Source organism: Odocoileus virginianus, unplaced genomic scaffold (assembly GCF_023699985.2).
Source record: "Odocoileus virginianus isolate 20LAN1187 ecotype Illinois unplaced genomic scaffold, Ovbor_1.2 Unplaced_Scaffold_2, whole genome shotgun sequence".
Taxonomy (NCBI): domain Eukaryota; kingdom Metazoa; phylum Chordata; class Mammalia; order Artiodactyla; family Cervidae; genus Odocoileus; species Odocoileus virginianus.
In genome coordinates this window covers 5,237,830-5,290,377 of record NW_027224264.1, presented here as the reverse complement: position 1 = coordinate 5,290,377, position 52,548 = coordinate 5,237,830, and the positions used below count along the sequence as shown (strand labels likewise).

The window sequence follows — 52,548 nt, the reverse complement described above, 5'->3', positions numbered from 1 at the left end:
ACTCACTTCCCCCCATGATATTGCACAGACTTCTTTTACAAGAACGTTTGTACGTTATTTGTATAATTTTAGCATTTCAAGTTAAACAATAAAAAATCACCAAGATTTTTCCTGTGTCATTAAATATTTTTCTACAACATTGTGTTTAATGATGTTGTAATGAATGAACCATAATGTATCTAACTAATTCCCCATTTGCATTGTTTCCAATTTTTTACACGAAGCTGTTGTGAATATCTTTGTCCATGTATCTGTGGCACTCATGTGGCTCTTTGGAATCCTAGGAAGGGAATGGCTGGGTCAAAGGATGTCAGAGGCACATCACAGAGGATAGACTGCCCTCTGGAGGGCTGGTGAGGCTTTGAAAGCTTGTTGGGTTTCCCACTCAACCTGTTTCCTCTGTAAATTGGGAAGATGATGGGAGATATCTATCCCCTCAGAGGGAGGGGATAGCATGAGGATGCATGCAAAGCCCGTGTTGCTTTCGAAATGACAGCAACTATTCAGTACCCCTCGGGCGGTGAGGTCATTTGGGCTGCCCAGCCACTCACAGTAGTTGGATGAATGTGGCTGGGAACAAAGCATGGAAGCAGAGTGGCCTCATCCTCACTCTGGTAGGAGCTCACATTCCAGTTTGCTGTCCCTAAAGCAGTTTAAAGTTGGAGAAGCAAAGCCAAGGGTCCTATTCTCCAGTCCACCTCCCAGGGGACAGCGGAGCTTCAGTGGGTACATGGTAGGACCTGAGAAGAGGTGACCTTGGAGAAAAGGCCATGCTGACTGCCAGTCTCCCCCTCTTGGACCCTGGACAGCCCCCAGGACAGGCCCCTCAGTCACTGGGGGTGGGGAATGAATAGTTCTAGGAAGGAGAGAGCTATTGCCCCCCACCCTCAGACCTGAGCAAGGCTGGTGGCCACAGGAGCCTGGGCTCTGAGGAGGGTTGGTTAGCCATCAGCAGGATCAAGAGCATGAGCATCTTTGGGACAGGGACAGATGGCCCTGACAGTGAAGGAAATTCTGCTGAGTCCAGCTTTGAAGGAGAGTGATCTGTTCCATCCCTCAACACCCTGCCCCTTACCTTCCCACCTCCTCCATAGGAAAGACAGCAGGAGACAGTAATTTAGTTCTACCAGTTTATTGCTACCAACCCATCTCCCTCCACCCTCGTGCACACATGCTCAGTCATGTAATCCCATGGACTTCAGCCCGCCAGACTCCTCTGTCCATGGATTTTTCCAGGCAAGAATACTGGAGTGGGTTGCCATTTCCTTCTCCAGGGGATCTTCCCAACCCAGGGACCAAACCCATGTCTCCTGCATTGGTAGGCAGATTCTTTACCACTGAGCCACCTGGGAAGCAACCCCCTCCCACCTCCCTCATATTTACACTGAAACCATCTCCCCAAGATGGCTTCTACCAGAGTTTCTGGTTCTGCATCCAAGTGTGTCTGCTTTGCATACAGTTCAAGACATGGTGTTTGCCCTCAGGCCAGCTGGGCCCTGGGAAAGTTACTCTGGGAATTCTGGGCACAAACTTGGTACTGGGGTCAAGGGAGGCCCCCTACCAACAGACACTCTCTTCTGGAGCTCAAGGTCCATCAAAACCTTTAGCAGAGTAAAGGTGGAGTAGCAGACTCCACAATATTAAGCTTTGTGCTTTCTTTGCTTGTAAAGACCCAAGTGAGAGGCCAAGTCTGGGCCCAGACTTCTGAGGGGCCAGTCTGTCCTTGGAAGCGAGGTCAGGCTCAGCCTTGGGGAAGTGTCATTTGAGGGCCTGGGAGGGTGCTTACTGGGGTGTGGGCATTGACTTAAGCTGGGGCAGTTGCAGCTTGGCTTGAGTTATATGGGAAGGTATGGAACAGATGAGCAGGAGCCATTTCATTTGGGAGCCCAAAGCCCCTCCAGCCCCTAAGTAAACCCCATTGGTGTCCTGGGCCATAGTAACAGGACAGCAGACATTTAACCATCACAGAATGTCAGAGTTAGCAAGGCCCTCAGAAACTATACATTCTTATCCTGACCCATCCTAGACCGAGACTGAAGAAAGCACTCGGTTCAAGTGGCACAATGATTTAGTGGCTAAACCTGTAAGAAAATTAAGGTGAAGGAAAGTAGGAAAGATACATGTGGCTTTCTTCAAACCTTTGAGAATCTGGATTCATCTGTGATCAGTTAAAGAATCCTTTGCAATGGTTACCTTTCCCAGGGTGTTGAGATTGGACCTGAACCACTGGCTTGGCCCCCTTCTCAGGATCTTCACGACAAAGGAAGATGGTGTGGAGGCAAGGAGAGTTTGGAGGCCTTTGTGGCCTCTTGGTCCCCCACTCCTTGCCTTGGCCACAGCTGGAAGAGCTGTGCTGTCAGTAGCTGGTGGAGGGAGGCGGCCGGGCTCGTGTGGCCTGTCATGCACTCCAGTTGCATCTGTAAGGCCCGGCCAGCCTCTGCTGCCCTAGGGGCCCCTGGGGGAGCAGGGCAGGGATCAGTGCCAGTCCTCTGGCCTAGGGCCACCACGGGAGGCCGGGTCCATCCCTGCTCTGGCCTCAAGGGGCCCCAGACAGGGAGAGGCCATGCAGTTGCTCCTCGGTGCCCGCCAGCTCTGCCTCATCACGCCCGCTCTCGGAGCCCTCGAAGCAGCCAGAGTCGCGTGGGATGTCCACCTTGGGCTCTGCCACTGTGCTCACCGCTGGCTCCTGGCCACTCTCCATGCCCTCTTCTGCCTCCTCGCTGCCAGCTGCCAGAGGCCAGGGAGGAAGAGGAATTTGGGGGGGGGTGCTAAGGCTTTAGTAGCGAGAGGGCTTCAGAAATCCCAGGGGCCCCTTGTGGGTGGAGACCCTGGGAAGCCCACTGGAGGCTGTCTCTCCCTCTGGGGGCCAACCACCACCCTCCCCCTGCCCCGAGTACTGTCCAGGCCAGCTCTCCTGTTCAGGAGTGCAAACGTTTTAAGCACTGAGCTAGTAGCCAGGAAGCCTGCTCTTGCATCCTGGCCCCATCATTACCCGACGCTGAGGCCTGGAGTCTGTGCCTCACCTCTTCTGGCCCCAAGTCTCTCCCTTTGATCTCACAGGATGTTGTAGAGGTCGAGAAAACTCAACTGTTCCTAAAACCCCTTCTCCTCATAAGCTCTGCCCAGAGATGGGAATCCAAGTGTAGAAAGCGCCTGCCCACTGCAGAAGGGCGCCAGGGCAGGACTGGGGCAGGCCTCCCCGCCCCCCACGCCCCACCCCTAAGCCCACTCACTGTCGTAGTCCAGCAGCAGCTCGGCGGCCGTGAGCAGCTTGGCCCGATGCTGCGGGTCCATGATGTTCAGCTCATTGAGGTGTGTTTCCCGTAGCTCTTTGAAATCCTCCAGCGTCTGGTAGCCGTTGAGCAGCAGGGTGGATGTGTGCTCCTGTGGGCAGAAACAGGCCACTTACCAGCCACCCCCACCGAGGACCCATCTCCCCATCCCTTGCTTCTAGACATGCGTGCAGGCCGCCTATTCAAACCTCAAGGCCGATGCGCTCCAGCAGCTCATGCAGAGTCTTGGGCTTGGGCCTCTTGCCCTTGCTCTGTCGGCGGCTGGGGCGGGCAGGCCCCACAGCCTCCTCGGGCAGCACATCCACGTAGATGAACTTGAAAGAGCCCAGCCTGCCGTTGAGCAGACCCAGCCATGTGCCCACGGGCGGCTTTTCAATGATCTGGATCACGTCTCCTTTCTGTGGGAGGAGAGGAGAGTAGAACGGATGGAGGATGAGGAGGCCCCCTGACCTCTTGCTGACACCACCTTACCCTGGCTCTGCAGCCTGCTGTATGGGTACAGCCTGCCAGGCTCAGCAGAGGCCTGAATGCTAACCTACCTGCAGTTTCAATGAGTCACGATCATAGGGGCTGGGAGTGAAGTCGGTGTGGACTCGTGCCCGGCCACAGAAGGGGCCCGTGTACTGCGGTGCAGTCGATTCCTCCCCAAGGTTTCCAGAACCTGAGCTGGGGCTGCAGAGTTCACTGCCTGCAGGAAATGGGGCGCGAAGGAAGGTCATCTTTGTCCCCAGGACAGCTGGGGCAGTGCCCAGCTGGTACCTTCCAGGGGGTCTGGCTAGAAATCCCAAGGGAAGAAAACTGAGCTCCAAGAAGTCTCACACTGCAGAAGTGATTCTGAGCCAACCTCTCCACCACCCTAACGAGCATAGCTTCAGGGGCCCCAAGCAGGAAAATAGTTGACCATAAGAAGATCAAAGACTGGGCAAATTGGGACGGTTTCTAGAAACCAACTGGACCAACACCCCAATGAGCAGATGAGGAAAACTGAGACCAGACAGGCTAAGTGAACTGCCCAAGGTGTCTCACCTTATAATTGGCAGCCCTGGGTCTGTTAGACTCCAGGCTTCCCGACTCCCACTCCAGGGCTCCTGGAAGTCACCTCCCACCAAGAAGCCACAGCGTGCATCAACATTGTTTCTTTGTCTACTTAGTAAGACTCAGTGTCTAGCTACAACATCACATGGAAACTCAGATTCTTTCTGAGAAGGGCAGGATGAATGGCAGAAGTGAATTTTAGTAGGGGTAAGGAGGTGTCTTTGGAGCAAGAGAAACATCAGAGAACTTGGAACTAATCATAAGGGTGAGAAAGGCAGTGCCTCTGTAGGTCTGCAGCCCAGAGCCTGCAGCCCCTCGTCTAGGCAGGGCTGCTGAAAGCTCCTGTCCAGCTCCAGGGACATCTAGAAGATGCCAAGTGGAGCCCCGGGCCCAGCAAACCAAGGGCTCGTGTCCAGGAGGTGGAGTCTTCACAGCAGGAGAGCCAATATCCTGACCCCCAGCCTGGGATGTCAGAGGCCCAGGGAGCCCATAGCCTCTAGAGCCCCTTGGAAGGTGGGGGAGGCTTAGACCAAGAGGGCAATAAGGTTCTTCCAGCCAGTGGAGGCTCCTGGAGGTCAGAACTAAATTCAAGACTGGGTCACCTTGGGCAAGTCACTTAACTTGCCTGAGCCTCAGTTTTCACATCAACGAAGTGGGGATAATAATAGTACTGCCCCATGAGATCATTGATGCTGCTGCTGCTAAGTCGCTTCAGTCGTGTCCGACTCTGTGCGACCCCATAGACAGCAGCCCACCAGGCTCCCCCGTCCCTGGGATTCTCCGGGCAAGAACACTGGAATGGGTTGCCATTGCCTTCTCCAATGCATGAAAGTGAAAAGTGAAAGTGAAGTCGCTCAGTTGTGTTTGACTCTTAGCGACCCCATGGACTGCAGCCTACCAGACTTCTCCGTCCATGGGATTTTCCAGGCAAGAGTATTGGAGTGGGGTGCCATTGCCTTCTCCGCATGAGATGGTTAGGAAGATTTAATTTTAAGAGACTGGGAAAGGTCCCAGCAGATTAACAGGAAAGATTCATTTCTCTAACTATTCCCTCCCAGACAGTCACCTGTATGGTGTTCACCCTGTCCTTGACTCCAGGGTCAGCAAGTGTGCCCCCACCTCCCACACTCACCTGTGGATGCCTGGCGGCTGAGAGCTGGGAGCTCCCGCTCCTCCTGCTCAGAAAAAGCCAGCGCCATCTTCTCAGGGCCGGGGCTGTCCAGGCTGCAGTCTGGAGACGTCGGAGATGCTGAGCCCTCCTCCAGAGTATCTCCCTGGAGGGGAGGAGAGGCAGGAAGCCCTGAGTAGCCTCAGTTGAGGTGCCCATGGGGCCGCCCCGGTGCAGAGGAAGTGAGCTGGAGAGCTGGGGTCTGGCTGCCACCCCAACTATGCCTCTTGCAAGGCTGCGAGGCGCCCTCTGGGCCCTAGTTTCCTCTTCTGTGAAGTGGGATTGAGAGTGCTTGCTCTGCCCATGGAATGAGGCTCTCTTGGTGCCATGTGAATGGGCTGTGTCAGCCTGAAGTGCCCATGTACACACAGAAAAAGTCTCGGTGCTGGAGTCTGAACTCAGAGGTATTACTAGCGCATAGCCAGGCAGGTCACAGTGCTGAAGAGACTCACTACTTTTAACTATGTTCCTATGTGCGACACAGAGGATTTCAGTTCATCCTCACTCGAGGACAGGTGCTTGGTCCTCCCAAGCTGACAGGTGAGAAGTCACGGAGGAACGTTCCCAAGGCCATGCAGGAACTCACAGCCCGGTCAGCCTGACTTCACAGCTCTTGGGCCTCCCCAGAACTCAGTGCAGTTATAACTCTTTCACTAGTGACTGAGTGGGAATAAAAGCCCTGAGTTGTAGGGGTTGCCAGCTTCTGTGTTGTAAATACTTCCCACAGTGGCTAACAGATCTACCACCATGGTGGGCCCTAAATGAGCCGCATGCATGCGTTTCAGTCATGTGAAACTTTTTGTGACCCCATGGACTGTAACCTACCAGGCTCCTCTGTCCATGAGGATTCCCAGGCAAGAATACTGGAGTGGGTTGCCATGCCCTTCTCCAGGGGTTCTTCCTGACCCAGGGATCGAACCTGCATCTCCTATGGCTCCTGCATTGGCAGACAGATTCTTTACCACTGTGCCACCAAGGAAGCCAGCATGAGCAGCAGCATTGGCTGTTTGCACCCCCTAGCCACTGGGATAAGGGCACAGAGCACAGTGAAAGGTAGGACAAGAGTTAGGAAGTTAATTTTGAAAACTGACTTTACTCTATTTCTTCTTAAAATAATTGATTTAATTCTAAGTTGGTATAAATTAATTTTCAATAATGCTTGTATCTCACACCTGGCTCACTTGTATCTCACACCTGGCTCATGAAATTACTGAAACTTTGAGCAACTGCTGTCTTGAGCTGGCAGGAGTCTGCAAGTGGGAGCTAACTCCAGCACACTGCTGCCAGGGTGCCTCCTCTAAGAGCCAGGAGCAAAGCAGACACCCGGTGTGACTTCAGCTACTTGGATGTGCCTGCCCCACAGCTGTCTGTCTTGCCTTCCCTCCCTGGGCCAAGGCCAGCCTTTTTTTTTTTTTTTTAAGCTTTTTATTTTGTATTGGAATATAGCCAATTAACAATGTTGTGATAGTTTGAGGTGGACAGCAAAGGGACTCAGCTATACATGTATGTATTCTACCCCAACCCCCCTCCCCAAGGCCAGCCTTCTCAATTTTCTTTCTCCGGGCTTCTTTGAATCAAGCCTTCCCAATCCCAGTGGCTCGTTCCAAGTAAAACTTCGTGATGGATGAATATGCCCCACGATAACTCATCTCCTCAGACCTGTCTCCTGAGGAAGCTTTGTTTCCCAGACCTTCATCCCTCCTCAGACCCCACTCCTGCTGCCTCAGGACCGTGCCTTCCTGCTTGACTGGGGGAGCTCCCTTCCCACGGTGACCTTCCTGCTTGTATGGGGCCAGGCAGTGTGCCCAGGGAGCGGCTCTCCTGACAGCCATGCTCACCCCTACTAGACCACTACTTGTCCTTGTGGACCCCCTACCCGCGGCGTCCCTGGGTCTCAGGCCTCACCATCTCCTCCGACAGGGCCTTCACCATCTTCTTGCCCGTCTTCCTGTTCATGGTTCGGGAAATAACTGCCCTCCACTTTTTCCCCAGCTTCTTGCCGCTCTTCTCGGCATCCTCTGGGGTTGGCACACCTGACTCATCTTCTGGAATCTGTGACAAGAAATGTGGAGATTTGGGAACCCAGGTGGCCATGTCTGAGTCCATGACTTGGGAGCAGAAGGAGGCCCTGGGGTCCAGGTAGACTCTGGAGGGGTGGAAAGGAGAGGTCCCCATCCTTATTTTAGCCCCAGACCTATCCTTGGCCCTATTTATTCATATTTAAATTGGCAATTTGCAAATGAAGAGAATGCAGGTGAAGCTTTAGGGCCCAGAATTTTGGTGGGTGCAGAGGTAGGCCCATTGTACTTAAAAAGACTTTGCCTCCACAATCCTAAAATCCTCTTTCCCCTTCCTCCCTTCCTCCCCTCCACTCCCCAACCCAGGGCCCACAGCCAGATCCCCCAAGGAGGCTCTGAAACTCACATTATCATCCAGATTAAATTCCTTCTCGCTCACCACAGGGGAGCTGGGTTTGGATTTGGCAAAATCTTTGAAGCTGCTGGAGCGCTGAAGGGAGAGCTGGGAGAAGCAGAGGTGTTGCCAGGAGTTAAATTGTGTTGCATTACAATTGTGGTCTGTAAGGAGCACAGAGCTGTTCTTGCTCCCAACACACCGTATGTAACCCAGAGCTGGGCCCAGAGCTGAGGAGGTGACGCTGCAAGTCCTCATCCTGCTCTTCAGCAGTGAGTGGGCCCCTGAAGCAGGCTCCTCACCTCAGGAGCCTCAATCCGGTCCACAGGCTGAGCCCACTGTTCTACCAGTACCTTAATTCTGGTCCCCACAACCCTGTAGTAAAAGACTAAATGTGTCTGAGGAAATGCGTGTCTACTACTGGAGACCTACCTCCTCATGTACAACAGCATCACCTCTATTCAGATAGTAGAGCAAACCCTCCAAAACCCTGCAGCCCGGCCTCCAGGCTCTCTCTTCCCCAGGCGTGGTTTCCTGTGACTGATCGTGGGAAACACACTGGGGCCTCCAGCCTGACACATCAATGTCCCAAGAAGAAAGAGAGCCATGACACATCGGTGTCCCATCCAAGGGCCAGTAAGACTTGGCATTACGCGTTCTGGAAAGCCATCGTACAGACTGAATGAGAGAAAGTTTGGGACACCAATGATTGGTTCTAACATAGTAAAAGAACGCTACCATTTTCTGTCTTCATCTCTGCTTTTAATCTCAGCTGCTAATGAGCTGGCTACTCTATGGAACTTGCCAGTGTTCAGATTTGTTGTTTAGTCACTAAGTCCTGTCCGATTCATTGTGACCCCCATGGGACTCCTATGGACTGTAGCCCACTAGGCTCCTCTGTCCATGGCTCAACCTATTGTTTGTGCTGTGAATGAAAACTGTTGCCCATCTCCCCTGCATCAGCAAACAAAGGATGCAGTGGTCATCCAACCATCAGTCACCCGTGGTGAGCCTGAAGGCACCAGGATGGAGACTGGCTGCCGGCTGCCAGGCCCTTAGCCACTTCGGCCACCACTGATGATGCTCCCTGATGGGACACAGGATGGGAAAGAACACAATACTGGCCCTTATCTTTGCATAGCAAGGGAATGATTTCAATAAGCACAGACTCTTACATCTTCCCAGAACACAAAGTGCTAAATTTATTTACTTGGGTTGTCTAGTTTTCCTTTAACTAACAGTAATCTTTTGATATTCTGACTACCTGGTTTTTGTTACAAAACTCCTTTGTATTCTGGCTCCTCCTTTACCTCTTGGGAGCAGTCCCTCGGAACTGAGAGGCTCCCCCCATTCCCCACCCCTCCAAGTCCTCAGAAAGTCCACTCAATAAACCATAATTCTCAACTTTTAGGTTATGCATTTTTTTCAGTCAATAGCGCTGATAAGCCTGTTTTCAGGAAATGAGCTTTCTTAACTGCACATGCATGCACATGGCGAGATAGCAGGAAAAAGTGGGGCCAGGTAAGGAGAGCCAACTTGAGACACAAGAAGGGGAGGCTGAATCCGAATCAAGATCAACAGTCAAGACCAGAGGTGCACACAGGAACCAGGGTTCACAGATGGCCAGACAGATAGAGTGGGGTCGGCTGCAGACACCAGAGATAAGGGCTTGAGGAACCGAAGCCCCAAACCTGCACAAAGTTGAAAGTTTCACATCCTCTTTCCTATGAAAGGGGGGTCCAGTGACAATCCCCCAGGGCAGAGGCAGTATCACACCCCCCCATACACACAATCGGTCCCCCGCTTCCAGGGACTACAGTGGAACACTTCAGTTCCCTTGGTCTTGACGAAGAGCAAGTCAGTAATCAGGAGCTGTGGTCACACCTTCCAAGAGGTCACAGCAAGCTAGCGGACCAGAAACCAAGTCAGCGGTCAGGTCAAGCAGATACCACTACCATGAAGGCCTCCTGGGTGAGGTGCCTGCACCCTTAGGGAGAAAGCCCCTTGCATGTGATCCTGGGGAGCTGGGAAAGGGGACTGAGTGGTACAGGGCATGGCAGTGGGGTGACCGCTCCTATTTCCATGCATCTCCTCCATCTTCCTTCTCTGGTTTTCCCTAACCACTATTCTTTCCTCTTTTTCTCCCTCGTTCTCCCCTTCTCTCCTCCACCTTCCATTCATTTCCCCCCTCTTGTATAGCTAGGATGCAGCTGCCTGGATAACTTCCTCCTCTTATTGCCTGGAAAAGAGGGAACAGAGAGAGGGTGGGCACCAGGCTGGCCTGGGCCCAAGGAGGGTAGGCTGGGAGCCTATATTTAGGCCGATCAGGCCTATTGTGGCTTTCCCTTCACCAAGCCTGAGTCTGGTCTGCAGACCAGGAGGCTGAGAGTCGCCCCTGAAGCCCCAGGGACCAGTGAGCCTGAAAAGCCCGCAGCAGGGAAGGCGTGGGGCCGGAAGTGGGCTTTGTTGAAGAAGAGTAAGCTGACCGCCAGGCTGCCCTCTAATTGCAGTTCTTTCCTTTTCCTGTCATTAATCTGCCGTCGTCGGGGTTTGGGGTGGCTGGGAGGGCGGCTTTTGGCTCCTGGGACCTCTGTCCCAGCTTTAGTTCGAAACAGGAGAAAACAATCTAAAAGGCCCATGGGGACCGTGCTGGAACGTGTGCCTGGCCGGCTGCCCCTCAACCCTGGCCTGGGTACACAGAAAGGACTAGAAAAATTCTTCAGGGGACTAAGGATAAGGGTCTTTTGCCCCACCCACCTCTAAACTCAGGAGCACCCCAAATATCCTGAATGCCTTTCAGTGAGTCTGAAGTGATCCCCTACCCAGGTATGAGTGGAAATCCTTGAGCCCTTTTGGATCTTCTGCCTGGCCTCCCTTTAGGGTGAGGCCTTCCTGGGGGTCCTGGGCGGGAGGTGGTACCGTACACTGTAAGCCCCATTTTCATGTCTAAAGGGAGTATGTGGGCCTCTCGGAAAGAACTACTGTTTGGGCATCACACGTTGCTGAGTATGACCTTCGGTAAGTTTCTTTATCTTCCCCAAACCTCAGTCTCTTTATTTGGCGTCAGCTGGCAAGAGTTCACATCTTGCTTCTGCCATGGAGCAGCTGTGTAAAGCTGGGTGAATTTCTCAACTTCTCTGGGCTTCTGTTTCCTCATGGGTGAAATGAAAAGCACAGCACCCATCTCACTGGGTTGTTGTGAGGCGGAGAGGGGTGAGCATGGGACACGGCAGCTCCTCACGGCTCCTACCCCTCACCTTCCCTACAATCAACCGTAGCTTCTCCCATCCTTCAGAACCCAGTTTAACTGGAAACAACTCAAACGCTCATCAGCTGTAGAGAGGACCTGTGAAGGGTAGCAGGGGATAGCACACGGCAATGAACTTCATGCAACTCTCCCCGGCAATATGGTGACGCTCACAGCTACACTGTTGGGCAGAAGGGACCTGCCACCAGGGTATACTATATGGTTCCCTGTACAGAAAGTTCAAAACTAATCCATGCAGTTGGAAGTCAGGAGAGTGGGTGGTTACCTTTGGGGGAAAGGGGGCATGCAGTGACTGGCAGGGGCACGAGGGAAACTTATGGAGTGCTGGAAGTGTTCTATGTGATCCAGGGGCTGCCTACATGGTGATGTTCACTTTACAGAAATCTGTCGAGTGTTACATTTGTGATGTACACACTTCTTTGTATGGATATTATACTTCAATAAAAAGGATTTTCAAATCTAGTTTTAAAGGCGCCACCCCCCTGCAGGAAGCTTCCCCCATCGCCCCCTCAGAGCCTCACCCTGCTAGGCCTGGCATCTTCTTCCCAGCTTTCTAAGCAAGCGCGGCTTTCCAGCGTCGTCCTCCCAACCCCATCCCAAGTGTCTCTGCTGCTATGCTCTCTGCTCCTTCAGCATACCGGTCGCATACTGAGCACCCTCTGGGCTCTGGACACTAGCCTGTGCATGTGTGGGGTCCAGCAACGAGAGGTCGAGTACCTCCCCTATGCCTGCTGCCTGCCAAGCACTGTGTGTGTGTCCACTCACTTCAGCCTCCCTGCAGCCCCGTCTTACACCCACTCTTTCCAGCTGGGGACACTGAGACTGGGAGAAATGAAGCATCCTAGATGGAGTGACACAGTAGGTGGAGGCCAGCGTCAAACCCATGCCTGCGACTCTGGAAGCTTCTGCTTGTTCCTGTGCTCAGAGCTCACGAAGTCACCCCCTCGTACAGAACTGGATTAAGGGTAATGACGACTGCAGTGGGATTTGGAAGAAGCTATGAGGAGAGTAAGTGGGAGCATGGAGGGAGAAGGGCTCCAGGAGGCACGTTTAAGATGGGCTGTCCTGGGGATCCAGGATTGCTCCAGGTGCAGCTGGGAAGGGTTTGATCAAGAGTGATGATGGAATGGTGGGTATGCCAGTGCATGGGGAGAATGGTGGAGCAGAAAAGGCCACGGAAGGCCCTTGCCAGCCATGGTGTTAGCCTGTGGGCAATGAGGAGGCATGGGACCTATGAAGTGTATGCTAGTGGCAGGGGTGGGAGGTAGCACACCAAGGTGTGCTGTAGGAAGGAAGCCAGCAAAAGTAATGTGCCAGGATTGCAGAAGAGAGAGGCAGGGAGAGACTGGAAGGAGTAGACAAGTGACCCCTCAGTTGGGAGCCTTGATTCCTCTCCATTTTCCCTGGTGGCAGGTGTGGGATGTAGTGAAGAGTAGGTGTGCGATGGGGTAAGACTATCCTTAGGGGAGGCAGGTGCTAGGTCAAACTCCTGTCCACTGCCTACATTCCAACAGACCAGAGAGAGTGCAAAGAGATGCTTTGATGGAGGCATCAAAAGACAGCCAAGGGGCATTGCCTCCCCCAACCTCCCTCCCCCCTCAACCTGGGCGTCTCCTCAGTCCTTCATGACACACACATCCTGACCCCACTACCCTGGAAGGCTTGTTCCTGACTGTGCTCGGGGCTCCTTGGAAGGTCACTCAGTCCATAGCCATCTGGGCCTGCCCTGCAGAGCCCTTCTGCTGATAGGTTGAGTCTTTTATCCTCATCAGACTTCTCCAGTGCTTTTGAGATCAGTAGGGAGACAAGAGTAGAGGGAGAAGGGGTTAAGACTCTGGACACTGACAGATCTTGGCTTCACTCCCTGCTTCACTCCCAGCTTCCTAGCTGTATGTCCTTGAGTAAGTCACTTCACCTCTCTGCGCCTTGGCCATAAAGTAAAAACAACACTGGCCCCCACCTCACAAGGCTGTTGTGAAGAGCCAACGAGCTAAGAGATGAGTGTACAGCATAGCGCCCGGCATCTGGTGAACTACGAGGTCTTGTTTTCTCCACTTCAGGGCTGGGGCCGAGGCTTGTTTTCGGCAGTGGGCTCTCTGCCCCCACTCACGGCTTCAGCATGCACCCCTTCGTGTGCACAGGCACACATGTGATAGTGCACTCACATGTACTGTTGTACTCGCATGTACTGTATGTACAGGTGATCCATACAACCTCCTGAGGTGGGGAGGTCAGGACCTATCCCTCTTTATCAAGGTCCCCAGCACATCCTCCACTTTCTCCACACTAGCCTTTGCGCTATTCCCTCCACCATGTCGCCTTCGCCTCTGAGGGGCAGGGACATGCCCAAGTCACAGAGCTGGAGCTACGCCACTGCCTCCTGGCCTGGGGAAGCTGCTGTGCCCACCTTCTGGAAAGCTGGCTTGTCTAAGAGTGCTTCCAGGGGATGCAGCTGGGAGAGTGGCTCTGGGGGCTGGCCCAGGCTCTGCTGGGCTGAGGCGGGGTTTGCCAGGCCGATGTTGCCCTAGAGGACATGGCCCTCAGAGGGCTGTGACAGCCTGGACTCTCCTGGGAGAGGCCTGTGCGAAATCCAGAAACCCACCAAACCCAGAATCTGGATGATGGAAGTGGGGAGAAAAAACGGGACTTCTGGCTCCTGTGAGCCTCCAGGCACCTCCACCTGAGGCGGCACAGGCTGCCCGTGTGGAAGTGTCAGCTCTTTCTCAGACTCTTTTCTCCACTCAGCTCCCCTGTGGTTTGAGGCCCAGCAGTGTCTCGGGCGGTCTCCGTTTCCCACCCCCATCAGCCCAAAAGCAAGGGGAAGTGGACCCACTCACTGAGGAGGGTCAGCCAATGGCAAGTCTGCCAGGTTAGTCTGCCAGGGCTGGTGGCGTGTAGGGCTTGGACAGGGGTGACAGAGCCTGTGTGAAAAGTCGTGACTCTCTTTCCCACCCACCCACCTCCACTGCAACCTCAGCGAAGTGGCTGGGGTGGGGGAGAATACAGCCGGAAGTGGCAGCCACCCCAGGACTTGAGGGGGAGCAGGATATACACCCCAGTGCCCCGAGGCTCGGCTTCTCAGCTGGTTTGGTCTCTGCCTGGGAGCTGCTCCTCTGACAAAGGGGCTCCCCCACGGAGCACCTGGGCTAGGCTCCAGGGGAAAGCAGCAGGGCACCATGGGGGCCTGGAGGCCCTAGACCTTGGCCTGTGGCTATGCCGAGCCTCTCCGACCTGCTTCAGGCCTAGTTGGGATGGTCCTAGGATCCTGCTGGGTGTGTGGGATATACCTGCTGATAGTTGGGGAGAATCTGACAATTGAGTCCAAGATTGAAGTCTAGAAATCCTCAAATTCAACTAGAGAAACCTAAATGTGGCAGAGCCTTCAAGGAATCTTCTAGGCTGGCCTCAAAACTCCAGGAAGATGAGCAGCTGCTTTTCTTCCTGGCCTTTAAAATATGCCCACTCCCCGCCCACAGAATTTTCCCCCCTCAGTCCTCACTCCCACGCCTCATCTCAGCAGCTTCATTTCTCATTCTTCACAAATAATTTCTCCCCGGTTCGGAAGAACCTGCATGCCCCCTGCAACCTACTACAGGTTTGGAGGCCCTTTCCCTGAATCTGGAAATCTGCGCTGCATCTTCAGGTGGCCCCCTCTCCTGTGGGCCCCCAGGAGCTACAACAAAGCTGAATGAAGATGGCCAAGCTCAGGCTAGGCCCAAAGGGCGAGGGCTCTGGGAGCATCATGGCTCCTGGCTGGGCAGCCCAGCGGAGCCCTGTGAGTGAGATGGCTCCTGAGAGGCAGGCTCGCAAGGGACTGCTGTAGGGGAGAGACTATGCTAAATACAGTCTTACACTTCAACTTGAGAATTGTATTCTGTAATTCTTAAATTCTAGTCTAGGATTCTAGTCCCCAATTTTAAGTCTCTTACTGTGGTAGGGTTGAATCCTGCAACTCAAGGCTTCCGAGAGTGTATTCTATAAATCTGTTTCTCTACAATTTGGGAAGTCTCTCCTGGACTTCTGTTACTAGTCCCATGCCCTTGGGAGAATGGCCCTCACCTATAAACTCAACAGAAGGTCTTGGCTCTTCCCACTTCTGTGAGTTCTGGAGAGGATGGGCTGAGAGAGCAGAGGGAAGGAAGCAACAAGTTCCCAAAGATGCTCCTCACCTTTTTCTTCTGAGTAGGCTCCTTCTCGCTGGCGTTGGAGGGCTTACGGCGCAACATGGTCCTCTATCCTGGTGATACTCCGTGCCTGCTCTCCTAGGTGTTGAGACGCGGAGGCCTCTTGCTCAGCCTCGCCAGTACCGTCCAGGGGGCACGGCATGGACTGAGCCTGTGGCTGCCACTCTGACTGCTGCACTGGCAGCTTGGGGGTGCGGGCCATGGACACCCGGCGGCAGCGGCATACAGGAAGCCCCGTCACGTGACCTACTCTTACAGCAATCGCAGCCCCTGCCGGCCCCTGGGGAGGAAGGAAGTCCCAGCTTCAGTCTCCAGAGATTCTGATGCAGACGGCTTCTGGGTTGAACAAGCAGAGAAAAGTCCCTACCCTGCCATCTCATGGCAATCCTTGCCAGTCCTTCGGCCAATCAACCTGATGTTATACAGCCTACTCAAGCCTTTCGTCTCACTGACCAGAATCCAGATACTGGAAGTGGGACCATCTCTCTGCTGGTGTTGGGCCAATGCTCCCAGTCACCTTGTATCACCAAGATCATCACTGCGATCACAACCTCTACCATCACCCTAGAGTCATCACTCCTATCTACAGCCATCACCTTACAGATCAGCCCTGAAGTCATCCCCACTGCCGTCAGTACATCTACAGCCATTATTGCTAGAACAACCACAGCCATCACCCCTACAGTCATCATCACTGCCTCTGTGACTATCACAACCGTTATCCTTTCAGCTGTTACCCTTACAGACATTACAACCAGTCATCCCCATGACACTTCCCCATACGACCATCACCTCTACTACCATGACCACTTTCCTGCAGCCAACACCTCTGGGCTCTCATACCTGCCGTCAACACACCTGGGTCATCTGTCTGTATTTGCCTCCCGACTGCCACTGTCACCCATGCAGCTATCATCCTCCTAGCTACCACCCTTCCAGACACTATCACTAGAGCCAGTCGTGCCCAGTGATGCCCTCACCCCTACAACCGTAACTCCTAGAGCCACGTACCCTCCCTCATCATCACCCTGCAGCTGTCATCCCCACCACCACCGGCACACCTCCAGCCATCCTCACCAGAGCAGTCACACCCAGTCAACATCCCTTGGCCATCACCACTTATATTTATCACCACCAAGTCATCATCACAAAAAAAAAAAAGCAATTGCAAGTCAGTCCACACCACCAGCAAACGTCCCTTTTGGCAGGCATTTCTTGAACGTCTATGTGCTAAGTTTAGAATGTTCACTTTGTGGGTCTTTGGTGGCAGACATTTTAATAACGTTAATGACAATCTTATCACAAAAGTGATTCATATGTATCATATACAATTTAGAAAAGAAGGATAAACAAAAAGAACAAAGTTCAAATATCCTTTTCTGTTCTCTCTCTCTCTCTCTGCAGTACAATTTGCACAGAAAGCAGATTAGTGGTTTGGGAGGTTGGGGAAGGAAGAGAGAGATCAGGAAGGACCCAAGGATGCTTTGGGGGGTGATGGATAGTTCACACTCTTGGTCGTGGAGATGGTTCATCATTGTATACAAATGTAAAAACTCAACAAACCATATACTTTTCAGAAGTGCAACTTATTGTAGTTCAATTATACCTAAATAAAGTTGTTTTTAAATTTTCAAAAGTTCAAGTCCCACTTCACACAATGCATTGGTATCTGCTTGTCAAGCTGACCACAGTGTAAAGATTTTCTGGCGCTATGCACGTTCTGCTAGAGGTGATTTGTAATGGCCGCCGGGAAGCCCAGGCATAATGCACCACGATTATTTCACCAGGCCTCTACAGATGAATTTACATTGGCTTGATATTTTGACTCTTCATCGTACATCCTTAAAGGAAATATTTATTTATTTTTTCCTTAGGATACATTTCCAGAAGGGGAAACCTTGGGGGAAAAGATGTGCCCCTTTTAAGGCTTTCCATTACGGGGCACTTGTGAAATCCGAGGTTGTTCCCAAGATGTTCTTTTGACTTCCTCCCCCCACTCTCCAGCCTGCCCTATGCCCTCCCACCATCCATCGGTGGGGGTGAGCTCAGGAAAGCCTAGGTCCTTCCGCCCCAAGCTGAAAGCATACTTCTTTGGCTCCGTCCTACTCAGCCTTCCCGGTAGACTCGCAAAAAGACCAGCACCCCCAGCTCTCACTCCTTCGCCTACCCTCCCCGGGGCCTGCGCTTTCCAGCCCCAAAGTCCCTCCCAGGCCGACCCCGGGCCGCGGGAACTGCCGAGCCGCGGTGCGCGGTGTGGGGGACTCGGCGGGCCTTGGAGAACGGCGATCGGGGGCGCCGGGCGCGGGATGCGCGGCTGCGGTTCTTGGGGCACCTGGGGCTCGGGCGGCCGGAGCGGAGCAGCCGGGGAGGAGCCGCTGGCCCAACCTTCCCGGCCCGCGTCGCGAGCGCGCGTCCCGGGCCCGCGCAGGATGTGCAGGCTTCCTGTTTGCTCAGCCCCGGCCTCGAGCCGAGCTCACACACTAACCGCAGAGTCTTCAAAGGCAGCCACCTCAGCCTGGCGCCGGGCGCCGCGACCGCCTCTTCGAGGCCCGGAGAAGGCAGAGGAGTGGGGGAGGGGGTGAAGGGACCTCGAGAGAAGTACAGCGGGGCGACCCGCCCCCGGGACAGAAGGGAGCGGGGGTTTTCAGCCCTTTCCCTCTGGCTTCTTTTCAGATCTCTCTCTTCTGGTCCGCTGTGTCCACTCAGGGGGTCCTGGGCTCCCTCCACCGCACTTGCCTTCTCGGAACGTTAGTCCCAGCAGACTGCCCTGGCCCCGGTCCCATTAGGTCAGGCCCCAGCTGGCTAATGGGCCCTAAACACGTTTTTAGTAGGTGTTGCCTTCCGGGCAACACATTTGTATTTTATAGTTTCTGTTCCAGGTACACAAAGCCGTCAGTTGAAAAAGCGATCCGGGTCAGTAGTTCAGGGAACAAGGCCACCTCCAACTTGATAATGGGCTGGCAAACAGGACCCAGGATGGAGCTCTCTGCCCAGAGCCTTGTGCCAGGCATTCTGAGGAGATGTGAGATAGTAGCTCTCAGGGTCCCTTGCACCTGGGAGCTTCCATCCCAGATAGGGGCGGCACGCTTACATCTTCCTAGCACTGTTCTTTGCCAAGCACGAAAAGAGGCACTTCCAAAACATTTAATGCCACCACAGGCCCCGCCATCCCCAACCAGGGTAAGCAGTTTAAATTGGGGTTATTATGGCAAAGATATGTATAGTATAATAGGTGGGGCAGAAGTATTGTGGTGTGTATGTGTGTGTGTGTGTGTGTGTGTGTGTTGTGGGGTAGGGGGAGCATTCCACAAATAGTGAGATCTTCAGAGGGCAGATCCAGGGCTTCCATAGACACTAAGGTCATTGTAGACTGCATTCACAAAAAGCAGCCTCCCACTTGCACCTCATCCCAAGAGATTCTAATTTACTAGATGATCATGGGTGGAATATTTGTGGCTGATGCGACCCAGACATGTATGAACGCATCCGTCACTCTGCAAATGGGTACAATCCTGCTGTGAGAGATTAAGAGTTTAGATAAGCGATATCTAAATTTGGAAAACTTCCCAAATGATTCTGATTCTCACCTCTCCCTGACATCCACATGCATCCAGTTGAAAATAAGAACACTATGTGGCAGGCAGTGGGCTCTACAACAACCCTATAAAGCAACCACTGCTGTTATCCTCATTTCGAGGGAAAAAGCCAAGACTCAGAGGGGTTCAGCAAACTGTGTACGCCAACACAGCTAGGAAGTAACGGAGCTGACTTAAACACAGGCTTGGTCTGGGTTCAAGGTCCGTGCTATTAACCACTAGTTCAAGTGCCTCTGATATAGAGTTTCTGAACAAGAAGGTGAGAGAATTGCCACCCTATCCTGGTTGGGGTACCACAGGGCCACCTTGAAACAAAGGGGGGATGAAGAGGATGCAGAGGGCATCTGGGAGGGGCATCATATACACAACAGCTGGAGAGTTAGGGTTGATTAAATGCAGGCGATCTACAGGAGCATCCTTGTCAACCTAGGGAGCATTCACATCTGCAATACCTGGCTTACAGGGTTGGGATGGGGAAGCAATCAACTTCAGATAGCTGTTTTATAGACAAAAGGGCAGTATTCTAGGTGGCCAGGAATGATGGGGAAGAGATAAATGGAAGATTTGGGTTCATTTCATGGAAGACACTTTTTGATATTCAGATGGTACTAGTTCAGCCCTGGTAAATAGTGATCTTCCTGTCTCTAGAAACATTCAAGCAGAGACCATGCAGTCCCTTGGAAATACCTGGGCATTTCCAAGGTAAAGTCCATCTTGGAAGTCAAAGCTGTTGTCACACTTCATGGTGGTCATTTTAGGCGGGGTCAGGGGCAAGGAGAGCAGAAGTGCAAGTGAGAGGAGGGCAGAAGAGAGCCAGGAGCCTGGGCAGGAAGTCACCATCCCCGTACACATTGACAGCACATGGGGAGCTTGCATCTCTGGGAAGGCCGGGGAGCCCCTGGCAGCAGGGGCTGATGGGAGGGAAAGACAGTCATCTCTGAATCTCTGAACTCGTGATAAGGTCTGGGTTTAAAAACAAAAAAACACCTGCAGGCAGCTGTGGCAATTACCATCAGAGGAAGAGGCTGGGCTCTATGACCTTGGGCAAGTGACTTTGGGCCATGAGCTCTAATGAAGAGAATGACAATGATAATGTGGGCCTTGCGTGGGGGTTGGAGGGGAGGAGTGTGGAGGAGGGTGTGTGTGTGTATTCCTGTGTGTGTGTATAAGTACAACCAGCGTTACTCAGACAACACTTATAGAGAAAGTGCTCTTGGCCCAGTGTCCACTGCTTGGAAAGCTTGGTCCCTGCTGGGTGACTCCACCTCAGTTCCCTCCAGGCTCCACCCAGACTTTCTCCTCCAGCCTTGGCACCTACTCCTACATCTTATCTGGACCCCAGCTAAAATCTCCGCTTCGTGACCTGGTAGCCCATATCCTGCGTGTTTCCACCTTGTCAAGGGCAGGGTCCTTCAGCCCAAGCAATTCTAGAACACAGGAGGTGTGACAAGCAAGATGTCCTAGGACTACTCAGGACCACTGGGAGGGAAATCAGCTTTTCAGCTTCAGGGTCTTGCCATGGACCACTGGGACTTTCTCAACCACCAGCCTACCTCACTTGAACTGCTTGCTCAGTTCCTGTTTCACAAAGAAACTAGGAAGTGAAGAGATGGGCCGGCGTCGGGGCAAGGGTTGGCCAGGCGGGGCGGGGCTGGGGAGTGCCTCCCACTCCCCGCTGAGAGAACCTTGAGGGACAAGATGGACAGAGAGGAAACGGTTGTTATTGAATCTTTCATATTTCTATTTTTTGGCACCAAGAGGGTCCAATCACTGATTGAGGAAGTACCCAGAGAGTTGGTAACGTTCACTGCTGACGTGGTTTAGCGGGGTGAAGGGTGGCTAGCCCCGCCCCTTCTGTGGTTCTAGCCCATGAACAGCTGGAGCAGCTGGCGGGCAAGTGAGAGAGGACTAAGTCATAATTTTGAAAATGAACCGTTTAGAGTCTCTGTTTACATATGCAGGTATGTCATCTTACCCACGTTCTTTTGTATTCCAGAAAGGATATAAAGGGTCAAAAATGGAGGTCAATCCCATCATCACCACAGCCGTCACAGCTGTGTGACCTCAAAGAGGTCTCCGTGCACCTCAGTTTGCTCATTAGCACCAGTAGGGGTGTAACTGAGGCCCACCCTGGGAGTCGGAGGGGAGCTAGCTCAGAGCTGAGTCAGGAGTACTAGGGGCTTCATCTGAGCTCCTACCCCAAAGAAAAGTGTCACCTTGGGCAAGTCCCTTATTTTTTCTGGGCTGCTATTGCAGTTTCCCCATCTAGATACTGAAAGGGTCAAACCTGCCTTTTGTTTATTTGGTCCTGGAGCTATTAGTCAGGACTGGCTATGGCATTTGTGGGGTCTTGTGCAAAGTGAAAGGCTGGGTTATTCAGTTGCTAAGTCGAGTCTGACTCTTTGCAACCTGACCTCGTGGATTGCAGCATGCCAGGCTTCCCTGTCCTTCACTCTCTTCCCAGAGTTTGCTCAGAGTCATGTCCATTGAGTTGGTGATGCCATTCAACCATCCCCTTATTAAAAAAAAAAACTTAAAAGATTTCAAGATGATGACATCAGAATATCACATCAAGTGTGGGGCCTTTCTAAGCACAAGGCCTCAGGCAACTGCACAGATCAATCAGTCAGAATGTGGCCCTGCAATTGCTTCCAATACAACTGTATGGGAAGCCCCTTCAGCTGCTTTTTTTTTTTTAATTGAAGTATAGTTGATTGACAACATAGCATCAGTTTCAGGTGAATTGGCACTCTGCTTTGCCCTGTGGCATTTCTGAGGAGCCCTGGGCTCCAGGGAGCATAGCTGGGAAAACACAGAGACTTGTTCAAAAGCCTGTCTAGTTTTGACAATTTATATGTAAAAGTTGAGCCCAAACCTTTTCCTTACCTCCCTCCAAAGGTGGGCAGATGATGGTGTTTTCATCTGTGAGGCTTCCTGGCTTACAGGGCGCTGTCACATCCGGATCTCATGGGCCTCTCATCATAACCTCATGAGTAAGGCGGGCCAGGGAGTTTACAGCAGGGATAACTGAAGACCAGAGAGGTGCGGTGACTTGAGCAAGGCCACACAGCTGGTACAAGAACTCTAGAATCCTAACTCCTAGGAAAAGGGAGTTTTCCACATGGCCCGCTCCACAGTGGCGATTGGCAGGTGAGGAGGGGTTTGGTAAGCTCTATCCTCCAGTATAAAAACTAAGGACCAGAGCCCAAGGGGGCATTTATTTATCTTTGGTTCCTAATGATATCTCAAGAGCCCTGTGTTAGCCCTGCTGTGTGCCCTGAACGTCTCCCTGCCTGATCCAGAGGGAAGCCCTTGAAGCAGGATGCTCTGTGGGTTGGGCATCCGAGGCCCAGGAAGGGAGGTGGTGAGGGGCTGTGGCCCCCTCTGCAGCCAGGATTCTGGGGCCAGGGTTTTCAACCCCAAAATGGTGGATTGGAACAGCAGTTAAGTTGTGGGGAGATGAGGCAAAGCCCTGGGTCTTGCGCGAAAGGGAGGAAAGGGGTGTGAGCTGCCCTAGGGTGAAAGCCGTGTGAGGGGGTCTTGGCCAGGGACTCGGGACCCCCAGCTGCCCAGGAACCCCAGGAGCAAGTGTCAGGGGTCAAAGGTAAAGGCCAGGGCAGGCAGGCCCTGGGGAAGCAGGGTAGTGTGAAGAACGTGAGCTAAGTCCCAACTCACCAGCCATGTGATCGTGGTTGAACCTGTTTTCTCATCCTGTCAAACAGTGAGAACCAGAACTTTTTCCCCTTTTTAAGGGAATGGGTCCTGGAGTCCTTTGCTTGGTTTAAATCCTGCTCTTTTCATTTCCTTGACAAGTGACCTTGACAACTTGGTTAATCTCTATGAACCTAGCTTCCGGTCTCTCACTTGTAAAATGGAAACAATAGAAGTACCTTCTCAGAGGTTGTAGGGATGAAATGGGAAAATGTGATAATGTATGGTACACTTACAAATTTAAGAGTAGATCTCACTTTTAATGTTCTTAGCACAATAAAATTGAAAAAATGTAAAAAACATGGTGAACACTCCGTGGATGGTAGGTTTGATGACCATGATGGCGACTCATTTTTTATGACTACCTGTCTTTGTGGGGTTAGCTTATGAGGGAGCAAATGACTCAGCAAACAGGGGCCCACCATGGGGTGCTACAGGCTCTCAGTGAGGATGGCTCAGAGCTGGGGCCTTTGGGTGCAAGCATTGGTGGTGATAACTGTCACAGGTCACCCTCACACTTGGCAAGCTAGGCTTGGTGGTCCCACCCGGGGGACTCCTCAGCCGGGTGCCCTTGCTCAGCACTCTGCCCCAGAGTTCTCCTTTTCTCCTCCCCTGACTGTGCTCCCTTGGCACTGGCCCCAAATTTCCAGGACCACCTTTGACAAGTCCCCCAGCATGGGGCTCCCCTGGTTTTGTCGACAAACCTACAACCTTTACCACAGGAGGTGGTTGGCTGGGCGTGGCATGCATGCGAATCCACGTACACGCACGCATGCTCACTTGCACCTTCTCAAGCACATGTGGTCCCCAACCGAGCTTCTGGGAGCCTCACATCCCCGCCCCCACCTCACCTCCTCCCCTTCCTCCCCCACCACAAAAGCCACAGGTAACAGCAGTCCCTGGCTGCACAGCAGACAATGCAAAACCCAGAGGCAGGCTTCATTGCCAGGCTGTTTCAAGCTTTTAGCAGGATGTGAGCCCAGGTGGCTAACGGTTCGTTTGGCCAGGGACAGCCCTTCCCTATCCTCCCCCCTGCCCCAGCCGCTGGTTCAGCGAACCTGGAAAGGGCTGGCAGGTAGGCTATGGCATTCTGCATGGTACCAAGGGGCAAAAGATCTGGAGTGCTGACCTGTTCTGGCCCCACCATATTACTACCAAACACAGTGTGTCCTTGGGCAGGTCTTACCCCATCTGGAACTCAGTTCTCCTATCTGTAAAATGGGGAGACCAGATTTCACCTACACAGGCTAATGATCGTCCAAGGATGCTGGAGGACTTTTCAGCATGGTCCCAGTGGCTGTGCTTTGGAAAGCTCACTGGGTGACCCACATGCTGGAAAGTCTGGGGTAGTGATTGGGTAGAGTTGCTCAGGTTGTTACCAACTTCGAGTAAGGCCATATTCCAGAGTCCCCTCCTATCCCCTGGGTAGATTCCTATGGCTTAACTCCCTATGCTGTCAGTAGGCATGGAGCCCACTCAGGGTTTAGGAGTGATGTGCTTACACATGGGTGGGTAGGGGGCCTGGTCTGTCTGACCCCGGAGTGGCAGTAACACAGCCAAAGGACTCAGCCGCCATCCCTTCCTCTCCCGCCAGGGGCGCAGCAGCCTGGAGGCAGCAATTGTTCCTTCAGCCTGTGGACTGCAGCCAGGAGGCCACTGTAGCGTCAGGGCCAGGGCGGGAGGCCAGTGGTGGCCTCAAGGGTGTGGGAATACCGACAAGTCAGGAGCCAGTGTAGGTCAGGCTGTATCCAGCAGGTGTGACAGAGTGGGGCTCTCACAGGGCCTTGGAGCTCCTGGGAGGTAGGGTGCTGTCTTGTATTGATCTTTTGAAGCTGAGGAGGAGGTGGGTAACAGGCTCTGCCAAGTCAGTGGCTGGTCTGCTGGACTCATAGGAGGAAAGGGGACCACCTGGCTCTTGTATCCAGGGGCTAGGGGTTGGGAGCTGAGGGTGGGAGTGTAGGGCAGAGAGGGGCTAGGAGGAGGTGCTGACAGTGACCAAGAAGCCGCACACCCCTAGGGCTTGGTTCTGGAGAAGGAGGCTGAGGGCAGTGGTTTCCAGGCAATGGGTCGGCGGGGGCTCTTGGGGCATGGGTGTTGTGGGGTGAGGGGAGTTGAGTGAGAGGGTCAGGTGGGGAGTCTCAGACACTAGACACTCCAGCCTAGGATAGCGAGAGCAGAGACAGTCACCAGAGGGGCCAAGGAGGCGGTGGGCGCCGCCCTGGCGGTCAGGGGCTCTGTGTGCCGCTGTAGCCAGGAGAACTCCTCCTGAAGCTGGCGCCGCTGCAGCTCCGGGCCCACTTTCTCACGGATGATTTGGTAGTAGCGGTTCAGGTACTGGAGCTGCAAGACATAGGAGGGGTGAGGGCCTCCCAGGCCAAGGTGTGGGAGCTTGGTGACACCGAGTCCCACTTCGGCCCAGGTCCCCAGCCATCCTCAGGTGAGCAGGGGAGGGACACCCCACTGTGAGCCTACAGGTGCCACTGGTGTGGACCCTCCCAAAGTGAGGGAAGGGGCAGAGGGTCTTAGTGTAGAGGGATCAGAGGTGAGAGAGGGCCAGGGCCAGAGAGAAGGCAGTCAGTGGCTCAACGGCTGGAGATAGACAGTGCCGAGTGGTGCCCACTCACCTGCTCAGGGGACAGCAGGCTGACATCAATGAGGTTCCGGTCGTAGGGTACCAAGGATACCACTTCAAAGGTCAGGTAGGTCCCTGGGTACTGGGGGACCCACCAGTAAAGGAGGAAAGCAGGAAGTGAGCAAGGCTAGACGGAGAGAACACTCCACCCAGAAGCCCGGGGCACGGGGAACTGGCCTTGTCAAGCCTGAGCCCCCACAGTGCCCCCTTGGCCACCCCTGTGTCCACCACTTCGCCACCTGCCTTTGGTGCTTCCCTCATGATTCCTGAAGTTTAGACTCTGGCCTATGTTTCTCAGATGTAGAGATCTAATTTCCATCTCTACGTCTCTCTATCTGTCTATCCGTATCTCTGTTTCTATCAATTGATGTATCTATGGAGACAGCATAAAGAAGAAATAGCCCATAATTCCCATCTCCCAGAGAGCTCTTGCTTGTATGTGCTTAGAAAATTCAAACTACAAAAAGATACTCAATAAAAATGGAAAGATTCCTCCTTGCCCAGTTTCTTTCCTGAAAACATTTTTGGCATATATAATATATATACACATATATTCTAAAAAAATTCAAGCATAATGGATCCTACTATACACTTTCCTGCACCTTCCCCAACTCTGTCCTCCCCACAGTAAACTTAGGAGAGTGCTCCATATTAGCATAGGAACATCTACCTTCTTCTTTTTAAGGGCCCATAGTATGTGGATGATAATTTATTTAACCAATGATGGGTATTTGGGCTGTTTCCATTTTTTAAACTATTACTGTGAATGCTACAATCAACATCATCATATAAACATCTTAATACAAAAGTGACATTTTGGGACTATACCCAGAAGGTACACATCTGGCAGTGGGAAGGCTGAGACAAAAAGTACAGGCATTTTTAGTATAAATTTTGATAGATATTATCAAACTGCCTTCCTGAAAGGTTGTAGCTATTTGTACCTACCCAAGCAACGTATGAGAGTGTCCTTTTCCCCACAAACTCACAAGCACTGGGTATCATCAAAGTCTTTTGCTTTTGTCAATCAGGTGGTATTCCACTGTCACTTTGATTTGTATCTTTTTAACAATAAAGTTGAGCATCTTTTCGAATTTATGGACCATTTGTGTTGATTTTAGTTAATTGCCTCTTTATGTCTTTTAACCTCTTTATGTAATTTTTTCTGTTTTCCTTATTTTGGTCTTACTAATTTTTTTTTAAGTCACTCAGTCATGTCCAACTCTTTGCGACCCCATGGACTATACAGTCCATGGAATTCTCCAGGACAGAATACTGGAGTGGGTAGCCTTTCCCTTTTCCAGGGGATCTTCCCAACCCAGGGATTGAACCCAGGTCTCCCGCATTGCAGGTGGATTCTTTACCAGCTGAGCCACAAGGGAAGCCTGGTCTTACTTATTTTTAAAAGCTTGTAAAAGAAGGACATCCCCTTTTTTCAGATATACGTGCTAAACTTGTCATACATCTTTTGACTTCATTTTGGCATTGTTCCCATATAGACGTTCTTTGTTCAACTGAGTCAGAGTTATAAAGGCCCCTTTCTGCCCTGGGATTATAAATGAATTCATATAGGTTTTCTTCTAGATCTTTTATGGTTTCACCTTTAAACCTTGATCCATTTGCAATTTTTTTTTAGTGTAACCAGTTTAATTCCCCCAACCAAATGATTAGCCATTTGTCTCCCCTGCCCAGTGATCAAATGATCTCTCTTCTTGACTGTTTTGAGGCAACAGCTTTATAGTAAACTAAATTCCCATCTTGTTTGTGGAAATTAGAGGGTCTATTTCTGGACTAACTATTCAGTCCCACTGTTCCATCCGTCTTTCCCATCTCTAGTGTCTTACTGTTTTAGTGATGGCAGCTTTGTAGTGTGGGCTAGTATCTGCAAGAGCTAGTTTCCCTTATTATTCTTTTCCAGAATTATCCTAGCTACTGAGCTATCTTTGTATGTTTATCTTTACAAATAAACTTTACTATCATTTTGTGAAGTTACAAAAGCATCCAGTTAACGTTGAAATTGCGGTTGTCTTGAATTTATAGATTAATTTAGGGGGAAATGACATCTTCATAATATTGAGGCTTATTTCCAGAGAGCACCATTTACTTAAATCTTTTTTTATGTCCCTCAGTAGAGATTTTCTGCACGTAAGTCTTTTAAAGTTTATATCTAGGTATTTTATCTTCTTGGTTGTTATTATAGAGAATCTTTATACCTAACAAGCTCCCCTGGTACTTATTATGTGCATGAAGAACCAATGATTTAGGGCAGGGCTACTGATTCATTTGGCTCAGAGTGAGACCTGGGCATTGGCTTGAAAAAAACTCCAGATGATTCAAATATTCTAATGTGCTAACAGGTTTGAGAAATTGATTTATGGAATTATTCTGGTGCTAAGGAAGACTCTAAAGAAATTCATGCCCATACATTGAGTTCTCCTTTGACCTTCCTCACCCCCGATGCAGCCCAAAGTCCCTGCCACGCTGTCCACCCCTCCAGCCTGTCTTTACCTTGGTCTTTGCTTCTACCACAAGGGCCACATCTTCCAGACGGATCCCAAATTCTCCATCCAGGTAGTAGCCAGGTTCTGGGAGACAGAAGAGATGCTGGTGACATTAAGTAGGGGGAAGACCCAAGCCCAGGTTTCCTAAATGAGTGGCAGTCCCACCACTTGTTAGATGTTAAAGGGGCTTGGTGTTATGGTGGGACAGCCTATTTGGGACTGGGGAGGTGGGTGAGGGAGTACAGCAGTGGAGTCTGGGCGGCCCTGTGTGGGGTTGTGCTCCCTGAAGGCTGGCATTTGCTAGAATGAAGTTGTGGAGGAGCCAGGACCATACCAATGGAAGTGAACATGCCCTTGGCCATGGCAATGTTGTTGGACTGGAATCCCACTGGCCCTGGAAAGGGAGAGAGGGAGAGGCAAGGCCAGTGTCAGCTCTCCTGCACTTACCAGCAAGGCATCTAGCAGGTTCCATGGCATCTAGCAGGTTCTGGGGAAGAGCAGGTAACTGGGTACCCCCAGCAGCATGCATCCACCACATCCTCGTCTACCAGTGACTGGTATGGACCAGGTTGGCTCTGGCTTTTATTTCTCTGGGGTCTAGGCCAGTCAGCCACTGTGTCTTGACCTGCCTCTCTTCTTTCTGGTGCTGTCCTAGATGCCAGTTGGAGTGGCCAACTGCCAGTATTTCTTACTTACCCTGTGGAGCACCAACTTCCCACCAGCTGGGTCCCCTGGCCTGGGTCACTGCCCCTCCATGGGTCCTAGTCCTTTCCATACCTGTGAAATACCCCACCTCTCTCATAAGAGGCGGGACTGCAGGGGAGTGCCAAAGAGATACGTACACTCGTGCACACATAGGAAGTTGCCAATGCCGTGGCCTGTCCCATGACCATAATTGAGCCCAACATCCCACAAGGCTTTGCGGGCAAAGGCCTCCACCATTCGCCCTGGAAGAGAGACGACCTCCAGTCAATTGGCTGGACGCCATAGTATTGGCTTTGCCCCTTCTGGCTAACTTTTCCCAGACTAACCACCGGGATGGTGCATGAGGAGAGGGGCCCGAGAGGCAGGTAGGCATGCCTTGTCTCCAGGCTATTCTACATTGTACCCATTACCTGGACCTCCCCATGTGTCAAGACACCCGCTTCCTCCCGGAATCCTCCCATGACTGCTGTAGCACAGTGACCGCCCCTGCCTCTGAGCTCAAGGCCTGGCTCTCCCACGAGCCCTCTGTGTGACCTTGGGCAAGTGGCTTTCTCTCTCTGGGCTGGATTGGATCTATACAGTGAAGGGGAGTATGACATAACCCCTGCCCCACTGGCCTCCCAGGGTCTGGCTGCAGTGGAATCAGGGTCTGAGGCTCTGGGTCAAGCCTGGTTTCCAAAACCCACCTGAGGTAGCAGCTGGGAAGACGAGTCTGGACAGGTCGATATTTCCTATCAACACACGGGTGTATGCCTCCTGATGGAGAGAAGGCGACAAAATGTGCACGAAGCCCGAGTGGCTAGAAACTCATATGTGGGCCCAGGTGAGGGTGGGGGGATATGGGGAGGCCCATGCATGCTTGTGTGTGGGCACATGGGTTCCAGAAGATGGCCAGAGGAGGCTGAGGGGCGCCTGCCCAAAGCTGGGTCTTGGTCCATGTGGTTCCCTTTGGCTGGTCTAGGTGGGGGGTGAGCTGAGGCTGCGACAGTAAGGGTTTGGAAGGCAAACTCCCTGGGCTAGAATCCTAACATGGCCACTCACAAACTTGACCTTGATCAAGTGTTTTGGGCTTCTCTGTGCCTCAGTTTCGTGGTCTGTAATGGGATGATCATAGTACCAGCTCAGAAGGTCATTGGGAGGAGCGGGTAGACTCGTGCATGTAGGGTGCTCTCAACAAAGTAAATGGGTCAAATAGAGGTCAGTGCCCCTCACTGCCCTTATCATGATCACCCTTGAGTTTTCTTATGGCCTTATGGTTAAGTTGAGGCCTGGTAATGGGCAGGTCAGTCTTGCTCTGTTGGGGCTGTTACCTTGTGGAAAGAGGGAGGGAGGCATCTTCTCCTAGTCATTCCTGGTGGTGATGTGGTGAGTCCCCTTCACCACACACATACACACACACACCCCTACACACAGGGCTTGTCATATTGAGCATGACAGCCTGGGGCAGTGGATCTACCCGCTAAACTGAGCTCCTGGAGGCCTGACCAATGTTTGTTTTCTCTGTCTCTCTGTTTCAGGTACAATGTCTGAGCCACAGTCCACCTGCTGAATGCACGAATGTGGTCCCAGAGGTGCACATTTTGAAATGGGATGATGATAAGCTTGGACTGAGGCCCTGCTGAGGACCTGAAGTATCTCTGGGGAAGTAGTAGTCCAGGGCACTGGGTTTCCTGGTACTAATTTGCTGTGTGACCTGTGGTGAACTACTTAACCTCCCTGGGCTTCGGTTTCAGCCTCTGTATGATCACACAGCTCTTGCAGGAGTGGTTGCTTGGGTGTCCCTTGGGTGAGCATGGGCAGGGAAATCTGGTCTGATGCCTACCTTTTGGAAAGCTGAGGGGGTACCCCAGTGGACTGTCCTGGTGATGTCTGTTGTCCCGTCCCTGTGGAGAAGGGCAATCATCAGGTCCAGCTCGGCTGAACACTTTGGGGTAGGGATGGTGGCCATGTTCTTCTGGAGTGTTCACCACTGGTGTTTGAGTGGCAGGACTGGGATGGGGGTGGGGAAGGAGGCCAAGGGAAGAAGATGGCAGCCATGATGCAGTTCCCATCCTCAGCATGTGCGCCTGAAGGAGCTCTGCAAAGTTGTCAGGAATCCTGAGTCCCCACATACATCCTCCACCCCAATCCCACCCAGTTTGACCAAAAGTTTCCTTGGGCCAGCCTGGCTGTAAAAGAAAGGCTCCCTCCAGGCTTCCTGTGAGTCAGGAAGGGATTGTCCCACTCTTATTACAGATGAGGAAACTGAGAGATCATAACACCCTTACACATTCATACACTTACTTACTATTTACAGAATGAGGGATGCAGAACAAACCTCATTATCCCCATTTCACAGGCGAGGCAACTAAGGCCATGAGGCCCTCTCCCTCACTGGCCTCGGGGAGGCCAGGCCTGGCTCAAACAGTGGCTTTATACAGTTCTCTCCATTGTAAACATTAATCTGCCCCAGGGATTTGCTCAGTGAACTGAAGCTGCCAGAAGGCAAACAGTCTGACTGCCAACCACCACCTGCAGTCGTTACCCCAGAATGGCCCCTGTGGCCACCCCCCACCCCCGGGGAAGTGGGGAATGGTCCCAGGGCCTTTGGGGCTCCAGCTCGGGAGCAGGTCACAGGATGTGGCTGACTTCTTCAGAAGGAGAGAAGAGGAAGTGAGGTGACCGTTTCCCTGGCCTCACCCAGCTCGAGCACGCCCCGATCCAGCAACACGCCGAGAATTCACTTCCCCTTTGCACATCAGCCATCTCAAGTCTGCACTGCGCCATACTGGTGACTGCAAAAGCTGCTAGGCTGAGCGCCTGCCAGGCTGGCTCCCAGTGAAGGACCTTTGTCATTAGTACATTCACCACAGGATAGAGGATGGGAAACGATTCCTGGCTCCTGCATCAGTTCAGCACATCCCTTCTTTTCCCCCAAGTTTCCCAGAGTCCAACTGCTTCCTAGATGAGAAGGGAAAATCTTCCAGCCTATTTCAACTCAGTTCCCATGTGAATGATTGGTCATACATTTGGAAGGAATGGGCTTAGCCTATTCTCATGGCTATCGTGGGCTTTCCTGGTAGCTCAGCTGGAAAAGAATCCGCCTGCCATGCAGGAGACCTGGGTTCGATTCCTGAGTTGGGAAGATCCCCTGGAGGAGGGCATGGCAACCTACTCCAGTATTTTGTAACGGGGCTTCCCAGGTGGTGCTAGTGTTAGAGAACCCATCTGTCAATGCAGGAGACATAAGAGATGTGGGTTCGATCCCTGGGTCAGGAAGATCCTCTGGAGGAGAATGTGGCAACCCATCCAGTATTCTTGCCTGCAGAATCCCACGGACAGAGGAGCCTGGTGGGCTACAGTCCATGTGGTCACAAAGAGTCAGACATGACTGCATCGACGTAGTATGCATGGCTATCACGTCTAGGTGTTCAGGTTGTGCACTGTACAAAAGTAACACATCTTAAAAAATGCCATTCACCAAATGGGTATATACTAATTTCAGTGAGAGCACACAGGTGGACACGCAGATTGTGGAGTCCTGGAGCAGGCGACAGTTATGCGCTCCCACATAACCCTATCTGTGGTCATGCACATACTCAGAACACACACACGTCTACTCACAAACATATCCCATGCTGATGGGAGTGCCTTGTCCCAGCTGTGCTTGCTGGTTGTCCTCTGATGCTGCATCACTCACCTGCCTACTTCTCCTAAAGGTCCGATCCTGCTCCCACTCCACATGATGCGGTCACCTCACCAAGCATGCAGTGAGGGGCAGGGTGGGGGTAGGCACTGTGCTGTCACGGCATGCAGGTTGTGTCCAGGGTATTTGGGTGAGAATACGGGCATACTGTTTGTACAGTCAAGCAGGGCAATTTGGACTGTGTAATAATGTTCGGGCTTAAAAAAACCTTTTGCTGATTCTTACAGGGTGGCATCTGTGGGCAGCCCCACTTCTGGCCTCTCTCGGTTGCCCACTGGGCAGGGACTCCCACGTGTGAAAATGGGCAGGCTACTTAGGCAATTCAATCCAGGCCTCTCCTTTCTCAGATGCAGGATCCACGCCCAAGAAGGGCAACCTCTGGCCGGTTCGTGTCTGAGCTGACACAGCCGGGCCAGGGCGGGACGAGGTGGAGTACATACCAGTATTGTCCCCCAGAATCCAGCAGGTACATCTCGTCAGAGGACAGCTTGCGGTGCAGCTCTTTGGTGGGGCTGGGAAGGGAGAGATGCTGAGGAAGGAGCAGCCTAACACTGAGCCGGGTAGGGAGGGGTCCTGAATGAAAGCAGGGGAACCCCTTCCTCCCTGTGGGTCGTTGGCTTTTCAGCTAACTCCTTTGGGGATGTCATCATCTCCCAAAGGGCCTTGGAAGACTAATGAGCTTCTGCTGCTAATGTCTTCAGCGCACATCTATGTATCCTACATCTCCCCAGGCCAGGCCCTGGCCCCCAGGGAGGGAGAAAGGAAAGAGCCCTGAATGTGGGAGATGAAAGGGCCTTAGCGAGCACCCAGTCCAGCCATCTTTTACATCAGGAGCCCGGGAAAGCCATAAGGGAACTGGGCCTGGACCCAGATGCTCAGTCTAGAGCTTTCTCTAACTTCCTGCTGCCTCTGGGAGCAGAGGGCCCCAAGAAGCCAGGGCACAGGAAGGGAGGGAACTCAAGGGTGTGGCTGGAGAGCAGCAGCTGGTAGAGTTGAGGAGTTCCTACCCTGCTCCTCTTAGTAGGGAGAGGGGGCTGGGCCAAGGCAGCTGAAGGCTTGGGGCCACCAGGAGAAGGAAGTCTGGGATAGGCCAGGCCAACCACTGGAGGGTCTCTGCCCTCTCCCAATTTTGCCCTTGCCAGCCTGAGGCATCTGGTGAGCTTGACCACTTCCCTTGCCCAATCTCACCAAGCTGGCTGCAGGTGTTTGTCTTCTATGGAGCCAAACATCTGCCCAGCCTATATCTGGGGCCCACCTTGCTTGGTTCAGGGAGAGTGAATGGGCTCTTCTTCCCCACATGTTTGTGAGCTTTAAGAATTAAATAACTCACAGGAAGCAAAGGAAAAATATCCAGCAGTAGTCCCACCATCTGCCTTCCAGATCCTTCTGCCCTAAGTGCTCATAAAGTCCCAGCCTCCTGGGCAGTGAAATTACTCAAGTCTTTTAATTCAAAGGAGACTCCCCACGTCTGACTGGGCTCTATTCCCCATCCCCAGCTCCCACAGTGCTAAAGACCTCAAAGCTTAAATGTGGACTCAAGTCCTCCACAGGGCCCCAGAAAATTCTTCCTCCTGAAGTACCTGTAGTGGGCCAGGGCGGCATTCAGGCCACTTGCAGAGATGGTTTCAAAACTGGATCCGGAGAAGAAATCTTCCTCTCTAGAAAGGACAAGGCAGGAATGGTCAATGAATGGGCTCAGGGACTAGGCTGGGCCCAGGAGAGCTAGCAAAGGCAAGTAAAAAGTCATGTTTGCCTCTACCTTGGCCAAGCTCCATTTGGCTTTCCCAGTCCCACCTCCTGTCCTTTTCTAAGCCCTGACCTGTCACTTATAGACCACTCAAGGTCGGGGAAGGAGAGACTGCAGACACCAATTATTCCTCCCCCACCTCCATTTTACAGATGGGGAAAACAAGGCTTTGTGTCCCAAAGTGAGCTCCTAGTAAAGCAAGAGTAAAGAAACCTAACTCCCTGTATCTGAAAACTCCCCCATCCCAGGAGCAGCATTTTGGGCTAAGTATGCCCTCAGGGAACCTCCCTCCTCAGCCTGATATACTCAAGTGATCCAAGGTCCTACAGGCCTGAGCTGGCCTCCCCTCAGAAAGGCCCGTGCCTGAAGCAGACACTAGGGGGCGCTGTTGGGTTGTGGCCCTTCTAGGTGTCCAGCTCTCAGCAGAGTTGGGGAATGTCATCCAATACCCCTGCCCAGCTTCCTGACCACTCAAGAACCTGTCACTCCTTATTCCAGAGAGCCCTCAAATACAAGGAGGGTCTTCCTTCCCCAGTAAGTAAGGAGACCAGGCTCCCCTCCCTGCCCCCACTCCCACACTTAGACAGTCAGCCGAAAAGGATGGCTGTGGTCATTCACCCTCGGAACTTCTCCAGTTGTTCTGCCCCTGAGAACTCATCCACGGTGCCTTGGGGCACATTTTTCTCCAGCCAGACCAAGTAGCGGATCACAGCCACAGCATCCCGCACCTGGAGCAGGGCAAGCAGAAAGGCAGACCGAGGAACGGTCTCAGCTGGGGCTCCAGGATGCAGGAGATGATGGGGTGACTGCTCTGGGAGCTGAGCTTTAAAAACATGAGGGTTTAACTGGCTATGTGATACTATTAAGGGATTCTTATTCATGTCTATATACATGATCAGAGTATGGTCATGTTTTGAAAAGAGTTCTTGTCTTGTCAGAGATACTGAAATGTTGCTAGAAGAAACACTGTGATAGATGGCACTTGCTTTAAAATCATCTAGCAGCAGAGGATGGGGAGTGGAGGTAATGACTGTGGGGTTGTAGAGGAAATGAGATTGGCCTTGAGTTGATGATTATTGAAGCTGGATGATAGTGACGGGATCACTAAGCTATTTCCTCTACTTTTGTACAAGCTTAACATTTTCCACAAGAAAAGTTTTAAAAAATGAGGCAGCATATCCCAATTTTAACAGGAATATCCAAAGGGGCAAGCCATCCTCTCCCCAGGGTGAAGAAATTATAATAGCTAACACATTTAAGACTTGGGGTGTGCCAGGTGGCAGTACTAAAAGCTATCTACATATTTAATATATATAAGTACATAACTGTATTTATACACATAGAACTCTATAATTATTATATAAGTATCATATATTTACATAATTATATATTTATAGGTATATTTTGCACATATACATAAATGTATATAAATGCATATATGTATACTCTATATATTTAGGGTTTCTGAGGTGGTGCAGTGGTAAAGAACCTGCCTGCCAATGCAGGAGATGCAAGAGATGCAGGTTCAATCCCTGGGTTGGGAAGATCCCCTGGAGGAGGAAATGACAACCTACTCCAGTATTCTTGCCTGGTGGGCTACAGTTCAAGGGGTCACAAAGAGTCAGACACAACTGAGTGATTAAGCATACACATATTGTATATATTTATATTATGCATTATAATTAACATATTTAAACATATCTATTATTTATACTATATAATGTAGATATATATATCTTTAATTATCATAACAATCCTCTGCTGCAGGTCACAGCTATGATCCTCATTTTACAGAGGAGGTAACTGAGGCCCAGAGAGGTGAAGTGACTTACCTAAGGTCACACAGCTAGAAGGTGGCTAGAGGAACTAGGATTTGAACTCAGACACTGTAGCTCCAGGGCTCAGGTTCTAAACCACTGAACCAAGCTGTGAGTGAGGGGGTGGAGCATAAATGGGTGTCCAGGAGTTTGGTGTCCACTTCTGTATTTCACTAATGGCCTTCTTGAGGCTTCTCCCGTGTGGTCTCCTTTCTAACCCATCAGACTGGGAGCTCCCCAGAGGCCTGTGTGTCTGCCTGCCCACGGACTTACATGACTGGCCCTGAGGAGGGTTTGCTCCTTGCTGTTTTTCACCGCCTTGGTCACCATCACTGGAGAGTAGGCGTCGGCTAGAAGCTTCTCCTGTCAGGAGCAGAGAGGAGATGGTCTGGGAGCCCTGTCTAGGGCATGGTGGGGTTTGAAAAGGATTGGCAGGAAACCCTGGCTGAGATGAGAGTTGCCGTTTCCTGGAGTGGCAGTGCCCTTCCTGTGTGTGCTTTCTGACCATGCAGGGCTTTCCTAGTCTTCTCTGTCCAGCCTAACCTTCCCTCTCTCCCTCCCTCCCTTGCTTCCTCCTCCCTCCCTGGTCCTGGATCCCCACAGTGCTCTGAGATGGATGCGAGCCTGGCCCTTGCCAGTCGTGGGCTGTTCGGACAGTCTATTTCCTGCACATCTCATATCATAACAGCTGCCACTTACTGAGAGCCTGCGCTGCTGCAGGCACTGGGCTTTATATGCACTGTCTCCTTTTAAGCTCCTCAGAGCAACTCTTTTGAGGTTGTGACTCTTAGTGCCACTTTACAGATGAAGAAGTAGAAGCCTGGACTGATGAAGTCACTCATCTAAGGTCCTGGCACAGTCGGTTCTCTGCCTCTCGTTTGGTGACCTCAGAGTCTCTGCTCCCCCAGCCTCTGTGACAATGTCTGGGCTCTCTGTGGACACTGTCCTGCTGCTGCTTCTCCTGTCTCTTTCCAGGGTGGCCTAGAAGGGGACTCACTGCACCACTGCTGACTGACCAACTGCCAGAATGGCCAAGGGGCTGTCCCCCCTTCCCTGTTAGATTGAGACTTATCAGGGCTCTTGGTGGGGGTGGGGGGATGGTGCCTGGCATGAACCAGGGCCTGGTAAACCCACCTTGGGTATCACTTCATAGAGCCCGTATGAGGTATAGCTGGTCCCGATCCAGACCTTCACGTCTCCTGAGGTGTAAGCCTGGACACTGTCACGGACTTGGCTGTAGTCTTCGACTTGCACACACAGGGGACCCGTGCAGCCAGAGTTCAGGTACTGCAAGGTCTCAGAGCTAAAGCGACTCTTGTTTGCAAATAACCTGGGTGGACAGGGAAGACCAGGAGGGTCCAGAATTCTCTAAGGACAATGCAAAAGACCAGAGGCACTGTGTTCCTGGAGGTCACAGGTGGCCCGCACCAGGCAACTGTGCAGAGCGGATTTGGAGTATGTGGGAACAGAGATCAAGGGGGTCAGGAAAAGGTGATCAGAGGCTTCCCAGAGGGTCCTGCGGGGGCAGGCACCCCACTTCTGGGAAGGCTGCAGGTCGGGGCTGTGAGGAGTTGGAGGAAGTCAATGACCACAAGCCAAGGACAAGTCCTACCTGATGGAGGAGTCAGTGAGCAGCGTGTAGGAATAGAAGAAGGGATTATAAGGGATGTCACTGCCACGCAGGTTGAAGAGCCCTGGGGAAGAGAATGGATGGGGCCTACTTGAAGCTGACCTGCCTGAGGCAATTACAAATGGCGCCTTTTGCCCTCTTGCTTGCTATGGCCCCCAAAGATCCCCAGCAGCATGCCTACCCGCATCCTCTACCCATGAATGTTTCTCAGTCTTTCTGGAGAGGGGCAGGTCTTTGAAGCACTAATGAGATCTAGGGATTCTTTCTCCCAGGAAAAGCAGATACCCAGCCAGTAGTCTGCGCAGGGTGTCAGTGGGCTTCCAGCCCAGGGCTGGGGTCGGGTGAGCCATGCTGGGACAGAGTAGGGCTGCATGGGGTGCTAAAGCTGCGCGTGTGAGTGCCCTGGACTCATGGCCAGGCAGTAAGAGGTGTTTGCTGGGCCTCCTCCCCTTCATGAGACAGAAACCTCTATTGCTTTGGTCGCCTGGTCCTCCAATGGCCTGCGGGCTGGCCCCGGATCACATGGGGCTTCCTGGTTTCCTTACTGGGTAGGCATGAGCTACTGCCCTCACCTCAGTTCCTGCAGGCCAAGGCCAAGGAGCTCTCAGAACCCACAGGTACATGGTCATTGCTGCAGGGCCCAGAAAGCTTGGGGGTTCCAGGGGAAGCCAGGCCCTCCCTGCACCCACAGATCTATACTCACAGGCTGTCTCATCCAGTGCGGACAGAAGGACGGCAGTTGGGGCCTCAGGATGCTTCTGCATCTGGCTACGGATGCCAGCTACTTTCTCCTGCCAGGTGCTCCCTGGAAATGAAAGAGCCCAAAGAAAGCATGAGTGACCTACCTTCTCTTTGCCACTCTGTTCCTGAGAGGGCTCCCTTAGGGCAATAGTTTTCCATTCCTTTAAAAAGCAATAGAACCCTTTCTTTAACCAGACTCTTACTTGTGTAGTCAGTACGGACATGGGGCTCTTGATCCAGATTGTTTGGGTTCAAATTCCAGCTCTGTGATTACTTGCTGGGTGACCTTGGGAAAATCACTTAACTGCTCTGTGACCTATTTTGCACATCTGTAAAGTGGAGATGGATTATAATAATAGTGTCTACCTCAATAGAGTTGTTGTGAGGGTTGAATTAACTAAGATTTGTAATGTATGTAGAATGGTGTCTTGCTGTATAGAAAGTCTGGTATAACTTTCTGAGTAATAAATAGGCATGCAGAAGAGAGATCAGCAGAGCAGCCTGAGGTGAAGGGCAAAAGGATAGGGCTTGGCTATGTTTAATCTTCTTCTCTGCAGTAACCCCAGCACTTACTAGAGCCACTTGGGTCTGAGCTAAACATTCTGTTTACATTGTTTTAATCCCTACTTGGCCCATTTTACAGATAAGGAAATTGAGGTTTTAGAGAGGTAAAGTGATTTATCTACGGTTTTCATAGCTGGCAAGGGGTGGAACTGAGACTAGACCCCGGGTCTGTTTGACTACATGGCTTGCACTCTTACTGGTACAGACATTGGATGACCTTGCTAACTTTGTTAGTCTCCACCTTGTCCTTAAACTTTGTGTCACAGAGCTGTCCTTTTGGAGATGCTTGTATACTGGTTCTAAGACTTTGATTTTCATCTTTTTTTCTTACTCCCTGCAATCCCTCTAAAGAGTCTGCCCCTCTGCAGGGCCAGGAATTTGCTGGCGGAAGATCATAAGCATGAAGGGTTCTAGCTGGGCTTGGAGATTAGCATAAATAACATAATTCAATTTAAAAAATCTTTATGCAAACAGGTAAAACTATTCAACAAAAACCAAAGCTTTGGGTTTAATACTTTTTTTTAAGGTTGATTCTATTTTACTGTGGTAAAATACACATACCATGAAATGTATCATTTTAACCATTTTAAAGTGCACAACTCAGTGCCTTTAAGAACATTCACGAGATTGTGCAACCACCACCACTAATTCCAGAACATTCTTATCATCCCAAAAGGAAACCCTGCCCTCCAGCTGTCCCCCTCATTCATTTCTCCCCCCAGCTCCATCAACCACTGATCTGCTTTCTGTCTCCATGGACTTGCCTATTCTGGATATTTTACACAGATGCAATCATACAACATGGGGCCTTCACTGGCTTCTTTCACTTAGAATGATGTTTTCAAGGTTCATGGATGGGATACATTTTTGAGACGACAAATGAAAGCCAACTTCAATGGCTCGATACACAGAGCTATCTTTGAGTAACTACTTTTCATGTTCTTTACTTCATCCCCTTCAAAACCTGTGAGTGACTGGAGAGAAAGTCTCTCTCATAAGCTTAGAAAGACTCTGTTCTTGGGCTTCCAGGCCCAATTCTGGCTTGGTTTCCTTTCACTTGTGGGAAGTGATAAAACCCATGGGAATTCTTTCCCAGCCCCTGGAAGGTTTTCCCTCTTTATCCCCTCCTCTTCCTGATGGAACTGCAGCCTTCTTTATTTGAATGGGATGAGTTTTATTTATGATGGAACCATCTTGGATAGCAAGTTTCTTTAAAAACTGTGCCAAGCAGCAGAAAGATTCTGCAAGTTACATCAGAATGGATAAAGAAAATTGGACCCAATTGTGACTTGTTTCATCAGACCCACTATTTTGAAATTTCTCTCCTGTTTTCCAGATTCCTTTCCAAACAAGAAGCGTACATAGACCTGTGTATGGAAATGGGCCTCTCAGATTGCCCAATGTTCCCAGGAATCCAAGTCAAGGGCTTGTATCAGAATTCCTAAGAAGGTAGGGAGTGGTGGCGGTCAAGATACTGATTCATAATCACTAGCCTGGGTCTGGTCAGGAGCTTAGTTACTACTTACAAGAATCATAGAGCATACTGTTCTCTTATGACATATTTAGATAGTGTCAGTGGGGTCAAGATTTTTGATGTTAGAACTTTAGGGGGTCAGTTAACTTTCCTTTGTGGTTTGGCCAAAACTTGAATCTTAATCTGTGCCACAGACTGACCTTGAGTTTAGTTTATGCTTCCTTTGTCCATACCAGCCCATCTGACCCCAGCCATCTTACATCTGAATTCCTCATCACAGGAAGGCCAGAAGTCAGGCTCTGAATGATTCAATACAAAGCAGTCTTCAGTACCAGAGAAGCAACTCATGTTTTTTCTCTCTACAAAGGGGTAGGGATTTTTTCATCATTCTCTGACTCCCTTGTTTCCTCCCTTCCTGTTCCCTCCTGCTTTATTCCAGCATTTTCTAAGTATGGTCTGAGGACCCTCTGATTCAGATTCTCTGAGGAGAGGGGGCCTAGAAACCTGCATTAAAGGTGCACATGAAACCACTGCTTTGGAACCTCTTAGGATGAATTTTTCAGCCAAAGGAGTAGCACTGCAGGTCGGGGCTGCTTCAAGCTGCGAAAGAGGACCAGCGTAGGAAATTACCTGTGAATGCCTCCTGCAGGGCATAAATGGGCTCATTTGGCACTGGAGGCCTCTCTGACCCCCACACCAGGTCCACAAGGTTGACGGTGATGGACACCAGCTCTCTGTCATAGTCTTGTAGGGCCACGTCATAACTCTCCCAGGAGTCTACAGAGACAGGAAGGAGTTCAGACTTGAGGAAAAATTGTGACTAGGGCAAAGTTAGCTCTTGTCCCCTCTGTCTCTCATTCCACTCCTGCAGCCTGGCTGCCAGAGCCTGTCCAAGCAGTCTGAACCTTCTGAGCTCTGCCCTCTCACCTTCTTCCTTCACTTTTCAAAGCTCAGTTGCCCTGAGCCCACACCAATGCTGCCCACAGTCAGCTGGCTAAGCTCATCTTTTTAAGTGTCAATGGCTGTGGGGCCGTCTTTTCGGTCCTGTTTGCATGCCACTGCCCAAAGGAATGGTGAGGTTCAGGCCACTGGAAAGGCTGGCAGAGAAGCCAGGTCTGAAGTGGGAGCCTTCCAGTACATATACATGAGGATGCCACTGCTGGGGGCAGGCTGGCCAGTGGTGGGGGCACCAGGGCTCAAGGAGCCATGTTCCTAGAGGGGAGAAGAGGGGACTGTGTTGCTGCTTCTTTTCATTTATTTTTTGGCCATGCCATACAGCATGCGGGATCTTAGTTCCCAGACCAGGGATTGAACCCATGCCCCCTGCAGTGGAAGTGCAGAGTCTTAACCACTGAATTACCAGGGAAGTCCCAGGGACTGTGTTTCTTTACTCAGAAACCCTTCCATCTCCTCCAATCCTTCCAAGCTGCCTTCCAGAAGAGGGCTCTCAAGTGATTCTAGTGCTCTGATCAGTAGAGTTCCAGAGTACAGAGGATGGTTCTAGGTTGAAGACCATCTTAGCCGACTTGTTGATTAGGTCTTAACAATTCCCTGAGTCTTCTAGTTTGGGTCTCGGCACTTCTGACTTTTAAAAAACTCTATTTATTCTTTTAAATGTATTTTCATTACACAATCCTGGAATACAGCCTTGTTGCAAAATACTCTGCAACCACAAGTTCAAACACTCTATTTTTAGAGTCCCCCTGCACCTCCTTCTGCCAGGATGTGTTTCTTTACATCCCAAGGGCCTGAGACTCCCTCACTGGTGTGGACCCACATGGGAACTGAGGGAAGAACCTACCGATGGAGAAGAGGAAGGGGTCAACACCCACACGTGCTCCGACAGGAATCTCGGCGAGGAGCCAGGTAACAACGGGAGTGGTGCCAACTGAAAGAGAAGAGGGGACATTGAGGTTACCACAGCCCTGCAGCCGGGCTTCTGTCTGTGACAGTCCTGTCAGGTCTGTCCTCCATGATATCCATCTCAAAGGTTAGGGATGGCTCCAAATTTCCTGAGCTCCTCACAGCAGCCCAGAATAGCCTTGCAGGCACCCCCTCACCTGTATCTTCCCCAGCGGAGTCTCTTACCTTCCTTATGAAGCTCCCAGTTGCAGTCCATTTGCCGCTCAGCCTGCGTCCAATAGCGGCTGTCAGTCCAGAGAGAGGCTTTCGCCATGGTCACCACTGCGACTCCTGGGGCAGAAGAGACTCTTGGAGGGGAGGGTGACAGTGCAGAGCATGGCTTTAGTTAGTACATGCGTGATGTGGTACAGTGTCACAAGGGACCTCTGGAAAGAGTCTCTCCTCCCCTGGAAGGAAGTGAGCCAGGATATGTTAAAGAGAGTGTTGCGGGGAAGGCTGATGTGGACACTAACCCAGGGGCTTTGCTGAGGACAGGCAGAGAAGCCAAACCTGGTGACTTTGGCAAACAGAAGAAGGGCCAGTGATAGGCAAGCCAGGCAGTTAGAAGCCCAGGGGAGGGATGTTTAAGCATCAGCAAGGGAAGCTTAGGTTTCACTCAAGGAGTCAGGATCAGAGTTAGAGGCCCATTCTAAAACTGGTACCCCATAAAGGGTCTCTATGTTTGTATCTCATTGGACCACGTGAGGTGATGCTGTCCATAAAGGGGCCAGCAAAGTAAAACCTTGTCCCCAAATGAGACATCGGGTGAAAGAAGTCAGTGGCTAGATACAGAGGTAGCAACTGACCCAGAAATGGAGCCCAGGGAGTGTGAGACTGGGCCTGGCTGTGGCCGAGGCTGTGAGCACAGGAAAGAAGTCAGGAGGGCCATTTGCCTCATGCAGAAGTGTGGCTGGTCGGCTTTAAGATGTGCTCTGGTGACCCTTTTAGGAGTAATGGAGAGGAGACAGAGAGAGTAGCAGGGGCCTCTGGACACTAAGTCCTGTGGTCCTGGCTGCTAAGAATTAGTCACATTAGGGCCTCTCTGACCACTCATTGTCTCCCAACAGAAGCAATGAGGGGCAGGTAATAACTTACCTGCAGACCCTGTAAAGCCCGTAATCCACACACGCCTCTGGTCATATTCACCAATGTACTCGCTCTAGAAAATCAACAACTCTGTCATTAGTCTCCTTCATGGAGTCACACCCCACCTGGAAGGCCCCCAACCACATCCCATTTGTTTCTGTCTAGTCAGAATCAATCAGTCCTACAAGCCTGAGCACACTGGACACCTCTTCCAGGAAGCCCTCTGGAACTCCCCCAGCTCTCAGGATCTTTCCTTCCTTTGAACAACTGTATTTCTTGGCATTGAAACCCCACAGTCCTGCACTGGATTGTTTTGCCAAGAAGTTTTGTCTACCCAGCCAGGATGCAAATTCTCTACAGCTGGGATCATGCCTTTTGTTTTACTGGGTTCTCCCCTCCAGTTGTCCCCCTCCCCAGTCTAGCACAGTAGAATAGGTATATCATAAACAACTTCTGCAGAGAGCTTTACACATTATTGTATTTTGGTCCCCATAATTCTTGAAGACAGATCTCATTATTCCCACTTTGCAGTAGAGAAAATTGAGGCTCTGAGAAGTTCAGATCCTTACCCAAGCTTCTTAGCCTTTTTCAGCAGGTGGGGAAAATAATTCAAGTAATAGTATTGACACTAAAAATGCCTTCTCTTCCAACTGGGTAGGTGTTGGCAGGGTGAATGGGGTGGAGGCTGAGCCAGGGTGGGCAGGAGTGGGATGGGTGGGCAGCTCTGGTTCAGACCAGCATCTTCCCTGACTACTCCCCTCTTCCAGCCTGTACCTCATACTCTTGGACGTGAGATCATTTCAGCCCTCCATCCATCAGCTGATGGGAAGGGCTGAGCCAGAAGGCAGCTCAGGGTTCCTCTAATTCAATTTCCAGGCTATATTCTAACCTCCTAGGGCAGGGATATCCTAAACATTCATTCTGGATCCACCATCTAGGAACTGATCAAAATTGTTCTGAAGTTGTTTATAGTTTCATGGCCTGAGGTCAAGGAAACTGGGCAATGTCTTCTGTTCTATGTAAAGGAATACATTCTTTCAGTTGCCCTAAAACACCCATGTCCAGGTTCCCCACTTCCTTTCCTTTGCCTGTCAAACCCTTTCTCTGTCTCTGTCTTCCATCTTCTGAGTCTCAACAGTCCTGTTTGTGGCCTGGGTAGCAGAGAGGGTGGGGGTTGGGGGGAAGAGCCATCTCTCACCATGTGGGCATCTGTGTCGGGGACGATGTAGGCAGAGAGATTCTGGGTGTACATCTGCTGGCGGAGGGCTGTGAGCCGCGCTGTGGTATTGACCGCAGTAACTGGAAGGTACTGACAGGTGACAGGAAGACACCAAGACATACACACACACACACACACACACACACACACACACACATTGCTTTGAGAAAATGATGGATGCAGGGGCCCCCAGCCTCCCTTTAGGTAGGGGTTGGGGGTGCATAGGCTGGGCCAGCCTGGACAGAGATGGGGCAGCAGCGGATGTTATGGATTATTCTAGATTAAGGTGCCTGGGTCAAGTGTAGATGGAGGTGTTTACGAGTTTGGAGAGGGACTTTCTGTGACAGTAATGAGACCTGAGGTGGGGAGGGGTGGGTGAGAACTGTAGGGGTCTGAGCCCTGGCACTGGGCCAGGCCAGGGAATGGCCCCTCTTTAGATACCAGTTTAGCAAATAAACATACAGGATATTCACCGAGTCACATTTGAATTTCAGGTCAACAATGAGTCATGTTTTAGTATAAGAAAGTCCCATGTACTATTTGGGCATATTTATATTAAAAACATGATTCACTATCTGCAAATCAGATGTAATTGGGCTGTCCTCTTTTTCAGCTGGCAGCCCTACCTTGTTAAAGGTTATTTGATCTTAAAAATAAAAAGTGTGGGTTTTTTGTTTGGTTTTGCCTTCTACTCAAGGACACATCCGTGTTGGTTGTAATATAAAAGTGCCCGCCGACCTGCCTGCCCCAGGGGTCACATACAGTGGGCACGGCACGCACATGTGTCTCATGTGTCTTGAGACTGTAGTGACCTGCCGGCAGGCCCGCGAGCCCTCGCCGACTGGGCTGCTCCTGCCTGGGCCGCTCTTTCACACTCTCAACTAGCTGTGGAAAGAATCGCTCTGGTCTCCAGGTAAGAGCTGACGATCGTTCAGCTCCAACGTGCTGGGCCAGTCTTCACACCCGAGGCCTCCCTTTCTTGACCTTCCGCTGGCTCTTCTAGCCCTCGGTCTTCCGCCCTCCTCCCGGTTCCTCCAAAACTGTTGTTTTCTTTCCTCCCATCCTCCTCCTGGCCTCTGCCTAGCCTCAGCTAATGGCTAGCTAGGGGCCTCCCGCCTCCTTACCGCCCCTCCTCCCACCGCCCTCCCGCTCCCAGGGGCTGCCCAGGCCCGGGCCTGGAGGGAAGGAGATAACCTGCCGTGGGAATGGCTGAGAGGGCGGGATGGGGGCGGATGTCAGACACCTGAGAATGTGCCGCCCGCCCCGCGGGAGGTTAATCAGAAACTGTGGCCCCCGGGTCCGGAAATCGCGAGGAAGGCTGGCAGAGGGTGAGGCTAGCAGCTGGGCCCGTGGGGGATGGGCAGGAAGGTGGGAGCGGTGGGGCGGGGCGAAGGGAGGGCCTCACCGGAGGGCTGATGGAACAGTTTCTCACATCGTCTCTCTGGTCCAGTGACTTTGGGTGGCCCCAGGCATAAGCTAGAAACCAGAGAAAAATCCAGGGTCACTCGGAGACCAGATAGGTCCTAAACAGCACGGGGACATGTTCCCCCAACCCCCCTCCGAACCCCGGCAGAGCCGCCATCCTTTGTAGCACTGAGATGCTGTCCAACTCTACTTGAGGATAAAAATAATCACATTTCATAGGAAATCAGGCTGAATTGCATGGCACCCTGGGTCACAATCAAAGAAACCTGTTTCATCGACAAGTGATTGCCACTTTTGGATGGGTTTTAGTGCTCATTAAATCAATTTTTCCCTTCTAATCTAATTGGGTCTTTTCAGGGTCTACCGAACTGGAAAAGTTGTGTGTAAATTAAATTTTTGTAATCAGATTTTCCCTTAAATGCTCTAGAGGATCTCGCTAAATAATCACCCCACTTTCGTTTTACCCTTCTATAAATCTAATTATATATATATTGGGTTTACTTAAATTCAAGGCCCACTTATACCATTTCTTACACTCCAAATCACTGCGGCTCATTCCAGGCTACAGAAGACAAGCAATCCCAGGCTGACATCGTCCCCTGGTGGGGTAAGGTGGGTTAGCATTTAAAGAGCTCCTACTGTGTGCTAGACCCTGAACTCCGCTACTTATCTATATAGTATTAGATTATGGCCCCATCTGCAGTAACAGAGAAACCTGAACGAACTTTTGGGCCAACTCTATATATCATCTGATACTTGCAACAACCCTGTGAGTTGCGTATTATTGTCTGCTTTCTACAGAGGAGGAAGTCGAAGCCCAGATACATTTAGTTACTCACCCAAGTTTTGCCACAGTGAGTCTGTGGCAGAGCAGGGATTTGAACCTGGGCCATCTGAGTACAAAAGAGCCAACCATGGAAGGCTGGTGCCCAGAAGGGACAGAATGTATGGAGACTTAGTTTCCATTTGAGGCTCTGCCACGGGCTTCCCTTGTAGCTTAGTTGGTAAAGAATCTGCCTGCAGTGCAGGAGACCCAGGTTTCGATCCCTGGGTTGGGAAGATTCCCCTGGAGAAGGAAATGGCAACCCACTCCAGTATCCTTGCCTGGAAAATATGGACAGAGGAGCCTGGTGGGCTGTAGTCCACGGGGTTGCAGGTTGCAAAGAGTCGGGCATGACTGAATGACCAACACTCCCTTACTTACTTACTTGAGGCTCTGCCACAAATTTGGTGTGTCCCAAGAAGAGTCGCCCAGTATTCATGGAGCAAATGTTTCCTAAGTGCCTGCTGTGTGCCAGGTCCTGGGCTAGCTCCTGCAGGCTCTGGGCCTTTGCACCCTGAAAGTCCAGTGGTCTCTGATGGGCCTTCCCTCCAGCCCCCCAAGTTTTGGGGGAATCCTTTCTGAGGGGGTTGAGCCACAGATGGGTTCTAACACTGTCAATGCCACGCCTGGCTGTCTCTCTCAGTCACATAAACTCAAGGGGGAGATGAGACCCACCCTGTTGATTTCGAAAGTGAATACTTGTTTCCACAGGAACAGATCTGGCAAAATGATGGGGCTAAAACACCTACATAAGAAGCAAGACACAGCCAACCCGTGTCCCTTCGGATACCCCAATTACTGTTCTCTGAGGCTTGGGCTCACAAGGATCAGCTCTGCCGCCTGTGGTCCTTGGCACAGGGCCTGGCACTGGGGAGGTGTCAGGAGCTGGGTACTGAATGAATGAGCAGGGACCTGCTGCCACAGAGCAAAGGGAAGGGGGCCTCCCTAAGCTCAGTGTGGAGTGGGTGTGGAGGATGTTGAGGTGGGTACTTGGCTGTGAACAAAGAGAACAAACAGGACACCATAATGGTGACAAAGACCAAACTGTAGTTAGGCTCCTCCAAGCCCTCTTCTCCATTAGGCCTGGAGTTCCACCTCCATCCTGTCCTTACTGAACCTGCATGCCCAGCCTTAGCAAGAGTCCTGGTAAGTCACTTTAGAGAGAATCACTCACCTTTTGTATCTTATCAGCCTTGAAATCTGATCAAATTCCTCATCTCCCACCCTTGATATCTGATCACCCCGCCTTCAGCAAGAATCCTATGAAGTCAATTTAGTAAAAATCGCTTCACCCTTGATGTCTCCTCTTGGTAGTTTTACATCATCCACTGACCCCCCTCACTCTACTCAAGAAGTTCTCATTTATCTGAACCCCTCACTCTGCTCCAGAAGTTCTCATCCATCTTTACTGTTTTCAGAGTTGAGCCCTTTCTCCCCTATTGCAGTGCCCCTATTGCAGTAGACGGTTTCCTTGCTAGCTCAGTGGTTAAATCTGCCTGCAATTCAGGAGACTTGGGTTTGATCCCTGGGTCAGGGAGATCCCCTGGAGAAGAAAATGGCAACCCACTCCAGTATTCTTGCTGGGAGAATTCCACGGACAGAGGAGCCTGGCGGGCTACAGTCCATGGGGTCACAAAGAGTCAGATAGGACTGAGTGATTAACAATTTAGGGCTTCCCTGATAGCTCAGACAGTAAAGAATCCACCTGCAATGCAGGAGACCCAGGTTCCACCCCTGGGTTGGGAAGATCCCCTGGAGAAGGAAACGGCTACCCACTCCAGTATTCTTGCTAGGGTCGCAAAGAGCTGGACACGGCTGAGTGACTAAATCTTAGCTTATTGCAATAAAGTGAAAGTGAAGTTGCTCAGTCGTGTCCTACTCTTTGCGACCCCATGGACTGTAGCCTACCAGGTTCCTCTGTCCATGGGATTTTCCAGGCAAGAATACTGGAGTGGGTTGCCATTTCCTTCTCCAGGAGATCTTCCCGACCCAGGGATTGAACCCAGGTCTCCCGCATTGTAGGCAGACGCTTTACTCTCTGAGCCACTAGCGAAGCCCAGTAGTTGGACTATAAGTCCAATAGTCTTATTGCAATAGTTTTGAATAAAATCTTCCTTACTCTTTTAACAAGTGCCAGAATCATTTTTTCTTTAACAGGTGGGAATGGAAAGGGGCCAAACCAGACTTGAGATGGGTCTTGAGGGTCCTCAGGACTGTCCTGGGGTTCCTCTTGCTCGACAGAGAGAAGAATCAAGAAAAGAGAGACAACCTGGGCCCAGCCTTCATGCCAACCCTTTCTGAGCCCAGGGGGGGAGGCCAAGATGCACATACCACAGAGGAGGACAAGCCAGGGGTGGCCACCCCAGTGAGCCCGGGCCATGGGGTCTTCAGATGCTGGTGCTGGGTGAATGTAGGGTCAAGGGAGAGTGGACAAGGCTGTTTCCTTGGCCTCTTCCTCCAGGCCTTTCCGGGACAGCAGCAGCCAGAGGGTGGGGGCTGGCAATGGGGAGGAGGCGTCCAGCTGGTAGACGGAGAGTCTTCCTCTGGTCTTTCGTTTCTGAGGATTCCAGGAGTCCGGCTGGGTCAAGAAGACTCAACTGCCCTAGGCAGCCTCTGCTGGCTCCCAGTCATCCAGAATAGGGTATGAGCCCGCCCCGGGCAGAGTCCAAAGATCTGAGACAGAGGAGCAGCAGCTGGTCTCAATCAGCCTGCTTCTCCCAGCCCCCTCTTCAGCAGCCAGCCCCGGCCATTCCCGAATTCTGTCCCCCTCCCTCCCGCAAGCTGTTTCCCATTAGCTCCCCCACCCAGGCTCTGGCTACGGCCCCACTTTTGGTTTGAGATGGAGATGCATGTTTATCCTTCCGCCTCTTCTGAGCTGGCCTGACTCAGAAAAAGCCAGTGTCCTCTCTCCCTAGTGCCTGCAAAGCGCCACAGCACCCTCAGGAAAGTTAGTTATGGCCGGAGATTGACTTTCCTGAACTGAGGGCTGAATCACCTCAGGAAAGCCCCTTCTGCAGAAGTGGCAGCAGCCACTGGCCAAGGGGAAGATTCCCTTCTCTTGGGATGACCGGGATGGTGGTGTCCATTCAGCTGCTAGTGCCATCTGCACCTGAGGGAACGAAGTCCTGTTCGGAGGGATCAGGGGATGACATTGAAGAAGGAACACCCAGAAAGAGGAGTTTGGGACTTGTTGAAGGAAGGGAGTCTAAATGAGTGAGGGGGTTCAGGAAACTCCATCTCCAGGAATAAAAGTAGAGGCAGAGCCCAGGGCCTCAGAGGACAGACCAGGACTGGAGCTGAGGTTATGCTGAAGACCAAAGGACTGGGGAAATGCCCCCTCAAAGGCCTTTCCCTCTCCTGTGCACTGTATTTGCCATCCTCAACTGCAAGCAGGTAGACTTCATGGGTCACGCAGGGGAGGGGCCCTGAAGACAGTCTTCTAGGACAAACAGCCCTGCCTGGATCAGTGGCCTAGGAGCCAGACTGCCAGGGCTTCCATCCCAGCTCTGTCACCTACTAGCCTCATAGAGGTTTAGTCACTAAGTCGTGTCTGACTCTTATGACCCTATTGACTGTAGCCCACCTGGCTCCTCTGTCCTTGGGATTTCCCAGGCAAGAATACTGGAGTGGGTTGCTATTTCCTTCTCTAGGTGATCTTCCCAACCCAGGGATCAAACCTGTGTCTCTTGCATTGCAAGTGAATTCTTTACTGCTGAGCCACCAGGGAAGGCTTTACCACTAGCCTCATGGTCTTGGGCAAATGATGCCACTTCTCTGAGCCCACAGTTTCATCACCTGTGAAATGGGTAATAATTGTAGTATCTTCCTAGGGATATGATGAGGACAAAATGCATTCATGATTGTGAAGCTCTCAGAATGTGCATTGCCACAAGGAGTAAATGCTGTCTAAGTGTTTGTTAAACCAAATGCATAACTAGAACTCAAACCATTCTCATCTGTACCTGGTGCTCTCTGCCCCTGGCATCTAGTACTGCTGAAATGGCAGTTAATGTTTTAGCAAAGATCAGCTGGAAAAAATAACCTGACCAGACATCCCTCCCCCATCTTCTGGACTCTGCCCTGGGATGGTCCCAAGGCTGCACACAGGACTCAGCCCTCTGATTTTGTCCCCACGGTCCCTGTCTTGGCCCTGGTGGTAAAGATGACTTCATCTGCCTTCACCCTCAGCTCCTCCCTTATCTCAAAAGCAATGTCTTTACTCATCAGTTTGGGGACTTGAACCCACATTGGCAATAGACCTGATGTGGAAAAGAGTGATTTAGGGTGGAGAGGGTGAATGGCCAAGACTCTGTATCAGTGTTGCTCACTGGAGTCTGGCCATGACAGCGCAGGCAGCCAAGTCGTCCAAGTCCAGCTGAAAGGCCAAATTCTGAAATGGGAGAAGGTGTTCTTCAGGGTCCTTCTTGTCCATATCTCTTTTTTGGCACCCTGATCCCACCTTAGGCTTGCCACTCTGCCTTTTGACCTGGATCCGCCTGATCTGGGCACCCAGGATGGCCTGACGTCATCAGAACGTACCTTCATAAATTGCATCCTCTCCCACTGGGTGAAAATAGATGCCCTGGGTCACTGTCCCGATCACTACCACAGCCCATCTCATGTGTGTGACAGAAAAATGCATGTAAAGTGACTAGCATGCCAGGAGGTCTAGCACCAGGGTGGCAAGCAGTCCTGCTGTGGGACTCTCTGGAAGAGTGGAATCCAAGGATGGCCCGAGAGCAAAGGAGAGCCAGAGCTGCAGAGAGCATCCTGGCAGCCTCTCGCAATACCAGTGGGGTGAGCTTTGGCAGGAGAGGTATGGAAACAGCCCCGCAGGCAGTGGTCATGGGGGTCAGGGGCAGATTGGTGGTGCTGACATAAACAACAGCCCGAGAAATTACAGACAGGTGGCACCATGGCCTGGAGCAGCCTGTGGCAGCCAGAAAGTCAGAGACCCAAGGGTGCACACTTGGAGAATTGTGAAACAGCATGCTGGGGATGTCCTAAGATATTGAGGATGAAGCCTGAAAGGGGACCTGTGGTCCTGCTGTTCTGCAGGTGGGAGGGGACTTCAGATCTAACTGCTGATGTGACCTCTGTGGTGAGAGACCAGCCCCCCTTACCATGTGAGTGGAGCCCATGTCTGCTGCTTCCTAAGTCCCTTTCCACTCTCCATCACGTGAGTCCACTATCTTGCGAGACAGGGTGGTCCTTATCTGCAGAAGAGGAGGCAGGCTGGAGAAAAATAGTGGTGTGGCCCAGGTCCAAGCAGATCAGTGGCAGAACTGGGACTCAAATCTGGATTTGGGGGCTTCAAAGCCCTTGCTTCCTCCATTAGACCTTACTGTCACCCCCATCTGAAATTCCTCTATGGCTCCCTCTGTCCTCAGGATAGAAGTCAGTCTCTCCAGCTGAGCAGTCAAGGCCTTCCTCCCTGATATGTCCCATCATCCATCTCTTTTTGCCCACATTCTCTCCAACCATCAGAGTCTAGTTCAAAGGTCACCTTGTCCAGCAGTCCTGATCCCTATCTCAAATTCATCCCTCCATTGTGGAGGCTCCCAAAGCATTTCATTTGAGCTTCTATATTAAAAGCTTGCATTGACCCTTTGCTTTCTTGACTCTCTCTTCCTAGGTCACCATCCCTGAGGGCAAAATCTTGCTTTTATAAACCACTGTATGCACCAAGTCATCCAAGACAGAGCCCAGCAAAAAGTGGGCTCAAAACTATGGCAACCAGCTCCTGGCTGCCTTTCCCCCACATGTCTGCCTTTACTATGGGTGACATCAAGGTTCCTGTCCATGATCCACTTCATGTCCTAGTTTTTCAAGTTCAGAGCTCTTTCTCCTCTATTCCTCTTCAACCCCCACCCCCCATCCAAAGCAGCATTCTCTGGCCTCATCATTTCTTGGGATCGCCATCCTCTGAT

General features: G+C 51.5%; 2 protein-coding genes across 3 annotated transcripts; both read right to left on the bottom strand.

Annotated features, from left to right (window-relative positions):
• Positions 1 to 1,116: 1,116 nt before the first annotated feature.
• SASH3 (SAM and SH3 domain containing 3) lies at positions 1,117 to 15,623 on the bottom strand. Its single transcript, XM_020889735.2, has 8 exons — positions 15,346 to 15,623; positions 7,921 to 8,016; positions 7,402 to 7,548; positions 5,461 to 5,602; positions 3,833 to 3,981; positions 3,482 to 3,691; positions 3,234 to 3,384; positions 1,117 to 2,727 (listed from the first exon to the last, which is right to left on the bottom strand). Exons 1-8 carry the CDS (start codon positions 15,400 to 15,402, stop codon positions 2,537 to 2,539), a joined length of 1,143 nt encoding a protein of 380 aa, XP_020745394.1. The 5' UTR covers positions 15,403 to 15,623; the 3' UTR covers positions 1,117 to 2,536.
• Positions 15,624 to 22,906: 7,283 nt separating this feature from the next.
• On the bottom strand, positions 22,907 to 51,831 carry XPNPEP2 (X-prolyl aminopeptidase 2). Of its 2 annotated transcripts, XM_020889689.2 has the most exons (22): positions 51,742 to 51,831; positions 48,950 to 49,291; positions 45,776 to 45,846; positions 44,350 to 44,460; positions 43,161 to 43,224; positions 42,252 to 42,356; positions 41,965 to 42,051; positions 40,794 to 40,940; positions 38,088 to 38,189; positions 37,367 to 37,448; positions 36,889 to 37,084; positions 36,028 to 36,117; positions 34,556 to 34,665; positions 33,771 to 33,848; positions 32,631 to 32,702; positions 30,328 to 30,388; positions 29,192 to 29,261; positions 28,643 to 28,747; positions 28,135 to 28,194; positions 27,808 to 27,884; positions 25,292 to 25,381; positions 22,907 to 25,007 (listed from the first exon to the last, which is right to left on the bottom strand). In XM_020889689.2, the coding sequence occupies exons 2-22, from the start codon at positions 48,996 to 48,998 to the stop codon at positions 24,813 to 24,815; spliced, it is 2,022 nt and encodes a 673-aa protein (XP_020745348.2). In that variant the 5' UTR covers positions 48,999 to 49,291; positions 51,742 to 51,831; the 3' UTR covers positions 22,907 to 24,812. The 2 variants fall into 2 exon arrangements, with proteins under 2 accessions (XP_020745348.2, XP_070318415.1); XM_070462314.1 differs by lacking the exons at positions 22,907 to 25,007; positions 25,292 to 25,381; positions 27,808 to 27,884; ... (2 more) ...; positions 29,192 to 29,261; positions 30,328 to 30,388 and adding an exon at positions 30,395 to 31,927.
• Positions 51,832 to 52,548: the final 717 nt, after the last annotated feature.

Coding starts and splice junctions, on each gene's coding strand:
- SASH3 (XM_020889735.2), bottom strand. CDS start 15,402: ATGTTGCGCCGTAAGCCCTCCAACGCCAGCGAGAAGGAGCCTACTCAG. Junction 3,385..3,481: donor TGGAGCGCATCGGCCTTGAG/GTTTGAATAGGC, acceptor TTCTGCCCACAG/GAGCACACATCCACCCTGCT. Junction 2,728..3,233: donor GCTGCTGCTGGACTACGACA/GTGAGTGGGCTT, acceptor GGCCTCTGGCAG/CTGGCAGCGAGGAGGCAGAA.
- XPNPEP2 (XM_020889689.2), bottom strand. CDS start 48,998: ATGGCCCGGGCTCACTGGGGTGGCCACCCCTGGCTTGTCCTCCTCTGT. Junction 38,190..40,793: donor CCTGCAGGAGGCATTCACAG/GTAATTTCCTAC, acceptor TTTCATTTCCAG/GGAGCACCTGGCAGGAGAAA. Junction 27,885..28,134: donor GGGCATGTTCACTTCCATTG/GTATGGTCCTGG, acceptor TCTGTCTCCCAG/AACCTGGCTACTACCTGGAT.